Raw genomic sequence first — 58,253 nt, 5'->3', positions numbered from 1 at the left:
TAACCCTAACCCTAACCCTAACCCTAACCCTAACCCTAACCCTAACCCTAACCCTAACCCTAACCCTAACCCTAACCCTAACCCTAACCCTAACCCTAACCCTAACCCTAACCCTAACCCTAACCCTAACCCTAACCCTAACCCTAACCCTAACCCTAACCCTAACCCTAACCCTAACCCTAACCCTAACCCTAACCCTAACCCTAACCCTAACCCTAACCCTAACCCTAACCCTAACCCTAACCCTAACCCTAACCCTAACCCTAACCCTAACCCTAACCCTAACCCTAACCCTAACCCTAACCCTAACCCTAACCCTAACCCTAACCCTAACCCTAACCCTAACCCTAACCCTAACCCTAACCCTAACCCTAACCCTAACCCTAACCCTAACCCTAACCCTAACCCTAACCCTAACCCTAACCCTAACCCTAACCCTAACCCTAACCCTAACCCTAACCCTAACCCTAACCCTAACCCTAACCCTAACCCTAACCCTAACCCTAACCCTAACCCTAACCCTAACCCTAACCCTAACCCTAACCCTAACCCTAACCCTAACCCTAACCCTAACCCTAACCCTAACCCTAACCCTAACCCTAACCCTAACCCTAACCCTAACCCTAACCCTAACCCTAACCCTAACCCTAACCCTAACCCTAACCCTAACCCTAACCCTAACCCTAACCCTAACCCTAACCCTAACCCTAACCCTAACCCTAACCCTAACCCTAACCCTAACCCTAACCCTAACCCTAACCCTAACCCTAACCCTAACCCTAACCCTAACCCTAACCCTAACCCTAACCCTAACCCTAACCCTAACCCTAACCCTAACCCTAACCCTAACCCTAACCCTAACCCTAACCCTAACCCTAACCCTAACCCTAACCCTAACCCTAACCCTAACCCTAACCCTAACCCTAACCCTAACCCTAACCCTAACCCTAACCCTAACCCTAACCCTAACCCTAACCCTAACCCTAACCCTAACCCTAACCCTAACCCTAACCCTAACCCTAACCCTAACCCTAACCCTAACCCTAACCCTAACCCTAACCCTAACCCTAACCCTAACCCTAACCCTAACCCTAACCCTAACCCTAACCCTAACCCTAACCCTAACCCTAACCCTAACCCTAACCCTAACCCTAACCCTAACCCTAACCCTAACCCTAACCCTAACCCTAACCCTAACCCTAACCCTAACCCTAACCCTAACCCTAACCCTAACCCTAACCCTAACCCTAACCCTAACCCTAACCCTAACCCTAACCCTAACCCTAACCCTAACCCTAACCCTAACCCTAACCCTAACCCTAACCCTAACCCTAACCCTAACCCTAACCCTAACCCTAACCCTAACCCTAACCCTAACCCTAACCCTAACCCTAACCCTAACCCTAACCCTAACCCTAACCCTAACCCTAACCCTAACCCTAACCCTAACCCTAACCCTAACCCTAACCCTAACCCTAACCCTAACCCTAACCCTAACCCTAACCCTAACCCTAACCCTAACCCTAACCCTAACCCTAACCCTAACCCTAACCCTAACCCTAACCCTAACCCTAACCCTAACCCTAACCCTAACCCTAACCCTAACCCTAACCCTAACCCTAACCCTAACCCTAACCCTAACCCTAACCCTAACCCTAACCCTAACCCTAACCCTAACCCTAACCCTAACCCTAACCCTAACCCTAACCCTAACCCTAACCCTAACCCTAACCCTAACCCTAACCCTAACCCTAACCCTAACCCTAACCCTAACCCTAACCCTAACCCTAACCCTAACCCTAACCCTAACCCTAACCCTAACCCTAACCCTAACCCTAACCCTAACCCTAACCCTAACCCTAACCCTAACCCTAACCCTAACCCTAACCCTAACCCTAACCCTAACCCTAACCCTAACCCTAACCCTAACCCTAACCCTAACCCTAACCCTAACCCTAACCCTAACCCTAACCCTAACCCTAACCCTAACCCTAACCCTAACCCTAACCCTAACCCTAACCCTAACCCTAACCCTAACCCTAACCCTAACCCTAACCCTAACCCTAACCCTAACCCTAACCCTAACCCTAACCCTAACCCTAACCCTAACCCTAACCCTAACCCTAACCCTAACCCTAACCCTAACCCTAACCCTAACCCTAACCCTAACCCTAACCCTAACCCTAACCCTAACCCTAACCCTAACCCTAACCCTAACCCTAACCCTAACCCTAACCCTAACCCTAACCCTAACCCTAACCCTAACCCTAACCCTAACCCTAACCCTAACCCTAACCCTAACCCTAACCCTAACCCTAACCCTAACCCTAACCCTAACCCTAACCCTAACCCTAACCCTAACCCTAACCCTAACCCTAACCCTAACCCTAACCCTAACCCTAACCCTAACCCTAACCCTAACCCTAACCCTAACCCTAACCCTAACCCTAACCCTAACCCTAACCCTAACCCTAACCCTAACCCTAACCCTAACCCTAACCCTAACCCTAACCCTAACCCTAACCCTAACCCTAACCCTAACCCTAACCCTAACCCTAACCCTAACCCTAACCCTAACCCTAACCCTAACCCTAACCCTAACCCTAACCCTAACCCTAACCCTAACCCTAACCCTAACCCTAACCCTAACCCTAACCCTAACCCTAACCCTAACCCTAACCCTAACCCTAACCCTAACCCTAACCCTAACCCTAACCCTAACCCTAACCCTAACCCTAACCCTAACCCTAACCCTAACCCTAACCCTAACCCTAACCCTAACCCTAACCCTAACCCTAACCCTAACCCTAACCCTAACCCTAACCCTAACCCTAACCCTAACCCTAACCCTAACCCTAACCCTAACCCTAACCCTAACCCTAACCCTAACCCTAACCCTAACCCTAACCCTAACCCTAACCCTAACCCTAACCCTAACCCTAACCCTAACCCTAACCCTAACCCTAACCCTAACCCTAACCCTAACCCTAACCCTAACCCTAACCCTAACCCTAACCCTAACCCTAACCCTAACCCTAACCCTAACCCTAACCCTAACCCTAACCCTAACCCTAACCCTAACCCTAACCCTAACCCTAACCCTAACCCTAACCCTAACCCTAACCCTAACCCTAACCCTAACCCTAACCCTAACCCTAACCCTAACCCTAACCCTAACCCTAACCCTAACCCTAACCCTAACCCTAACCCTAACCCTAACCCTAACCCTAACCCTAACCCTAACCCTAACCCTAACCCTAACCCTAACCCTAACCCTAACCCTAACCCTAACCCTAACCCTAACCCTAACCCTAACCCTAACCCTAACCCTAACCCTAACCCTAACCCTAACCCTAACCCTAACCCTAACCCTAACCCTAACCCTAACCCTAACCCTAACCCTAACCCTAACCCTAACCCTAACCCTAACCCTAACCCTAACCCTAACCCTAACCCTAACCCTAACCCTAACCCTAACCCTAACCCTAACCCTAACCCTAACCCTAACCCTAACCCTAACCCTAACCCTAACCCTAACCCTAACCCTAACCCTAACCCTAACCCTAACCCTAACCCTAACCCTAACCCTAACCCTAACCCTAACCCTAACCCTAACCCTAACCCTAACCCTAACCCTAACCCTAACCCTAACCCTAACCCTAACCCTAACCCTAACCCTAACCCTAACCCTAACCCTAACCCTAACCCTAACCCTAACCCTAACCCTAACCTAACCCTAACCCTAACCCTAACCCTAACCCTAACCCTAACCCTAACCCTAACCCTAACCCTAACCCTAACCCTAACCCTAACCCTAACCCTAACCCTAACCCTAACCCTAACCCTAACCCTAACCCTAACCCTAACCCTAACCCTAACCCTAACCCTAACCCTAACCCTAACCCTAACCCTAACCCTAACCCTAACCCTAACCCTAACCCTAACCCTAACCCTAACCCTAACCCTAACCCTAACCCTAACCCTAACCCTAACCCTAACCCTAACCCTAACCCTAACCCTAACCCTAACCCTAACCCTAACCCTAACCCTAACCCTAACCCTAACCCTAACCCTAACCCTAACCCTAACCCTAACCCTAACCCTAACCCTAACCCTAACCCTAACCCTAACCCTAACCCTAACCCTAACCCTAACCCTAACCCTAACCCTAACCCTAACCCTAACCCTAACCCTAACCCTAACCCTAACCCTAACCCTAACCCTAACCCTAACCCTAACCCTAACCCTAACCCTAACCCTAACCCTAACCCTAACCCTAACCCTAACCCTAACCCTAACCCTAACCCTAACCCTAACCCTAACCCTAACCCTAACCCTAACCCTAACCCTAACCCTAACCCTAACCCTAACCCTAACCCTAACCCTAACCCTAACCCTAACCCTAACCCTAACCCTAACCCTAACCCTAACCCTAACCCTAACCCTAACCCTAACCCTAACCCTAACCCTAACCCTAACCCTAACCCTAACCCTAACCCTAACCCTAACCCTAACCCTAACCCTAACCCTAACCCTAACCCTAACCCTAACCCTAACCCTAACCCTAACCCTAACCCTAACCCTAACCCTAACCCTAACCCTAACCCTAACCCTAACCCTAACCCTAACCCTAACCCTAACCCTAACCCTAACCCTAACCCTAACCCTAACCCTAACCCTAACCCTAACCCTAACCCTAACCCTAACCCTAACCCTAACCCTAACCCTAACCCTAACCCTAACCCTAACCCTAACCCTAACCCTAACCCTAACCCTAACCCTAACCCTAACCCTAACCCTAACCCTAACCCTAACCCTAACCCTAACCCTAACCCTAACCCTAACCCTAACCCTAACCCTAACCCTAACCCTAACCCTAACCCTAACCCTAACCCTAACCCTAACCCTAACCCTAACCCTAACCCTAACCCTAACCCTAACCCTAACCCTAACCCTAACCCTAACCCTAACCCTAACCCTAACCCTAACCCTAACCCTAACCCTAACCCTAACCCTAACCCTAACCCTAACCCTAACCCTAACCCTAACCCTAACCCTAACCCTAACCCTAACCCTAACCCTAACCCTAACCCTAACCCTAACCCTAACCCTAACCCTAACCCTAACCCTAACCCTAACCCTAACCCTAACCCTAACCCTAACCCTAACCCTAACCCTAACCCTAACCCTAACCCTAACCCTAACCCTAACCCTAACCCTAACCCTAACCCTAACCCTAACCCTAACCCTAACCCTAACCCTAACCCTAACCCTAACCCTAACCCTAACCCTAACCCTAACCCTAACCCTAACCCTAACCCTAACCCTAACCCTAACCCTAACCCTAACCCTAACCCTAACCCTAACCCTAACCCTAACCCTAACCCTAACCCTAACCCTAACCCTAACCCTAACCCTAACCCTAACCCTAACCCTAACCCTAACCCTAACCCTAACCCTAACCCTAACCCTAACCCTAACCCTAACCCTAACCCTAACCCTAACCCTAACCCCTAACCCTTAATCCCTTAATCCCTTAATCCCTTAATCCCTTAATCCCTTAATCCCTTAATCCCTTAATCCCTAATCCCTTAATCCCTTAATCCCTTAATCCCTTAATCCCTAATCCCTTAATCCCCTAATCCCTTAATCCCTTAATCCCTTAATCCCTTAATCCCTTAATCCCTAACCTCTAACCCTAGTTAAAAGCGACCCTAATTGGTAAAATTAATCGGTAAAACTAACCCTAATCCAAGATGGCGGCCCCCAGTGGTCACGTGATTTATTTTCAACATGGCGGTGGTCACGTGACTTGGAACAAAATGGCGGCGCCCGGCGTTAACTTCCGGCAACAGGATGGCCGCGCCCAGGGGTGACTTCCGGGAATAACAACATGGCGGCGCCCAGGGGAGCGTGTGGTAGGGGGACAAAATGGCGGCGCCCAGCGGAATGACGTCACTTCCGGTAAAATGGCGGCCGGCCGGGCCGGATTTTTTTTTCGGGTTTCGGGGGGTTTTTGGGGGTTGCCGAGGGTCCCGGCGGACGCGGAAGGCTATTCCGGCTCGCGTGCGGCCGGCGGCGGGGCGGGGGGCGGCTTGTGGGGCGCGGGCTGCGTGCCGGGGTTTTGATCGGGCACTGGGAGGGACGGCTGTGCCCCGGGGGGGGTCCTTCTGGGGGTGTGTCGCTCTCGTGACGTCACGCGGTGTCGCAGGGTATATGCGGTGCTGTGCACGGCAGGGGGCGCTGTAACGGGGCGCTGTCACTGCACTACGCTGACTCGGACAGCAGGGGGCGCTGTTTCAGTGCTGTGGCGAGCAACAGGGGGTGGGGGCGGCGTGCAGGGGTGGGGTGCTTCGTGACGGGGGCTGCTGGATTGGCAGTTGGGATGGCAGCTAGGGGTGGGGGCTGCGTCTGGGGGGTGGCAGCTACGGCTGGGCGGGGACAACAACAGGGGGTGGGTGCTTGGGTACTGGGCAGGGTTTTTCTGTACAGGGGATGGTGGCTGGGTGATGGGGGTGGTGTGCAGGGCCAGGGGGGCAGCTAGGGGTGGGTGCTTGGGTATGGGGGTGGTGCCTAGTGACAGGTGTGACTCATCAGGCTGGATTGGGGGCAGCTGGGGAGGGTACTGATTAGGGGTGGGTGGGGGTCCCCCTATATACACTATATATAAAAAGAAGAAAAACTATATGTCCGGTGCAGCAGTAGAAAATTTCAGGCTCCCGGGGAGTAAATGCTTTGTTTTAAATTTTTTTTTTTGCTTTACTCCCAGGGAGCCTGAAATTTTCTACTGCTGCTTTTTTAAAACTAAAGCTAGAAAGGAAAAGAAAGTTAGAGAGAGAAAAGAGAGAAGAGAGAGAGAGAGAGAAAAGAGAGAGAGAGAAAAGAGAGAAGAGAGAGAGAAAAGAGAGAAGAGAGAGAAAGAAAAGAGAGAAAAGAGAGAAGAGAGAGAGAAAAGAGAGAAGAGAGAGAAGAGAGAGAGAAAAGAAAGAAGAGAGAGAGAAAAGAGAGAAGAGAGAGAAAGAAAAGAGAGAAAAGAGAGAAAGAAAAGAGAGAAAAGAGAGAAGAGAGAGAGAAAAGAGAGAAGAGAGAGAAGAGAGAGAGAAAAGAAAGAAGAGAGAGAGAAAAGAAAGAAGAGAGAGAGAAAAGAGAGAGAAAAGAGAGAAAAGAGAGAAAAGAGAGAAGAGAGAGAAAAGAGAGAAGAGAGAGAGAAAAGAGAGAAGAGAGAGAGAAAAGAGAGAGAGAGAGAGAAAAGAGAGAGAGAGAGAGAAAAGAGAGAGAGAGAGAAAAGAGAGAGAGAGAGAGAAAAGAGAGAGAGAAAAGAGAGAAGAGAGAAGAGAGAGAGAAAAGAGAGAAGAGAGAGAGAAAAGAGAGAAGAGAGAAGAGAGAGAAAAGAGAGAGAGACACAGACAGAGAAAAGAGACAGACAAGAAAAAAGTCAGAGAGAGGACAGAAACGAAAGAGAGAAAAATAGAGGGAGAAAAGAGAAAACCAGACAAAAAAGAGAAAAGAGAAAGAGAGAAAAGAAAGGAGATGGAGAAAAAGAAGAGAATAAAGAAAATAGAGAAGACAGAGGCACAAAAGAAGACAGAGAAATAAAAACAGACAGAAGAAAAGACAGAGAAAAAAGAACACAGAGAAAAAAAGAAGACAGAGAGACAGAGGAGAAGAAAACACAGAGAGAGAAACCAAGACAGAGACAGAAAAGAAAAGGAGGATGGAAAAACTGAAGAACAGGAGTTAAAAGGGAAAAAAAGTGGTTAGGATTAGAGTTACAGCAAAAACTCAGGGTAAAGTGAAAAAGGAAAAGACTAAGAGCAAAAAAAGACAAACCAAGGAAAAGGAGAATGCAGACAGAAAAAGAAGCAAGAAGAGCACAGGGGAAAGTAATAAAGGAAAAGAAATAAGGTACAAAGTAAAGAGAGAAAGAGAACAGAGTTACAGAAGCAAGACAGCATCAGAAAGAGTGAGACACAGAAACAGAGGGTGGGAGACAGATGGAAGTTAAATGAAAAATAGAAAAGTAAAGGAAGGAGCAAAAGGAAGAAACACAGAGGAAAAAAATTACAAAAGCACACCAAAAAAAGACAAGACCCGTGGGGGGAAGGGGGGGTTTAGGGAAGGGCAGGGGGTATCTTTATTAGGGGTGATTCAACTTTATTACAGGAAATCAGCAAAAGACATACACATAGAAACAGTGCATACAAATGCAAGCACAGATACAATCCATAGACACAACAATAAAATCTAATTCACGTACAAAGCAGTACAAAGCAGTACAAAGCAGTACAAAGCAGTACAAAGCAGTACAAAGCAGTACAAAGCAGTACAAAGCAGTACAAAGCAGTACAAAGCAGTACAAAGCAGTACAAAGACTAACACAAACTGATAACCTTTTGATATTTCCATTACATGTTAATTTATGGTTACAGGTAACCCAAAACAACAAAACCACAGAGAAAACAACACTCACCCACCACAGACGCTCGCTTCAAATAGCACACAAACCCACCAGCCCTCCCACCAAAACTACTAAATTGAACCCCAGCAATCATTGGTCCTCAGGAACGTGGTTCCCAGGAGCCTCCAAAAAATGCCTCCTGCCTGACGAAAACCCCGGTCCCTGGCCGTTCCGTGCCCGAACTTTGGCGATGAACGTCGCCTCGCGGACCGACCGGGACCGAGGAAAAAAAAACCCAGCCGGGGGGAAAAAAAAAAAAACCCCCGGCTGGGGATTTTTTATTCTAATTTTAAAAATGAGTTGAAAAACCTGAAAAGCAAACAGCATACAAAGTAACAACCCTAGAGCCCTTCAACAGGCACACACACACACATACACACACTTCAGCTTACACACAAACCCCAACTACCTCCCACATCAACCGCTCCGCTACCCCTCACCACACATTCACACCGCCCCTCGGGAACGTGGTTCCCGGGAGCCCCCGAAAAATCCTCCTGCCTGACGAAAACCCCGGTCCCTGGCCGTTCCGTGCCCGAACTTGGCGATGAACGTCGCCTCACGGACCGACCGGGACCGAGGAAAAAAAAACCCAGCCGGGGGGAAAAAAAAAAAAACCCCCCGGCTGGGGATTTTTTATTCTAATTTTTAAAATGAGTTGAAAAACCTGAAAACCAAACAGCATACAAAGGAACAACCCTAGAGCCCTTCAACACACACACTTCCTTCAGCTTACACACAAACCCACACTGACTCTCACCTCAAGCACTCCGCTAACCCTCACCACACATTCACACCGCTCCTCGGGAACGTGGTTCCTGGGAGCCCCCGAAAAATCCTCCTGCCTGACGAAAACCCCGGTCCCTGGCCGTTCCGTGCCCGAACTTTGGCGATGAACGTCACCTCGCGGACCGACCGGGACCGAGGAAAAAAAAACCCAGCCGGGGGGAAAAAAAAAAAAAACCCCCCGGCTGGGAATTTTTTATTCTAATTTTAAAAGTGAGTTGAAAAACCTGAAAAGCAAACAGCATACAAGGTTACAACCCTACAGAGCTTCAACAGGCACACACACACACATACACACACTTCAGCTTACACACAAACCCACACTACCTCCCACATCAACCGCTCCGCTAACCCTCAGCACACATTCACACCGCCCCTCGGGAACGTGGTTCCCGGGAGCCCCCGAAAAATCCTCCTGCCTGACGAAAACCCCGGTCCCTGGCCGTTCCGTGCCCGAACTTTGGCGATGAACGTCACCTCGCGGACCGACCGGGACCGAGGAAAAAAAAACCCAGCCGGGGGGAAAAAAAAAAAAAAACCCCCGGCTGGGAATTTTTTATTCTAATTTTAAAAATGAGTTGAAAAACCTGAAAAGCAAACAGCATACAAGGTTACAACCCTACAGAGCTTCAACAGGCACACACACACACATACACACACTTCAGCTTACACACAAACCCACACTACCTCCCACATCAACCGCTCCGCTACCCCTCAGCACACATTCACACCGCTCCTCGGGAACGTGGTTCCCGGGAGCCCCCGAAAAATCCTCCTGCCTGACGAAAACCCCGGTCCCTGGCCGTTCCGTGCCCGAACTTTGGCGATGAACGTCGCCTCGCGGACCGACCGGGACCGAGGAAAAAAAACCCAGCCGGGGGGAAAAAAAAAAAAAACCCCCGGCTGGGGATTTTTTATTCTAATTTTAAAAATGAGTTGAAAAACCTGAAAAGCAAACGTCACACACACAAGGTTAAATCCACTCACCCTGTGCTCACACACACAGAGACGAGCACACACAGACAAACACAGCCACAGGCTCTCACACGTGCTCACACGCTCTGCCCGCTTACACGCTCGCTGCGGCCCTTACCTGAGACGCTGAAGAACGTGCTTCGACGCGTGTTGTGGCTGCCCCTCCCTGACATCAAATGGTAGATTAGGGAAATCGGTAGCCTCGGGGACCTATGAGACAACAGAAAGTGGTCAGCAAGTGCCAATCTGACAGCCGGGAATTGTCCCCGCTCTGAACCGATAAGTTTTCTACCCAAAACCCCACAAAACACAAAGCAACAGGAAAATTTCTATAACTGTTCCACCTAACTATGACTAGCTGCCAGGGCAGGGCAGCTCCGACCGTAAGTGGTACAACATAGGTACGCATAATATAAGCCAATGCACAAAGTGCCAGTACGGACAATAAAATGCAATGCACTTACATACATTATAAGTACATACAGTATAAGCCAACACAGGTATACACAATATAATCCAAGACAGGTACAAGCAAGATAAGTACATACAGTATAAGCCAACACCGGTACATGCTAGATAAGCCAACAGAGGTACATGCAACATAAGTACATACAGTATAAGCCAACACAGGTACATGCAACCTAGAGTGCATACAGTAAAAGCTGACACAAGTACATGCAATATAAGCCAACACAGGTACATACAATATAAGTACATACAGTATAAGCCAACACAGGTACATGCAAGATAAATACATAGACTATAAGCCAACACAGGTACATACAAGACAAACCAACACATGTACATGCAACATAAGTACATACAGTATAAGCCAACAGAGGTACATGCAAGATAAACCAACACATGTACATGCAACATAGAATACATACAGTATAAGCCAACACAGGTACATGCAACCTAAGTGCATACAGTAAAAGCTGACACAAGTACATACAGTATAAGCCAACACAAGTACATACAATATAAGTACATACAGTATAAGCCAACACAGGTACATACAATATAATTACATACAATATATGCCAACACAGGTACACGCAACCTAAGTGCATACAGTAAAAGCTGACACAAGTACATACAGTATAAGCCAACACAGGTACATACAATATAATTACATACAATATATGCCAACACAGGTACATACAATATAGGTAGATAGATACAATACAAACAGGACTTAAGATCACTCTGGAAGATTAATTCCTGAGACCTATACCCTTTCAGAAGATGGAACCCATAGAACTACTGCAGTCACGTCAGGAGGGTATAAGACACTCCTCTAGAAGTCAAAGAAAATGTCATTGGGAAAAAAGGCACTACCGAAGCTGGTAGTGAGAAGGAAGACAGATGAGAACATCTTCGCTAATCCTACCTGGCTCAGAGTAAAAAGATAAAGAGGGCAGAATAAGAAAGATCCAGAAAGGCACATGAGTAGAATATAGGCAATATAGCACGCATTAGTGCCGACAAAGCGTCGAGACGTAAGAAAGGCCTTAGGCGTGAAAGACAATGGACGCACGCAACATAACACGGACGCAGATGACCTAACGCAAAGGCAAGCGGGAACTTTCCCCTTAGGGATCTGATATTGCAAACGCAAGATGAGCCACAGGAAAGGAAGACCTGTGATGATGGCACGTGATGATGAAATGTAGCTCGCAAAAAGAAGTTAGTGTCAAAGCAGTTAGGAAGACCCTCCAGACGCTCGGCCGGCCGACGGAAGGAAGCGGACTGCCGGATGACCGTGGCGAGAGCTGCGGACCCGAAGGCGAGCCCCTCGGGGGAAACGGCCGTGACTATGCCTAGTCGAGGAAAGCTGACGACGCAAAGTCCACGAGAACGTGGAGATGGGTCGGAACTGCCCTGCCCGGCAAAGGCTCTCGTGAGGCTGAGGACAAACCCTCTCTCTTTAATTGCAAAGAGCCCATCCCGCTACAGACCTCTCAGCTAAGCTGACGTGAAACTGCCCCCTGTGATAGTAAAGGCTTTTCCCCTGCTCCCGACCGCCGCCCCGACACTTAGCTTTTGAAAGACGAGCGGACAAAATCCATCCTCGGTCGGACGTGCGCGTTGAGATGTTCTCGATGTTTGTGATTCGGTGCTGCCGCTTCCCAGCCGTGGCTACGAGCCTGCTCAGGGTACCTAAGATACAACAGAAAATGTGACTATTGCCCTCAAAAACAGTAATCCCTGCAACTCCTCCGCACCGCAGGCCCAGCTCACCTCAAAACTTGATTTGACTCAGGAGGCATCCCAGAAGACACCTGCAAAAAGAAAATGTACACACTTAGGGTGCTGCTGCATAACCCTCCCCTATGACTCACCCTGCCTAAACACCGACTCACCTGCCCTCCTCTGTTCCTTGGTCATGCTTAGGGCAGCGACAGCACCTGCAAGGAAACAAAGCAAAAAAGCATGCTGAGATACTGGGAAAACACAACCTCCCTACCGTGACAAGTATGCCACACCGATACCTTAGGCCTGCACCTGCCTCGCATGAGCATCCTCGGCCGGGATAGATCACAAGTGGACCACCTAAAAGAATAAAAAAAAAGAAAAAAAACAAGAGGAGACAGTTAGAGCTGCGCCAGAAACTGAGACCTCGGCAATAAAACTGCGTGTGTACGCTACGCAATGCTCACCTTGCCCGCTGGCCTGGACTGCAGCTCTCTGCCTTGACTTCCTAAAAGGAAAGGCAAAAGAGCTGTGACAGCCATAATTTATGCTTCCTCTACAGAGGAAAACAGTGACTGACCTGCTTGGGGGAAGCCCCTCACCCTAGATGCGGGGCTCGGCCCTGGATTTGATCCTTCTGCATCTGAAAGACAGTTAGGAGAAAAGTCAAAGGGCTGCAGGATAACTTAGAGGCTCCAGACATGTCATGTCCATTTACAAATCCCATCTAGAGGCCAACTAGACCCCACATTACAAATTAGAAGCCCCCGAGACGCCCCCGATTGCACCCGGCTACGGGGCAGGGCGGAGCAGCTCCGGCACAAATGTGTGCGGACACCCGTGACACGGGACGAGACAAACAACGAGGACAAAACACACACAGAAACCTGTAGGCAAGGAAAATGACTGCAAGGATTGATAAGATGAAAAATGAGATGACCAAAGTTAGACTGATGGTGAGCTGATGAGCCTCAGAGATGCCTGGCAAAAGAAAATGCTAAACTTAATGATTCGGTCCAAGAACTGCAAAGATGAATGCCCAGGAGCCCTAGAGTCACAATGCTCTAACTCAGCTCACATGCTCACAAGTGCTAATCGGCCATAACGGAACCTTGCAGGGTGCAAGTGTCCATACAGCTGAGAACAAGACCTGAAAAGACCTCTGACAGACTGCTTCTAAAAAGAGATGCAATTCTGATGCCTGTCTGGGCTCCCGGGTGAAGAGTTCCGTGGCACGGCTGCCAGGGCAAAGAACACTGAGATCACGGATGCTAGGAAAGGTTACTGAGAGGCCCCTCATAGTGCTAAGATAAAGAGACATGACATATCCAGACAGACAACACACAAAAGACAAGGGACACAAGACACACCGGGACTGCTCTGCCCTGCTGCCCGCCTCAGCACCGTAACCAAAACTGAGGCTTTGCTTTTGTGAGGCCTAAGGGGCCACATGTTGGCTACCCTCATCTCCAGAGCCAATTCAAACCCCCCACCCTGGGAGTCTGACCTAGCACCCCACTTTCATCCCCTCTGTGGTTCATAGCCCTCTACTTATCTCACAGACATCTGGCGATACTGCTCTGTATCGGGTGCGAAGGAAGGCGGCCTCAGCAGCTGCGGAGTTCCTGCTGCCACCGGGCTGGTGTCTCTCAGACACCTAGATTAAAGAAAACCAACATCAGTGCCTGATCTTGGCACCGCATGGGCCAAAAGCCACAAGTCTGCTACTCACTGTTGTCCTACCAATGGCCGATCGCCTGGAGTCACACACATCACCATGCTGAGACACCGATGCCACCATCACAGAGTACACCTGCATGAAGAGGACAGGAGATGATGTGGGATTGCTCAAAACTGCATGGACCCACGCTCCTCATCCCTACTTGCCCGACTTACCGGAATTCCTCAGTGGATCCAGACACCTACCCAGAAGACAGGGCTGACAAAGTCAGCAAACCCAGTCCTTCAACTGGTGGGGGATGGCAGCTTGACGTGCTCAGAGCGGCTTGACTAAGGCACAAAAACAAGAATGGAGACTTAGACTGGCCCCGGAAAGTGAGACCTCAGCAACAAGGAAGGCTACTGGTCACTGCTCACCTTGCCTTCTTGAACTTGACTGCTGAGATCCAGCTTTGCATCCTAAAAATAAAGACAAAGAACAGACCTGTAACAGGGTCACACTTAGCACACACCCTGCACAGACAACTGTTGACTAACCTGATTTCAGGAAGCCCCTCACCCAGAATGGGATGCGCAGCCATGGATGCAATGCACCGGCACCTGAAAGAAAGTAAGAACATAGGTCAAATACCAGGAGGATAACTCAAAATCTGCAAAAACCTTCTATCAACCTAGGAATATCATCTAGAGTCGAAGTACACCCAACATTACAAATTCCAAGTCCCCAGGATTACTCCAATTACACCAGGCTAGGCAACAGGGCAGAGCAGCTCCGGCACAAATGTGTGCAGACACCCGTGACACAGGACAGGCAGGACAGGACAGACAACAGGGACACAACAAGAACAGAAATCTCTTGGCAAGGAAAATGGCTGCAAGGACTGAGAGAATGCAAAAGGAGATGACTGAGTTCAAACTGACGGTCAGCTGATGAGGCTCAGAGAACCCTGGAGGAAGAAGATGCTAACTGAAGGATTTATTCCAAGAACAGCAAAGATCGATGCCTAGGAATCCTATGGTCAGAATCCTCTGCCTGCCCTCACATTCTTACAAGTCCTAATCCACCACAATGGATCCAGGTGGGGCATAGCTGTCCGGACAGCTCAGAACAAGACCTGACAAGACACCTGACTGGATGCTTCCAAAGAGAGAACTTTTGACCGGGGAGCTCAGACAGGTATCAGAATCGCATCTATGGCCTGGGTGCCAGGCCAGGGAATGCAGAGATCACAGATGCTAACAAGGATGCCAAGGTTTCTGACAGGCCCCCCTAAGGTAAAAGACATGGCATACACAAACAACACATAATGCACAACAGACAAATGACACGAGACACACCGGGACTGCTCTGCCCTGCGCACTGCAGCACTGGGACCAAAAGTGAGACGTGGCTTTTATGGGGCCTAAGGGGCCACTTCATGAACACCCCCCACCTCCAAATTGGACTCAAATACCCCTCCCAGTAATTCCCAAACCAGCACCATGCCTTCATCCCCTCTGTGGGTCACAGCCCTCTACTTATCTCTCAGACATCCGGGGATGCCAGTCTGTCTCAGGTGCAGACAAAGGCCACCTCGTCAGCTGGGAAGGTCCTGCTGGCAACGGGCTGGTGTCTCTCAGACAGCTAGATTAAAGACAACCAAACATCAGTGCCTGACCTTAGCACGGCATCGGCCAAAACCCCACCGCTCTGCTACTCACCGCGCTCCTAAGAAGGCCCGGCACCTCCTAACCCTGACCCTCTGCCACACCTCGAATGGAGCTGCACCTGAAAGAAAGTTAGAACATATGTCAAACACCACCAGGGTAACTCACAAGCAGCAAACACCTTATGTAAATCTAGGAAGAGCATCTAGAGCCCAAGTACAGCCCACATTACAAATTCCAACTCCCCATGGTTTCTCCTATTGCAGCAGGCCAGGCGGCAGGGCAAAAGAGCTCCGGCACAAATATGTGCAGACACCCGTGACACGGAACGTGACAAACAGGGGGACGTGAAACACGACACATCATGCTTGTGGTGAGGGCCTCGAGGGAAGAGGGCAAAAGGGACCCCAAAGACACACCAAGTAACAGGCACAGATGACAACACCAGACACACCGGAGCTGTTCTGCACTGCCCGCCTAAAAGCTGCCATCAAAAGTAGAGTCTCTCCCTTCAGTTGTCCTAACATGCCCTTGGACATGATTGCTTCTGCCTCCGCTATTGGTTAAATCTGGCCCAAAAACTCCCAATCTCCTACACTCCCATCTCCAGGCAAAGGCCCCCAACTTATCTTTTGGATGATGAGTGATGGCAATCCACATTGGTCCTGAAATGAGTCTACCTCGGAGGGCCCCAGATAGCCTGTTAGCCTCTTGGTCAGCTACAAGAAAGAAAACCAAAACCAAAGTGTGAGTCCAGAATTATGGGGGACATACCCCAGCCACTCAGCTACTTGCCCATTCCTGAGTGTGCCTGGCTCGCTCAGGCTCCAGCTTCATCCTGATTCCAAGGCTGTGGCCTTCATTAGGGGTGGCACCTGGGTAAGAGAAAGGCAAAGTTAAAAGGCATTGCTGTGAGTGCAGTGGATGACCTTGTGTGCTGCGAGACATGGGAATGCCTCTGCTAGGCTTCTGAACAGCCTTGTGTGGGGGGGCCCTCAAATAAACACCCTTTCTCACCCTGCTGCCTGCAAACCCCCTCCCAAGAACTCCTAACTGGATACCTGATCACCCACCCTCTCCCAGTCACAATCCTCAACTCACCTGAAGCCTCAATCTCAAACATCATCCTTGACACTGGGCAGATCTCTCTTGCGACATGATCGATCCGCTGAAATATTGTTGTTCTTGAGAGCTGAGCAATAACAACCACTTCTCTCCGCTGCTCACCTAGGCTGCTGGTATCCAGATTTATTTCCTAAAAACAAAGACAAAGAACAGTGCTGTAACACAGTCACCATACACACTTCTGCTGCAGAGACAAACGGGGCCTCACCTGCTCGGGGCAACCCCTCAACGGGATGGGGCCCTCTGGCACAGATTTAATCCATCTCAATCTGAAAAAAAAGGTAGGACAAGAGTCAAACTGTTGCAGGATAACTGAGGAGCTCCAGATATCCTGCGTCCATCTACAAATCCCACCTGGAGTCCAACTACAGCCCACATTACACATTCCAAGTCCCCGGGCCCTCTCCTATCGCACCAGGCTGTGCGGCAGGGCAGAGCAGCTGCGGCACATATGTGTGCTGACACCCGTGACACAGGACAGGCAGGACAGGACAGGACAGACAACGGGGACACAACAGGAACAGACATCTCTTGGCAAGGAAAATGGCTGCAAGGACTGAGAGAATGCAAAAGGAGATGACTGAGTTCAAACTGACGGTCAGCTGATGAGGCTCACAGAACCCTGGAGGAAGAAGATGCTAACTGAAGGATTTATTCCAAGAACAGCAAAGATCGATGCCTAGGAATCCTATGCTCGGAATCCTCTGCCTGCCCTCACATTCTTACAAGTCCTAATCCACCAAAATGGATCCAGGTGAGGCACAGCTGTCCCTACAGCTCCAAACATGACCTGGCAAGACACCTGACTGGATGCTTCCAAAGAGAGAAGAGAGTCTCATGCCTTTCTGAGCTCCCCAGTCAAAAGTTTTGTGGCCGGGCTGCCAGGCCAGGGAATGCAGTGATCACAGATGCTAACAAGGATGCCAAGGTTTCTGACAGGCCCCCCTAAGGTAAAAGACATGGCATACACAAACAACACATAATGCACAACAGACAAAGGACACGAGACACCCCGGGACTGCTCTGCCCTGCGCTCCTCAGCACTGTGATCAAAAGTGAGACGTGGCTTCTATGGGGCCTAAGGGGCCACTTCATGAACACCCCCCACCTCCAAATCGGACTCAAAAACCCCTCCCGGTCATTCCCAAACCAGCACCATGCCTTCATCCCCTCTGTGGGTCACAGCCCTCTACTTATCTCTCAGACATCTGGGGATGCCAGTCCGTCTCAGGTGCATAGAAAGGCCACCTTGTCAGCTGGGAAGGTCCTGCTGGCAACGGGCTGGTGTCTCTCAGACAGCTAGATTAAAGACAACCAAACATCAGTGCCTGACCTTGGCACCGCATCGGCCAAAACCCCACCACTCGGCTACTCACCGCGCTCCTAAGAAGGCCCGGCACCTCCTAACCCTGACCCTCTGCCACACCCGGAATGCAGCTGCACCTGAAAGAAAGTTAGAACATATGTCAAACACCACCAGGATAACTCAAAAGCAGCAAACACCTTATGTAAATCTAGGAAGAGCATCTAGAGCTCAAGTACATCCCACATTACAAATTCCAACTCCCCAGGGTTTGTCCTATTGCAGCAGGCCTGGCGGCAGGGCAAAAGAGCTCCGGCACAAATATGGGCAGACACCCGTGACACGGAACGTGACCAACAGGGGGACGTGAAACACGACACATCATGCTTGCAGTGAGGGCCTCGAGCGGAGAAGGCAAAAGGGACCCCAAAGACACACCAGGTAACAGGCACAGATGACAACACCAGACACACCGGAGCTGTTCTGCACTGCCCGCCTAAAAGATGCCATTAAAAGTAGAGTCTCTCCCTTCACTTGTCCTAACATGCCCTTGGACAAGATTGCTTTTCCCTCCACTAGTTGGTAAATCTGGCCCAAAAACTCCCAATCTCCTACACTCCCATCTCCAGGCAAAGGCTCCCAACTTATCTTTTGGATGATGAGTGATGGCAATCCACGTTGGTCCTGAAATGAGTCTGCCTCGGAGGGCCCCTGATAGCCTGTTAGCCTCTTGGTCAGCTACAAGAAAGAAAACCAAAACAAAAGTATGAGTCCAGAATTATGGGGGACATATCCCAGCCAGTCAGCTACTTGCCCTCTCCTGAGTGTGCCTGGCTCCCTCAGGCTCCAGCTTCATCCTGATTCCAAGGCTGTGGCCTGCATTAGGGGCGGTACCTGGGTAAGAGAAAGGCAAAGGTAAATGGCATTGCTGTGAGTACAGTGGATGACCTTGTGTGCTGCGAGACATGGGAATGCCTCTGCTAGGCTTCTGAACAGCCTTGTGTGGGGGGGCCCTCAAATAAACAAATAAACACCCTTTCTCACCCTGCTGCCTGCAAACCCCCTCCCAAGAACTCCTAACTGGATACCTGAGCACCCTCTCTCTCCCAGTCACAATCCTCAACTCACCTGAAGCCTCAATCTCAAACATCATCCTTGACACTGGGCAGATCTCTTTTGCGACATGATCCATCTGCTGAAAAATTGTTGTTCTTGAGAGCTGAGCAATGAGAACCACTTCTCTCCGCTGCTCACCTTGGCTGCTGGTATCCAGATTGACTTCCTAAAAAGAAAGACAAAGAACAGTGCTTTAACACAGTCACCATATACACTTCTGCTGCAGAGACAAATGGGGCCTCACCTGCTCGGGGCAACCCCCTCAACGGGATGGGGCCCTCTGACACATATTCAATCCATCTCAATCTGAAAAAAAAGATAGGACAAGAGTCAAACTGTTGCAGGATAACTGAGGAGCTCCAGATATCCTATGTCCATCTACAAATCCCACCTAGAGTCCAACTACACCCCACATTACACATTCCAAGTCCCCGGGCCCTCTCCTATCGCACCAGGCTATGCGGCAGGGCAGAGCAGCTCCGGCACAAATGTGTACTGACACCCGTGACGCAGGACAGACAGGACATGACAAACAAAGCACACAACACACAGACAGAAATCTACCGGCAAAGAAAATGGGCGCAAGGACTGATAGAATGCAAAAGGACATGACCGAGTTGAAACTGATGGTGAGCTGATGAAGCTCAGAGAACCCTGGAGGAAGAAGGTAACTGAAGGATTTATTCCAAGAACAGCAAAACCGGATGCCTAAGAATCCTATGGTCGGAATCCTCTGCCTGCCCTCACATTCTTACAAGTCCTAATCCACCACAATGGATCCAGGTGGGGCACAGCTGTCCGGACAGCTCAGAACAAGACCTGACAAGACACCTGACTAGATGCTTCCAAAGACAGACGAGAGTCTGATGCCTGTCTGAGCTCCCCAGTGCAAAGTTCTGTGGCCAGGCTGGCAGGCCAGGGAATGCAGAGATCACAGATGCTAACAAGGATGCCAGGGTTTCTGACAGGCCCCCCTAAGGTAAAAGACATGCCATACACAAACAACACATAATGCACAACAGACAAATGACACGAGACACCCCGGGACTGCTCTGCCCTGCGCTCCTCAGCACTGGGATCAAAAGGTAGACGTGGCTTCTATGGGGCCTAAGGGGCCACTTCATGAACACCCCCCACCTCCAAATCGGACTCAAAAACCCCTCCCAGTAATTCCCAAACCAGCACCATGCCTTCATCCCCTCTGTGGGTCACAGCCCTCTACTTATCTCTCAGACATCTGGGGATGCCAGTCCGTCTCAGGTGCATAGAAAGGCCACCTCATCAGCTGGGAAGGTCCTGCTGGCAACGGGCTGGTGTCTCTCAGACAGCTAGATTAAAGACAACCAAACATCAGTGCCTGACCTTGGCACCGCATCGGCCAAAACCCCACCGCTCTGCTACTCACCGCGCTCCTAAGAAGGCCCGGCACCTCCTAACCCTGACCCTCTGCCACACATGGAATGCATCTGCACCTGAAAGAAAGTTAGAACTTATGTCAAACACCACCAGGGTAACTCACAAGCAGCAAACACCTTATGTAAATCTAGGAAGAGCATCTAGAGCCCAAGTACAGCCCACATTACAAATTCCAACTCCCCAGGGCTTGTCCTATTGCAGGAGGCTACACGGCAGGGCAGAACAGCTCCGGCACAAATATGTGCAGACACCCGTGACACGGAACGTGACAAACAGGGGAACGAGAAACACGAGACATCATGCTTGTTTTGAGGGCCTCTAAGGGGAGAAGGCAAAAGGCATGCCAAAGACACACTAGGGAAGACGGCACAGTGGACAACATGACGCAGACCGGAGCTGTTCTGCGCTGCCCGCCGGAAAGCTGCCATCAAAAGTAGAGCCTCTCCCTTTAGCTGTCCTAAGAGGCCCTTGGACAAGATTGCTTTCCCCTCTGCTAATTTTTAAATCTGGCCCAAGAACTCCAAATGGGCTACTCTCCCATCTCCAGGCCGTGACCCCCGACTTATCTTTTCAATGATGGGTGATGGGAATCCACGTTGCACCTGAAATAAGTCTGCCTCCGAGGGCCTCGTAATGACCTGCGTGCCTCTCGGTCAGCTACAATAAAGAAAACCAAAACCAAAGTGTGAGTCCAGAGTTATGTGGGCCAAATCCCAGCAAGGCAGCTACTTGCCCTCTCCTGAGTGGGCCTGGCTCCCTCAGGCTCCAGCTTCATCCTGACTCCAAGGCTGCGGCCTTTATTCAGAATGGCAACTGGGTTAAACAAAGGGAATGTCAAATGGCATTCCTGTGACTGCAGTGGATGACCTTGTGTGAGAAAGACATGAAAATGCCCCTGCTATGCTTCTGAAAACCTTGGGTGGGGGAGCCCTCAAATAAACACCCTTTCACACCCTGCTGCCTACAAACCCCCCCCCAAGAACTCCCAACTGGATACCTACTCACCCTCACTTCACCTACTCTCAATTCTCAAATCCCCTGAAGCCCCAATCTCACGCATCTTCTTGGACACAGGGACAATCCCTCTTATGACAGGATTGATCTGCTGAAAAATGTACTGGAGTTGACACACCCTGGAATCTGTGAAAGCTGCCCTCCTACTAAAAACAATGGAAGGAAAAAAAAAAAAAAAAAAACAAACACAAGAACAAAACCAGAAACTACAAACATACTTTACCCCCCCCTAAACACAAAACTCAAAACCACAAACCTAAATACTCCCTGTATTCCATGGCGTTTTCTTCACTGTATTTCCCAAGCCTCTGTTACTTTAGATGCCCAGAAACACCTGCTGAAAATGAGCTGAGATAAGCTAAAAGAGACTCTTCACTGAAATGAGAGGAGAGCTCTTACCCCAGCAGTTCCCAGGGAGGGAATGAAGGCCCCCAGCCAAGGCTGGGGTTAATATACCCCTGATAGTGCCCGCCTCTTGTTCCCATGATGCCCTGGAAAAGGGAGGGGACTAATCCCACCGGGTATAAAAGCCCTCAGAAGAGCTGCAGCAGTTTGGCTCCTCTGACTCAAATTCAAGAGGAGCAAAGGGCTTGTTAAAGAAGAAAGCTCTTCATTGAAAAAACAGTGCTTTCCATTTTCACAGCAGCTACTTGCAGCAGAAGAACAGAAAACTGGTAAGACATTAAACTTTTTCTTAAGGTTACATAGATAGATACATTGGGTGATAAGCTGCTGCCTTACATAATTAGTCTTTGGTAATTGCTAAGTAGAACATCATGTAGGACTGAGTAGGGTGGAGAAGAAGGATAATGACATAAATAGTCTAACTCCCATTGGGACTCCTAATTAGGCCTAACTGCATTAGAAATAAAAATGAGAAAAAAAACCTCCTGGGTGGCTTATGTGTTAAGTACACGCCGGGCTCGCTCTTCTCTAAGATACCGGCTCCAAAGGCACGGAAAAAAAGTGGCCAGAAATGAATACTTAAATCCTAAAAATGCTGAAAAAGACACAGCTTCCTTCAAGTGAACCCATAGAAATTAGACAGCGGGGCAGTTAGGTCCACTGAAACTGATAACATGACAAATAAACTGATTCTACCCTATAATTCGTTCTCCGAAAATATTGTGAAACGAAGGGTTCTCCTCAATTTAAATTCCTCAAGCAATGAAAAAACAGAATTTTTTCTGGCAATCAAAACCCTTAACAACGAGGGACAGCTGGGGAAGGTTTGCAGGAGGCACTTACGACTCACAAACTGACCTGACTTTCCGGTGGTGACGGCTTGTGTCTGTGAGACGTCTGGCGCGAGGCACGTTTTCCAGCAAGCGGCCGGCCGCTCTGGTCCGTAGACCTCTGAACGCCGGTGCTGGCCCTTTTCCCTAGCAATGACAGCTAACTAACTCAGATTCAAGATGGCGATTTGCAAGAGGCACTTGGCACTACCAAAGTACCTTGAGGTGTCCCTGGTGCCAGCTGGAATCTGGAAGGCATACTTCACAAAACAGAATTTCAGGAGACACCGCACCGCTCCGGGCTACAGGCCCGTGAACGCGAACACCGGCCCTTTCCCCTGGCAAAGGAAACTCACCTGCCCGGGTTGGTTCAGAGGAGGCGCTTGGGACTGACTACGCAGCCTGATTTTGCAGAGGTGCCGGTGTGGGCTTGAGAGGCATCCTGTGCCATGCAAAATATGAGGAGCCGGCTGGGCACTCGTGGCGGCTGAGTCCTGACCAAAAATGCCACCCCGTTTCCTAGGTAAACAAAACTAACCGTTCCGGGTTCCTGGTGTCCCTTTGCAGAAGGCGCTTGTTATTGTTAATGCAGCCTGAGTGTTCACTGCTGCCGGCTTGGGTCTGCAAGGCATCTGACACAATGCAGAATTTTAGGAGCCAAACAGCCGCTCCAGGCCACGGGCACCCAAAGCTGGGTCTTTTCCCTGGAAAGAAAATGCAACAGACTACGTTCCTGATGGCAGATTGCGGGAGCGCCTTAAGACACTCAAACCAGCCTGACCTGCAAGTTGTGCCAGCTTACGACCTGGAAGCATCCTGTGCAATAGGGAATTTCAACAGGCAGCGGAACACGCTGGGCCTGAGGCGCCTGAAAAAAAATGCTGACCCGTTGCCCTGGGAAACGACGCTCAACGGCGCAGGGTCCTGATGGCAGATTCCGGGAGACGCTGGGCGCTGTCAAAGTAGCCTGACTTTGCAGTGGTGGCAGCTAGAGTCCGGGAGGCATCCTCTGCAATGCAGAAGTTCAGCAGGCGATGGGCCTCTCCGGACAACTGGCCCCTCAACACAGAGACCGGCCTTTTCCCCTATCAATCCACACTCACCAGATCACATTCGAGATGGCAGATTACAGAAGCCACTTAGCACTGTGAAACCAGCTAGAGTTGGAACTGATTCCACCTGAGGTCTAGGGGGCACCTGCGCAAGGCAAAAGGTCAGTAGGCAGACAGCCCCTAGGATCTGAACACAATAGGCAGCCCTTTACACAGGGAAGTGTAACTCACCGGCCGAGGTTCCTGATGGCAGACGGCAGGAGACGCGTGCTGAGGAAAAAGCAGCTGGAGTTGGAACTCGTGCCACCTTGGCTCGAAGAGGCATATTTGGCAATACAGAACTTTCAGCAGGCAGCCAGCAACTCCGGGCAAGGCCTCCTGAACACCACTGCCGGCCCTTTCCCAGAAGAAGAAAACTCAGCATCCCAGGTTCCTGATGGAATATTGCTGGAGCCATTTGGGACCCTCAACCGAGACTGACTGTACGGTGGTGGCAGCTTGGGTCTGGGAGCCATCCTGCGCAATGCAGAATTTTAGCCGGCTGATGGCCACGAAGGGCCCCTGGGCCCTGAATGTGAACACCAGCCCTTTTCTCAGGTAAGCGTGACTCAGCTGCCAGGTTCCTGATGGGAGATAGGAGACACGTGCCGAGGCCAAAGCGGCTGGTATTGGGACAGGGGCCAGCTGGGTCTGGGAGGCAGATTGGGAAATGCAGAAGTTCAGAAGGCAAACAGCCGGCCACTCCGGGCCAAACGCCCCTGAACACTAATGCTGACCCTTTTCCCAGGTAAAGAAAACCGAGCAACCCGGGTTCCTGATTTCAAATTGCTGGAGGCGCTTAGGAGTCTCAAATCGTCTCGACTCAGCACCTGTGGCAACTTGGATCTGGGAGGCATCCTGCGCAATGCGGAATTTCAGGAGCTAGCCGTCCACTAAGGGCCCCCGGCCCCTGAACGGGAACGCCAGCCCATTTCTCAGGGAAGCGTTACTCAACCACCCGGGTTCCTGATGGCAGATGGCAGGAGACACGTGCCGAGGGAAAAGGAGCTGGACTTGGAAGTGGTGCCGGCTTGGGTCTGGGAGGCACATTTGGCAATGCAGAATTTCAGCAGGCAGTCAGCCGCTCGAGGCAAGGCCTCCTGAACAACGCCAGCCCTGTCCCAGAAAAAGAAAACTCAGCAGCCCAGGTTCCTGATGCAATATTGCTGGAGCTATTTGGGACCCTCAAACCAGCCTGACTTGGCGGCGGTGGCAGCTTGGGTCCGGGAGGGATCCTGTGCGATACAGAATTTCACCAGACAGCTGTCCACAAAGGGCCCCTGCGCCCTGGACACAAATGCCGCCCGTTACCCCAGGTAAGTGTAACTCACCAGCTCGGGTTCTTCATGGAAGATTGCTGGGGACATTCTGAACCTTTAAACCAGCCTGACTTTGCGGTGCAGGGAGCTAGGGTCTGGGAGGCATACTGTGCGTTGCAGAATTTCAGATGGCAGACAGCCAGCCCCTCTGGACCAGAGGCTCCTAAACACTAGTGCTGTCCCTTTTCCCAGGTAAGCAAAACTAAGCCCCCCAGGTTCCTTGTTGCAGATTAGTGGAGGCACTTGGGACTCTCAAATGAGCTCGACGCGAGTGAGGTGGCAGCTTTGGTCGGGGAGGCATCCTGAGCGACGCAGAACTTCAGCAGGCAGACGGCCGGCCACTCCGGGCCACGGGATCCTTAAAATTAGTCCTGTCCCTTTTCCCAGATAAGGAAAACTCAGCCACCCAAGTTCCTGGTGGCATATTGTTCGAGGCGCTTGGGACTCTCAAAAAGATCAACTAGGCACAGGTGGCAGCTTGGGGCTGGGACGCATCCAGACCAATGCAGAATTTCAGGACGCAGCAGGCCACTACGGGCCACTAAGGGCCCGGGACTCCAATGCTGCCCTTTACACAGGGAAGTGTAACTCAGCAGCTCAGGTTCCTGAAGGAAGATTGCTGGAGCCACTTGAGACTCCCAAACCAGCTTGACTTTGCGGTGGTGGCAGCTGGGGTGCGGGAGGCATCCTGCCCGATGCGGAATTTCACCGGGCGGCCGGCCGCTAAGGGCCCCTGGGCACTGGACAAAAATGCCGCCCATTACGCAGGGAAATGTAACCCAGCCACCCGGGTTCCTGATGGCAGGAGACACGTGCCGAGGACAAAGCAGCTGGAGTTGGAACTGGTGCCGGCTTCGGTCTGGGAGGCACGTTTGGCAAAGCAGAAATATCAGCAGGCAGCCAGCCAATCCAGTCAGGGCCTCCTGAACACAAATGCCAGCCCTGTCCCAGAAGAAGAAAACTCAGCACCCCAAGTTCCTGATGGGAGATTGCTGAAGCCATTTGGGAGCCTCAAAGCCTCCTCACTCTGCAGCGGTGGCAGCTTGGGTCAGGGTGGCATCCTGCGTAATGCAGAAATTCAGCACGCAGCAGGTCACTAAGGGCCCCTGGGCCCTGAAAAAAGATGCTGCCCTTTACACAGGGAAGTGTAACTCACCAGCTTAGGTTCTTGATGGCAGATTTCTGGGGCCATTTGGGACCCTCAAACCAGCCTGACTCTGCGGTGGAGGCACCTTGGTCCGGCAGGCATCCTGCGCAATGCGGAATTTCAGCAGGCAGACAGCCACTCCAGGCAAGACCTCCGGAACACCACTGCCAGCCCTTTCCCAGAAGAAGAAAACTCAGCAGCCCAGGTTCCTGATGGCATATTGCTGTAGGAGCTTGGGAGTCTCAAACAAGTTCGACTCAGGTGAGGTGGCAGCCTGGGTCTGGGAGGGATCCTGCGCATTGCAGAATTTCAGAATGCAACCGGCCACTAAAGGCCCCTGGGCCCTGTATACCAATAATGCCCTTTACACAGGGAAGTGGAACTCACCAGCTCCGGTTCCTGATGTCAGATTGGTGGAGCCATTTGGGACCCTCAAACCAGCCTGACTTTTAGGTGGTGGCAGCTTGGGTCTGGGAGGCATCCTGTGCAATGTGAAATTTCAGCAGACATCCGGCCACTCCTGTCCCCAGCCTCCTGAAGACACATGCTGACCCTGTACCCAGGTGAGCAAAACTCAACCCCCAGGTTCCTTGTTGCAGATTGGTGGAGGCGCTTGGGACTCTCAAACCAGCTCGACTCGGCTGAGGTGGCAGCTTGGGTCTGGGAGGCATCCTGCGCAATGTGGAATTTCAGAAGTCAGCCGGCCACTAAGGGCCCCTGGGCCCTGAAAAGAAAAGCCGCCCTTTACACAGGGAAGTGTAACTCGCCAGCACAGGTTCCTGATGGCAGATTGCTGGGCCCATTTGGGACCTTCAAACCAGCCTGACTTTGCGGTGGTGGCAGCTTTGGTCGGGGAGGCATCCTGCGCAATCTTAAATTTCAGAAGACAGCCGGCCCCTCCGGTCCCCAGGCTCCTGAACAGTCATGCTGACCCTTTCCCCAGGTAAGCAAAAGTCAGCAGCCCAAGTTCCTGGTGGCATATTCCTCGCGGCGCTTGGGACTCTCAATCGAGCTCAACTCGGCTGTGGCAGCAGCTTGGGTCTGGGAGGCATCCTGCGCAATGTGGAATTTCAGAAGTCAGCCGGCCACTAAGAGCCCCTGGGCCCTGAAAACCAAAGCCGCCCTTTACACAGGGAAGTGTAACTCACCAGCTCAGGTTCCTGATGGCAGATTGCAGGGCCCATTTGGGACCTTCAAACCAGCCTGACTTTGCGATGGTGGCACCTGGGGTCGGGGAGGCATCCTGCGCACTGCAGAATATGAAGAGCCAGCCGGCCACTAAGGGCCCCTGGGCACTGGAACCAAATGCCGCCCATTACACAGGGAACTGTAACTCACCAGCTCAGGGTCTTGATGGCAGATTGCTGGACTTACTTGGGACTCTCAAACCAACCTGACTTTACGGTGGGGGCAGCTTGGGTCGGGGAGGCATCCTGCACAATGTGGAATTTCAGAAGTCAGCCGGCCACTAAGGGCCCCAGGACCCTGAAAATCAAAGCCGCCCTTTACACAGGGAAGTGTAACTCACCAGCTCAGGTTCCTGATGGCAGATTGCTGGGCCCATTTGGGACCTTCAAACCAGCCTGACTTTGCGGTGGTGGCAGCTGGGGTCGGGGAGGCATCCTGCGCACTGCAGAATATGAAGAGCCAGCCGGCCACTAAGGGCCCCTGGGCCCTGAAAACCAAAGCCGCCCTTTACACAGGGAAGTGTAACTCACCAGCTCAGGTTCCTGATGGCAGATTGCTGGAGTTATGTGGGACTCTCAAACCAGCCTGACTTTACGGTGGGGGCAGCTTGGGTCTGGGAGGCATCCTGTGCAGTCCTAAATTTCAGAAGACAGCCGGTCCCTCCGGTCCCCAGGCTCCTGAACAGTCATGCTGACCCTTTCCCCAGTTAAGCAAAAGTCAGCAGCCCAAATTCCTGGTGGCATATTCCTCGAGACGCTTGGGACTCTCAATCGAGCTCAACTCGGCTGTGGCAGCAGCTTGGGTCTGGGAGGCATCCTGCACAATGTGGAATTTCAGAAGTCAGCCGGCCACTAAGGGCCCCTGGGCCCTGAAAACCAAAGCCGCCCTTTACACAGGGAAGTGTAACTCACCAGTTCAGGTTCCTGATGGCAGATTGCTGGGCCCATTTGGGACCTTCAAACCAGCCTGACTTTGCGATGGTGGCACCTGGGGTCGGGGAGGCATCCTGCGCACTGCAGAATATGAAGAGCCAGCCGGCCACTAAGGGCCCCTGGGCACTGGAACCAAATGCCGCCCATTACACAGGGAACTGTAACTCACCAGCTCAGGTTCTTGATGGCAGATTGCTGGACTTACTTGGGACTCTCAAACCAGCCTGACTTTACGGTGGGGGCAGCTTGGGTCGGGGAGGCATCCTGCACAATGTGGAATTTCAGAAGTCAGCCGGCCACTAAGGGCCCCAGGACCCTGAAAATCAAAGCCGCCCTTTACACAGGGAAGTGTAACTCACCAGCTCAGGTTCCTGATGGCAGATTGCTGGGCCCATTTGGGACCTTCAAACCAGCCTGACTTTGCGGTGGTGGCAGCTGGGGTCGGGGAGGCATCCTGCGCACTGCAGAATATGAAGAGCCAGCCGGCCACTAAGGGCCCCTGGGCCCTGAAAACCAAAGCCGCCCTTTACACAGGGAAGTGTAACTCACCAGCTCAGGTTCCTGATGGCAGATTGCTGGAGTTACGTGGGACTCTCAAACCAGCCTGACTTTACGGTGGGGGCAGCTTGGGTCTGGGAGGCATCCTGTGCAGTCCTAAATTTCAGAAGGCAGCCGGTCCCTCCGGTCCCCAGGCTCCTGAACAGTCATGCTGACCCTTTCCCCAGGTAAGCAAAAGTCAGCAGCCCAAGTTCCTGGTGGCATATTCCTCGAGGCGCTTGGGACTCTCAATCGAGCTCAACTCGGCTGTGGCAGCAGCTTGGGTCTGGGAGGCATCCTGCACAATGTGGAATTTCAGCAGTCAGCCGGCCACTAAGGGCCCCTGGGCCCTGAAAACCAAAGCCGCCCTTTACACAGGGAAGTGTAACTCACCAGCTCAGGTTCCTGATGGCAGATTGCTGGGCCCATTTGGGACCTTCAAACCAGCCTGACTTTGCGGTGGTGGCAGCTTTGGTCGGGGGGGCATCCTGCGCAATCTTAAATTTCAGAAGACAGCCGGCAACTCCGGTCCCCAGGCTCCTGAACAGTCATGCTGACCCTTTCCCCAGGTAAGCAAAAGTCAGCAGCCCAAGTTCCTGGTGGCATATTCCTCGAGGCGCTTGGGAGTCTCCATCGAGCTCAACTCGGCTGTGGCAGCAGCTTGGGTCTGGGAGGCATCCTGCGCAATGGAGAATTTCAGCAGGCAAACGGCCGGCCACTCCAGACCGCAGGTCCCTGATCATTAGGGCTGACCCTTTCCACACGTAAGCAAAAGTCAGCAGCCCAAGTTCCTAGTGGCAGATTGTTTAAGGTGCTTGGGACTCTCAATCGAGCTCAACTCGGCTGTGGCAGCAGCTTGGGTCTGGGAGGCATCCTGCGCCATGTGGAATTTCAGAAGTCAGCCGGCCACTAAGGGCCCCTGGGCCCTGAAAACCAAAGCCGCCCTTTACACAGGGAAGTGTAACTCACCAGCTCAGGTTCTTGATGGCAGATTGCTGGAGGCACTTGGGACCCTCAAACCAGCCTGACTTTGCGGTGGTGGCAGCTTTGGTCGGGAAGGCATCCTGCGCAGTCTTAAATTTCAGAAGACAGCCGGCCCCTCTGCTCGCCAGGCTCCTGAACGGTCATGCTGACCCTTTCCCCAGGTAAGCAAAAGTCAGCAGCCCAAGTTCCTGGTGGCATATTCCTCGAGGTGCTTGGAACTCTCAATTGAGCTCAACTCGGCTGCGGCAGCAGCTTGGCTCTGGGCGGCACCTGCGCAATGTGGAATTTCAGAAGTCAGCCGGCCACTAAGGGCCCCTGGGCCCTGAAAACCAAAGCCGCCCTTTACACAGGGAAGTGTAACTCACCAGCTCAGGTTCCTGATGGCAGATTGCTGGGCCCATTTGGGACCTTCAAACCAGCCTGACTTTGCGATGGTGGCACCTGGGGTCGGGGAGGCATCCTGCGCACTGCAGAATATGAAGAGCCAGCCGGCCACTAAGGGCCCCTGGGCACTGGAACCAAATGCCGCCCATTACACAGGGAACTGTAACTCACCAGCTCAGGTTCTTGATGGCAGATTGCTGGACTTACTTGGGACTCTCAAACCAGCCTGACTTTACGGTGGGGGCAGCTTGGGTCGGGGAGGCATCCTGCACAATGTGGAATTTCAGAAGTCAGCCGGCCACTAAGGGCCCCAGGACCCTGAAAATCAAAGCCGCCCTTTACACAGGGAAGTGTAACTCACCAGCTCAGGTTCCTGATGGCAGATTGCTGGGCCCATTTGGGACCTTCAAACCAGCCTGACTTTGCGGTGGTGGCAGCTGGGGTCGGGGAGGCATCCTGCGCACTGCAGAATATGAAGAGCCAGCCGGCCACTAAGGGCCCCTGGGCCCTGAAAACCAAAGCCGCCCTTTACACAGGGAAGTGTAACTCACCAGCTCAGGTTCCTGATGGCAGATTGCTGGAGTTACGTGGGACTCTCAAACCAGCCTGACTTTACGGTGGGGGCAGCTTGGGTCTGGGAGGCATCCTGTGCAGTCCTAAATTTCAGAAGGCAGCCGGTCCCTCCGGTCCCCAGGCTCCTGAACAGTCATGCTGACCCTTTCCCCAGGTAAGCAAAAGTCAGCAGCCCAAGTTCCTGGTGGCATATTCCTCGAGGCGCTTGGGACTCTCAATCGAGCTCAACTCGGCTGTGGCAGCAGCTTGGGTCTGGGAGGCATCCTGCACAATGTGGAATTTCAGCAGTCAGCCGGCCACTAAGGGCCCCTGGGCCCTGAAAACCAAAGCCGCCCTTTACACAGGGAAGTGTAACTCACCAGCTCAGGTTCCTGATGGCAGATTGCTGGGCCCATTTGGGACCTTCAAACCAGCCTGACTTTGCGGTGGTGGCAGCTTTGGTCGGGGGGGCATCCTGCGCAATCTTAAATTTCAGAAGACAGCCGGCAACTCCGGTCCCCAGGCTCCTGAACAGTCATGCTGACCCTTTCCCCAGGTAAGCAAAAGTCAGCAGCCCAAGTTCCTGGTGGCATATTCCTCGAGGCGCTTGGGAGTCTCCATCGAGCTCAACTCGGCTGTGGCAGCAGCTTGGGTCTGGGAGGCATCCTGCGCAATGGAGAATTTCAGCAGGCAAACGGCCGGCCACTCCAGACCGCAGGTCCCTGATCATTAGGGCTGACCCTTTCCACACGTAAGCAAAAGTCAGCAGCCCAAGTTCCTAGTGGCAGATTGTTTAAGGTGCTTGGGACTCTCAATCGAGCTCAACTCGGCTGTGGCAGCAGCTTGGGTCTGGGAGGCATCCTGCGCCATGTGGAATTTCAGAAGTCAGCCGGCCACTAAGGGCCCCTGGGCCCTGAAAACCAAAGCCGCCCTTTACACAGGGAAGTGTAACTCACCAGCTCAGGTTCTTGATGGCAGATTGCTGGAGGCACTTGGGACCCTCAAACCAGCCTGACTTTGCGGTGGTGGCAGCTTTGGTCGGGAAGGCATCCTGCGCAGTCTTAAATTTCAGAAGACAGCCGGCCCCTCTGCTCGCCAGGCTCCTGAACGGTCATGCTGACCCTTTCCCCAGGTAAGCAAAAGTCAGCAGCCCAAGTTCCTGGTGGCATATTCCTCGAGGTGCTTGGAACTCTCAATTGAGCTCAACTCGGCTGCGGCAGCAGCTTGGCTCTGGGCGGCACCTGCGCAATGTGGAATTTCAGAAGTCAGCCGGCCACTAAGGGCCCCTGGGCCCTGAAAACCAAAGCCGCCCTTTACACAGGGAAGTGTAACTCACCAGCTCAGGTTCCTGATGGCAGATTGCAGGGCCCATTTGGGACCTTCAAACCAGCCTGACTTTGCAGTGGCGGCAGCTGTGGTCGGGGAGGCATCCTGCGCACTGCAGAATATGAAGAGCCAGCCGGCCACTAAGGGCCCCTGGGCACTGGAACCAAATGCCGCCCATTACACAGGGAAGTGTAACTCACCAGCACAGGTTCCTGATGGCAGATTGCTGGAGTTACTTGGGACTCTCAAACCAGCCTGACTTTACGGTGGAGGCAGCTTGGGTCTGGGAGGCATCCTGCGCAATGTGGAATTTCAGAAGTCAGCTGGCCACTAAGGGCCCCTGGGCCCTGAAAATCAAAGCCGCCCTTTACACAGGGAAGTGTAACTCACCAGCTCAGGTTCTTGATGGCAGATTGCTGGAGGCACTTGGGACCTTCAAACCAGCCTGACTTTGCGGTGGTGGCAGCTTTGGTCGGGGAGGCATCCTGCGCAATCCTAAATTTCAGAAGACAGCCGGCCCCTCCTGTCCCCAGGCTCCTGAACACTAATTCTGACCCTTTCCCCAGGTAAGCAAAAGTCAGCTGCCCAAGTTCCTGGTGGCATATTCCTCGAGGCGCTTGGGACTCTCAATCGAGCTCAACTCGGCTGTGGCAGCAGCTTGGGTCTGGGAGGCATCCTGCGCAATGGAGAACTTCAGCAGGCAGACGGCCGGCCACTCCAGACCACAGGCCCCTGATCATTAGGGCTGACCCTTTCCCCACGTAAGCAAAAGTCAGCAGTCCAAGTTCCTGGTGGCAGATTGCTCAAGGCGCTTGGGACTCTCAAATGAGCTTGACTCAGGTGAGGTGGCAGCTTGGGTCTGGGAGGCATCCTGCATAATGTGGAATTTTAGAAGTCAGCTGGCCACTAAGGGCCCCTGGGCCCTGAAAACCAAAGCCGCCCTTTACACAGGGAAGTGTAACTCACCAGCTCAGGTTCCTGATGGCAGATTGCTGGGCCCATTTGGGACCTTCAAACCAGCCTGACTTTGCGGTGGTGGCACCTGGGGTCGGGGAGGCATCCTGCGCACTGCAGAATATGAAGAGCCAGTCGGCCACTAAGGGCCCCTCGGCCCTGAAAACCAAAGCCGCCCATTACACAGGGAAGTGTAACTCACCAGCACAGGTTCCTGATGGCAGATTGCTGGAGTTACTTGGGACTCTCAAACCAGCCTGACTTTACAGTGGGGGAAGCTTGGGTCTGGGAGGCATCCTGCGCAATCTTAAATTTCAGAAGATAGCCGGCCACTCTGGTCCCCAGGCTCCTGAACAGTAATGCTGACACTTCCCCCAGATAAGCAAAACTCAGATGCCCAGGTTCCTTGTTGCAGATTGCTGGTGGTGCTTGGACTCTCAAACGAGCTCGACTCGGCTTAGGTGGCAGCTTACGTCTGGGAGGCATCCTGCGCAATGCGGAATTTCAGAAGGCACACAGACAGCCACTCCGGGCCACAGGCTCCTGAAAACTAATGATGACCCTTTCCCCAGGAAAGCAAAAGTCAGCAGCCCAAGTTCCTGGTGGCATATTCCTCGAGGCGCTTGGGACTCTCAAACAAGCTCGACTCAGCTGAGGTGGCAGCTTGGATCCGGGAGGCATCCTGCGCACTGGAGAACTTCAGCAGGCAGACGGCCAGCCACTCCAGACCACAGGCCCCTGATCATTAGGGCTGACCCTTTCCCCACGTAAGCAAAAGTCAGCAGCCCAAGTTCCTGGTGGCAGATTGCTCAAGGCGCTTGGGACCCTCAAATGAGCTTGACTCAGGTGAGGTGGCAGCTTGGCTCTGGGAGGAATCCTGCGCCATGTGAAATTTCAGCAGACAGCCGGCCCCTCCAGGCCGCAGGTTCCTGAAAACTAATGCTGCCCCTTACCCAGGTAAGAAAATCTCAGCCCCCCATGTTCCTAGTTGCAGATTGGTGGAGGCGCTTGGGACTCTCAAACGAGCTCGACTCGGCTGAGGTGGCAGCTTGGCTCTGAGAGGCAGCCTGCGCAATGCAGAATTTCAGCAGACAGCCTGTCACTAAGGGCCCCTGAGTCCTCAACACCAATGCTGCCCTTTACACAGGTAAGTGTAACTCACCAGCTCAGGTTCCTGATGGCAGATTGCTGGACACATTTGGGGGCCCTCAAAGCAGCCTGACTCTCCAGTGCTGGCAGCTTGGGTCTGGGAGGCATACTGCGCAATGCAGAATTTCAGCAGGCAGACGGCTGGCCACTCCGGGCCACAGGCTCCTGAACACTAGTCCTGTCTCTTTTCTCAGGTAAGCCAAACTCAGCTGCCCAGGTTCCTTGTTGCAGATTGCTGGTGGTACTTGGGACTCTCAAATGAGCTCGATTTGGCTGAAGTGGCAGCTTACATCTAGGAGGCATCCTGTGCAAGGCAGAATATCAGAAGTCACACAGACAGCCACTCCGGGCCACCGGCTCTCTAAAACTAATGCTGACCCTTTGCCCAGGTAAGCAAAACTCAGCCCCCCAGGTTCCTTGTTGCAGATTGATGGAGCTGCTTGGGACTCTCAAACGAGCTCGTCTCAGGTGAGGTGGCAGCTTGGGTCTGGGAGGCATCCAGGTGTTCCCCCCGACCCTGTGAGAAGCTCTCGCAGTCCTTCCATGAGACAGTGCCGGGAGCGGCCCATAAACCCCTCCACTCAGCAGCTCCATGCAAAAGGGAGCTGAGGCAAAGCCTCCCCCTAAAACAGCCTCGCCCCGGCAGGAGCCACCCCCTCATCATCCTCACACTCACACCTGGGCTGCTCCGAGCCCCCATCATCCTAACAGCTCATACCTGGGCTGCTCCCAGCCCCCATCATCCTCACACTCACACCTGGGCTGCTCCGAGCCCCCATCATATATTTTTCATATTTATATTCACATGTATATTTAGAATTTATATTACTGTATAATAAAAATTATATTATATATTGCATCTCTTCATGTTACTTACATAGATTTCTATTTCTATTTCTATTCATAGTTTGGTATTATATAATAAATATATAGAGATATAAAGATATATTTCTGTATGTCGATTTACATTTCTATAGTACTTATATTATTTAAAATAAAACCCCTGCCTCTAACGACATAAAAAGCTAAGACACCCCTTTCTTTAAAACACATTTAAAATTTTAAAAATAATTTTGTTTGTCATAATTCTATTCACATCTATATTTGTAATTTTCATTTGTTATATTTATAGATATTATATATATTGGAGAGAATACCTTTTTATATAATAATAGATACATTCTTTTGACACAATATATTTCTTTTACTTATATAAATATATATTAAATATTTATTGATATCGACATATATCTGATATATTTGCATTTCTAGTTTTATATTTTTTATGAAATCTCCAGCCCATACCCCAATAAAAGCCAAACAATCCCCAATTCATTTAAACTGTATTTAAACATAAATCCTGTCACAGCTGCGTTGCTCAGCAGTGCCCCAAGCTAATCTGACACTTGTTCATCTCCTGGACCTGAATCTGAGCCCGCTCACCTTGATTGCACCTGGCAGAACCATTTTCGTACCTTTTTCTGGCATGTCTTGTTTTTGGTTTTTTTTGTCTTGAGTTTTTGTGCCCTTTATTGCCTCTCTTTCCTGCCTTGTTTCTTGGGGCTTTTACTCCCTTTTTCCTTGATTTTTTTCTGGCATTTCTTGGGGTTTTTTCTTCGTTTCTTCTTGCCCATTTTGGTGTTTATTCTGGTTTTTCCTTGGCCCCTTGGGGGTTTTTTTTCAGTTTGTTTTTTTTGTTTTTTTTCTTCCCCATCTTGGTTTTTTGTTGTGATTTTGTTTCTTGCCCATCTTGGGGTTTTTCTCTGGTCTGTTTTCAGGGATTTTTCTTGCCCATCTTGGTTTTCTTCTGTGGGTTTGTTTTTTGTTGTTTTTTTTTTTCTTTTCTTTTTCTTTTTTTCCCCCCTAGGTTTCTCCTTGCCCTCCTTGTTTTTGGTTTTTTTTGTCTGTCTTCCTTCCTTCCTTCTTTCTTCCTTTCAGTTCCTTTCCTTATTTTCTTTTTTTCTTTCTCTTCCTTTCTTTCTTTCTTTCCCTGTATTTCTAATCTTGGTTTTCATTTCTAGCTTTAGAATAAAAAAGCAGCAGTAGAAACTATCAGGCTATCTGGGATTAAAAAAACTCCAAAATGAAAATGATTTAAAGAAAACTATTTATATCCTGGGAACCTGAAATTTTCTACTGCTGCACGTGACATAGAGCGTTTATTCCTTCTTATAGATAGTTGATATTTCATACTTACTTTATACAGCGCTCCCTGCTGTGTGCACCGGCGCGCTGCAGGCACAGCGCCCCCTGCTGTCTGCACAGGCGCACTGCAGGCACAGCGGTGCGGCGACGTTCAGTTCTGTTTAATGAAACTCGGCTAGGTACAGCTTGGTTCGGCTCTTGGTCTAAACTCATTTAAGTTCGGCTCTTCGGAACAATTCGCACAGTAACGCTTTACGGCACCTTTTACGACAGTCGCGCTTTACGGCAGTCTTTACGACAGTCGCGCTTTACGGCACCTTTTACGACAGTCGCGCTTTACGGCACCCTTTACGACAGTCGCGCTTTACGGCACCTTTTACGACAGTCGCGCTTTACGGCACCCTTTACGATAGTCGCGCTTTACGGCACCTTTTACGACAGTCGCGCTTTACGGCACCTTTTACGACAGTCGCGCTTTACGGCACCTTTTACGACAGTCGCGCTTTACGGCACCTTTTACGACAGTCGCGCTTTACGGCAGTCTTTACGACAGTCGCGCTTTACGGCACCTTTTACGACAGTCGCGCTTTACGGCACCTTTTACGACAGTCGCGCTTTACGGCAGTCTTTACGACAGTCGCGCTTTACGGCACCTTTTACGACAGTCGCGCTTTACGGCACCTTTTACGACAGTCGCGCTTTACGGCAGTCTTTACGACAGTCGCGCTTTACGGCACCTTTTACGACAGTCGCGCTTTACGGCACCTTTTACGACAGTCGCGCTTTACGGCACCTTTTACGACAGTCGCGCTTTACGGCAGTCTTTACGACAGTCGCGCTTTACGGCACCTTTTACGACAGTCGCGCTTTACGGCAGTCTTTACGACAGTCGCGCTTTACGGCACCTTTTACGACAGTCGCGCTTTACGGCACCTTTTACGACAGTCGCGCTTTACGGCACCTTTTACGACAGTCGCGCTTTACGGCACCTTTTACGACAGTCTTTACGACAGTCGCGCTTTACGGCAGCTTTTACGACAGTCGCGCTTTACGGCACCTTTTACGACAGTCGCGCTTTACGGCACCTTTTACGACAGTCGCGCTTTACGGCACCTTTTACGACAGTTTTTTTTCTTCCCAATTTGGAGTTTTTCCTGGGTTTTTTTTGCCAGTCTTGCGGGGTTTTTTCCAGGTTTATCCTTGCCCATCTTGGGATTTTTTTTCCGTTTTTTTTTCCTGTTTTTTTTTTCCTGGTTTTTCCTCGTTTTTCCTGCGTTTTTTCTGGTCCATCTTGTGGGGGTTTTTTGGGATTCTTCTTGCCCATCTTGAGGTTTTTTTCCTGGTTTTCTGTGGGTGTTTTCTGCGTTTTTTCTTGCCCATCTTGGGGTTTTTTTCTGGGTATTCTCGCCCATGTTTGGTTTTTTTCCTTGGTTTTTTCTGGGTTTTCCTTGCCCACCTTGGGGGTTCTTCTGGTTTCTTTTTCCTGGTTTTTTTTTTTTTTTTTCTGGGTTTTTTCTGGGCTTTTCGTGCCCATCTTGGGGTTTTTAGCTTTTTTTCCCGGGTTTGCTCTTGCCCCTCTTGAGATTTTTTCCCTGGGATTGTTCTGGGTTTTTTCTGGATTTTTTTCTTCCCCATCTTGCAGTTTTTTTCCTGGATTTTTGTGGGGTTTCTTTGTTGCCCATTTTGGGGTTTTTTCTGCTTTTTTCTGGGTTTTTCTTGCCCATCTTGGGTTTTTTTACTGGGTTTTTTGGGCCTTTTCTAGCCTATCTTGGAGTATTTTTCTGGGTTTTTACTTGGCCGGGACCAAAAAAAAAAAAAAACAGCCAGGGTGGAAGGCAGCTGGGGATTTTTTATTCTCAATTTAACAATGAGTTGCAAAACCTGAAAAGCAAAAGTCATATACACAAGGTTAAATCCAGTCAGCATGCGCTCACACACGCAGAGACGAGCAGACAGACACAGCCACGTGCTCTCACACACACTCCTTCTTACACGCTCACTGTGGCCCTCCTCTGAGATGCTGAAGAAGGTGCTTTGACACATCTTCTGGCTGCCGCTCCTTGAGCTAAATGGCAGATCCTGGGGAAATCAGCAGCCTCGGCGACCTGTGAGACAACAGGAAGGGTCAACAAGTGGCTATCTGACAGCTAGGACTTGTCCCCACTCTGGACTGATGAATTTTCTACCCAAAATCCCACAAAAGACAGATGAACAGTAAAGTTGTTATAACTGTTCTACCTAACTGTGACTATGTGCCAGGGCAGGGCAGCTCTGATCATAAGTGGTACAGTCTACACACAATATAAGCTGACGCATACAGTGCAAGTGTACACAGAGTGTAAGTACACACAATATAAGGCGACATGCTTACATGCAGTGTAAGTACAGACAATATAAGGCGATGCACTTACATTGCATGTACCTACGCTGGCTTATACTGTACGTACTTATACTGTATGTAAGTACATACAATATAAGCCAACATAGGAACATACAATATAAACCACGACTTAACAAAACTCTCTGGAAGATTACTTATTGAGCCCTGTATCCTTTGAGAAGATGGAACCTATAGAACTACTGCAGTCACGTGAGGAGGGTGTAAGATGCTCCCTCTAGAAGTTCAAGAAAATGGAAAAAAACCCACTACCAAAGCTGATAGTGAGAAGGAAGATGGATGAGAACATCTTGTCCCTGTGAGACATTCCTGTCTCAAAGAGTAAAAATGTAAAGATGCTGGAATAAGGGATATCCGGCAAGGAATGTGAGTAGAACATGGCACAGAAGAGAGCCGATAAAGCATTGAGATGTAACAAAGGCCTATGCCGTGGAAGACAATGGACACACACACCATAACATAGACACAGATGACATAACACAGAGACAAGTTGCAACTGCTTGGCACTTTCCCTTTAGGGACCCGAGAGTCCTAGCACAAGACGAGCCAGAGGCCAATGAGGCCAAGGGAAAGGAAGCCCTATGACAACAGCACGTGATGATGAAATGCAACTCATTAAAGGAAGTTAGGGCCAAAGCAGTTAGGAGGATGCTCGAGAGGCTCAGCAAGCCTAGAGAAGGAAGCGGACTGCCAGGTGACTGCGGCTACAGCTCCGGACCTGAAGGCAAGCTCCACGGGGGAAAGAGCCGTGACGACTTCAAGTCGAGGAAGGCAGATGACGCAAAGTTCACGAGAATGTGGAGATGGGTAGGAACTGCCCTGCCCGGCAAAGGCTCTGGTGAGGCTGAGGAGAAACCCTCTCCCTTTACTTCCAGGGAGCCTGTCCCACTACAGACCTCTCCGCTAAGCTGACATCAGATTGCCTCCTGTGATAGTAAAGGCTTTTCCCCTTCTCCCAACCACTGGCCCCGATACTTAGCTTTTGGAAGACAAGCAGACAAAATCCATCCTCGGTCGGACGTGGACGTTGAGACGTTCTCAATGTGTGCGCTTCGGTGCTGCCGCTTCCAAGCTGTGGCTACAAGCCTGCCCAGGGTACCTAAGGCAAAACAGAAAACGTGACTATTGCCCTCAAAAACAGTAATCCCCGGGACTCCTTCGCACCCCTGCCCCAGCTCACCTCAAGTCTTGATTTGACTCCAGAGGCCGCCTGGAAGATACCTGCAAAAAGAAAATGTACACACTTAGCATGCTGCTGCATAACGCTCACCTAGGAATCAGCCCGCCTAAACTCCGAGTCACCTGCCCTCCTCTCTTCCCCGGCATGCCTAGGGCAGCGACAGCACCTGCAAAGAAACAAAGCAGAAAAGCATGCTGAGATACTGTGAAAACACAACCTCCCAACCCTGACAAGTATGCCACACTGATACCTTAAGCTTGAACCCACCTGGCATGGGCATGCTGGGCTAGGATAGATGGCAAGCAGTCCATCTAAAATAAAAAGAGGAATAATACATACCTAGAGCTGCACCAGAAACTGAGACCTCAGCAATAACAACTGTTTCGGTACCCTACTGAATGCTCACCTTGCCCACTCAGCCTTGACAGCTGCTCTCTGCCTTGACTTCCTAAAAATAAAGACAAAGAGCAGAGCTGCAGCAGCCACAATTTATGCTTCCTCTGCAGAGACAAACAGTGACTGACCTTCACAGGGGAATCCCCTCACCCAGAATGGGGGGCTCTGCCCTGGATTTATCCTTCTGCAACTAAAAGAAAGTTAGGATGAAAGTGAAAGGGCTGCAGGATAACTTATGGGCTCCACGTATCCTGTGTCCATCTACAAATCCCATCTAGAATCCAACTACACATTACAAATTCCAAGTCCCTGAGACTTCTCATATTGCAGCAAGGCAGAACAGCAGCTCCAGCACAAATGTGTGCAGACACCCGTGACACAGGACAGACAAGACGTGACAAACACTGGGGACACAACAGGAACGGAAATCTCTTAGCAAGGAAAATGGCTGCAAGGACTGAGAGAATGCAAAAGAAGAAGAGTTGAAGCTGATGGCGAGCTGATGAGGCTCAGAGAACCCTGGAGGAAGAAGATGCAAACAGAATGATTTATTCCAAAAACTGCAAAGATGGATGCCCGAGAATCCTACAGTCAGAATCCTCTCCCTAACCTCACATCCTTACAAGTCCTACTCTGCTATAATGGATCATTGCGCAGCATGGCTGTCCGTACAGCTCAGAACAAGACATGACAAGACATTTGACTGGACGCTTCTAAAGAGAGATGCATTTCTGATGCCTGTGTGAGCTCCCCAGTCAAAAGATCTATGGCATGGGTGCCAGGGCGAGGAACGCTGAGATCACGGATGCTAGGAAAGGTTTCTGAGAGGCCCCTCACAGGGCTAAGATAAGAGACATGAGATATCCAGGAAAACACACAATACACAAGTGACACAAGACACACCAGGACTGCTCTGCCCTGCTGCACACCTCAGCACTGTGACCAAAAGGGAGACTTTGCTTTTATGGGACCTAAGGGGCAACATCTTGGATAACCTCATTGCCAGAGCCAACTCAGACCCCCACCTCAGGGAGTCCTGACAAAGCACCCCACGTTCATCCCCTCTGAGGATTGCAGCCCTCTGCTTATCTCTCAGACATCAGGGGATGCCTGTGTCAGGTGCAAAGAAAGGCCACCTCGTCACCTGGTAAGGTCCTGCTGGCACCGGGCTGGTGTCTCTCAGACAGCTAGATTAAAGAGAACCAAACATCAGTGCCTGACCTTGGCACCGCATCGGCCAAAACCCCACCACTCTGCTACTCACCATGCTCCTAGGAATGCCCAGCACCTCCTAACCCTGACCCTCTGCCATGGATGCAATGCATCCACACCTGAAAGAAAGTTAGAACATATGTCACACACCTCCACAATAACTTTAACTTTCAAGCTGGAAACACCTTATGTAAACCTAGGAATAGCACCTAGTGCCCAAGTAGAGCCCACATTACAAATTTCAACTCCCCAGGCTTGTCCCATTGCAGCACGCCATGCGGCAGGGCAGAACAGCTCCGGCACAAATACCTGCAGACACCCGTGACACAGAACGTGACAAACAGGGGGACACCAAACACAACACATCATGCTTGTGGTGAGGGCCTCGAGGGAAGAGGGCAAAAGGGACCCCAAAGACACACTAGGGAACACAGCACACCAGACAAGAGGACACAGACCGCAGCTGTTCTGCACTGCCCGCCTGACAGCTGCCATCAAAAGAAGAGCCTCTCCCTTTAGCTGTCCTAACAGGCCCTTGGAGAAGAATGCTTTTCCCTCTGCTGCTTTTTAACTCTGCCCCAAGAACTCCCAACCTGCTACACTCCCATCTCCAGGCCGTGGCCCCAAACTTATCTTTTGGATGATTGGTGAGGGGAATCCACGCTGCACCTGAAATGAGTCTGCCTCGGAGGGCTCTGTGATGGCCTGTTAGCCTCCCAGTCAGCTACAATAAAGAAAACCAAAACCAAAGTATGAGTTCAGACTTATGTGGGCGAAATCCCAGCAAGGCAGCTACTTGCCCTTTCCTGAGCGTGCCTGGCTCCCTCAGGCTCCAGCTTCATCCTGATTCCAAGGATGTGGCCTTCCATAGGAGTGGCACCTGGGTTAGAGAAAGGCAAAGTTAAATGGCATTGCTGTGACTGCAGTGGATGACCTTGTGTGCTCTAAGACATGGCAATGCCTCCGCTAGGCTTCTGAACAGCCTTGTGTTGGGGGGGCCCTCAAATAAACAAATAAACACCCTTTCTCACCCTGCTGCCTGCAAACCCCCTCCCAAGAACTCCTTACTGGATACCTGATCACCCTCCCTCTCCCAGTCACCATCCTCAACTCACCTGAAGCCTCAATCCCAAACATCATCCTTGACACTGGGCAGATCCCTCTTGTGACACAATGAATCTGCTGAAAAATTGTTGTGCTTCAGAGCTGAGCAATAACAACCACTTCTCTCTGCTGCTCACCTAGGCTGCTGGTATCCAGAGTTACTTCCTAAAAAGAAAGACAAAGAACAGAGCTGTAACACAGTCACCATACACACTTCTGCTGCAGAGACAAATGGGGCCTCACCTGCTCGGGGCAATCCCCTCAACGGGATGGGGCCCTCTGGCACAGATTTAATCCATCTCAATCTGAAAAAAAAGGTAGGACAAGAGTCAAACTGTTGCAGGATAACTGAGGAGCTCCAGATATCCTGTGTCCATCTACAAAACCCACCTACAGTCCAACTACACCCCGCATTACACATTCCAAGTCCCGAGGACTTCTCCTATCGCAGCTGGCTATGCCGCAGGGCAGAGCAGCCCCGTCCCAAATGTGTGCAGACACCCGTGACACAGGACAGACAGGACAGGACAGACAACGGGGACACAACGGGAACAGACATCTCTTGGCAAGGAAAATGGCTGCAAGGACTGAGAGAACGCAAAAGGAGATGACCGAGCTGAGACCGATGGTGAGCTGATGAGGCTCAGAGAACCCTGGAGGAAGAAGATGCTAACTGAATGATTTATTCCAATAACTGCAAAGATGGATGCCTAGGAATCCTACAGTCAGAACCCTCTACCTAACCTCGTAATATTACAAGTCCTAATCCACCATAAAGGATCCAGGTGGGGCATAGCTGTCCGGACAGCTCAGGACAAGACCTGACAAGACACCTGACTGGATGCTTCCAAAGACAGAAGAGAGTCTGATGCCTGTCTGAGCTCCCCAGTCAAAAGTTCTATGGCCCGGGTGCCAGGCCAAGGAATGCAGAGATCACAGATGCTAACAAGGACGCCAAGGTTTCTGACAGGCCCCCCTAAGGTAAAAGACATGGCATACACAAACAACACATAATGCACAACAGACAAAGGACACGAGACACCCCGGGACTGCTCTGCCCTGCACACCTCAGCACTGGGATCAAAAGTGAGACGTGGCTATTATGGGGCCTAAGGGGCCACCTCATGAACACCCCACCCTCCAAATTGGACTCAAAAACCCCTCCCCGTAATTCCCAAACCAGCACCATGCCTTCATCCCCTCTGTGGGTCACAGCCCTCTACTTATCTCTCAGACATCTGGGGATGCTGGTCCCTGTCAGGTGCAAAGAAAGGCCACCTCGTCACCTGGGAAGGTCCTGCTGCCACCGGGCTGGTGTCTCTCAGACAGCTAGATTAAAGAGAACCAAACATCAGTGCCTGATCTTGGCACCGCATCGGCCAAAACCCCACCACTCTGCTACTCACCGCGCTCCTAAGAAGGCCCGGCACCTCCTAACCCTGACCCTCTGCCACACGTGGAATGCATCTGCACCTGAAAGAAAGTTAGAACTTATGTCAAACAAAACCAGGGTAACTCACAAGCTGCAAACACCTTATGTCAATCTGGGAACAGCATCCAGAGCCCAAGTACACCCCACATTACAAATTCCCACTCCCTATGGTTTGTCCTACTGCAGCAGGCCATGGGCAGGGCAGAGCAGCTCCGGCACAAACGTGTGTACACACCCGTGACACAGAACGTGACAAACACGGGGGACAAGAAACACGACACATCATGCTTGTGGTGAGGGTCTCGAGGGGAGAAGGCAAAAGGGACCCCAAAGACACACCAGGTAACACGGCACACGAGACAACACCAGACAGACCAGAGCTGTTCTGCACTGCCCGCCTGACATCTGCCATCAAAAGTAGAGCCTCTCCCTTTACCTGTCCTAAGAGGCCCTTGGAGAAGATTGCTTTTCCCACTGCCAATTTTTAAATCTGGCGCAAGAACTCCCAACCTGACACTCTCCCATCTCCAGGCCGTGGCCCCCGACTTACCTTTTGGATGATCGGCGATGTGGATCCACGTTGCACCTGAAATGAGTCTGCCTCGGAGGGCTCTGTGATGGCCTGCGAGCCTCTCGGTCAGCTGCAATAAAGAAAACCAAAACCAAACTATGAGTTCAGACTTATGTGGGCCAAATCCCACACAGGCAGCTACTTGCCCTTTCCTGAGCGTGCCTGGCTCCCTCTGGCTCCAGCTTCATCCTGATTCCAAGGCGGTGGCCTTTATTAGGAGTGGCACCTGGGTTAGAGAAAGGCAAAGTTAAATGGCATTGCTGTGACTGCAGTGGATGACCTTGTGTGCTGTAAGACATGGCAATGCCTCTGCTAGGCTTCTGAACAGCCTTGTGGGGGGAGGCCTTCAAATAAACAAATAAACACCCTTTCTCACCCTGCTGCCTGCAAACCCCCTCCCAAGAACTCCTAACTGGATACCTGAACACCCTCCCTCTCCCAGTCACAATCCTCAATCACCTGAAGCCTCAATCTCAAACATCATCCTTGACACTGGGCAGATCCCTCTTGTGACACGATCAATCTGCTGAAAAATTGTTGTGCTTGAGAGCTGAGCAATAACAACCACTTCTCTCTGCTGCCCACCTTGGCTGCTGGAATCCAGATTTATTTCCTAAAAAGAAAGACAAAGAACAGAGCTGTAACACAGTCACCATACACACTTCTGCTGCAGAGACAAATGGGGCCTCACCTGCTCGGGGCAATCCCCTCACCCGGGATGGGGCCCGCTGGCACAGATTTAATCCATCTGATTCTGGAAAAAAAGTTAGGACAAGAGTCACACTGTTGCAGGATAACTGAAGAGCTCCAGATATGATGTGTCCATCTACAAATCCCATCTAGAGTCCAACTACACCCCACATTACAAATTCCAAGTCCCCAGGACTTCTCCTATCGCACCAGTCTGTGCGGCAGGGCAGAGCAGCCCCGGCACAAATGTGTGATGACACCCGTGACACAGGACAGGCAGGACAGGACAGGACAGACAACGGGGACACAACAGGAACAGACATCTCTTGGCAAGGAAAATGGCTGCAAGGACTGAGAGAATGCAAAAGGAGATGACTGAGTTCAAACTGACGGTCAGCTGATGAGGCTCAGAGAACCCTGGAGGAAGAACATGCTAACTGAAGGATTTATTCCAAGAACAGCAAAGATCGATGCCTAGGAATCCTATGGTCAGAATCCTCTGCCTGCCCTCACATTCTTACAAGTCCTAATCCACCATAATGGATCCAGGTGGGGCATAGCTGTCCGGACAGCTCAGAACAAGACCTGACAAGACACCTGACTGGATGCTTCCAAAGACAGAAGAGAGTCTGATGCCTGTCTGAGCTCCCCAGTCAAAAGTTCTATGGCCCGGGTGCCAAGCCAAGGAATGCAGAGATCACAGATGCTAACAAGGATGCCAAGGTTTCTGACAGGCCCCCCTAAGGTAAAAGACATGACATACACAAACAACACATAATGCACAACAGACAAAGGACACGAGACACACCGGGACTGCTCTGCCCTGCGCACCTCAGCACTGCGATCAAAAGTGAGACTTTGCTTTTATGGGGCCTAAGGGGCCACTTCATGAACACCACCCACCTCCAAATTGGACTCAAAAACGCCTCCCGGTCATGCCCAAACCAGCACCATGCCTTCATCCCCTCTGTGGGTCACAGCCCTCTACTTATCTCTCAGACATCTGGGGATGCTGGTCCCTGTCAGGTGCAAAGAAAGGCCACCTCGTCAGCTGGGAAGGTCCTGCTGCCACCGGGCTGGTGTCTCTCAGACAGCTAGATTAAAGACAACCAAACATCAGTGCCTGACCTTGGCACCGCATCGGCCAAAACCCCACCACTCAGCTACTCACCGCGCTCCTAAGAAGGCCCGGCACCTCCTAACCCTGACCCTCTGCCACACATGGAATGCATCTGCACCTGAAAGAAAGTTAGAACTTATGTCAAACAAAACCAGGGTAACTCACAAGCTGCAAACACCTTATGTCAATCTAGGAACAGCATCTAGAGCCCAAGTACAGCCCACATTACAAATTTCAACTCCCCAAGGCTTGTCCTACTGCAGCAGGCCATGGGCAGGGCAGAACAGTTCCGGCACAAATACCCGCAGACACCCGTGACACAGAATGTGACAAACAGGGGGACAAGAAACACAACACATCATGCTTGTGGTGAGGGCCTCGAGGGAAGAGGGCAAAAGGGACCCCAAAGACACACTAGGAACACGGCACACACCGGAGCTGTTCTGCACTGCGCACCTGAAAGCTGCCATCAAAAGTAGAGCCTCTCCCTTTAGCTGTCCTAAGAGGCCCTTGGAGAAGAATGCTCTTCTCTTTGCTAATTTCTAAATCTGCCCCAAGAACTACCAACCCACTATTCTCTCATCTCCAGGCCCTGGCCCCCAACTTATCTTTTGGATGATCAGCGATGTGGATCCACGTTGCACCTGAAATGAGTCTGCCTCGGAGGGCTCTGTGATGGCCTGTGAGCCTCTTGGTCAGCTACAATAAAGTAAACCGAAACCAAAGTGTGAGTCCAGAGTTATGCGGGCCAAATCCCTGCAAGGCAGCTACTTGCCCTTTCCTGAGCGTGCCTGGCTCCCTCAGGCTCCAGCTTCATCCTGATTCCAAGGCTGTGGCCTTCATTAGGGGTGGCACCTGGGTAAGAGAAAGGCAAAGTTAAATGCCATTGCTGTGAGTGCAGTGGATGACCTTGTGTGCTGTAAGACACGGGAATGCCTCTGCTAGGCTTCTGAACAGCCTTGTGTGGGGGGGCCCTCAAATAAACAAATAAACACCCTTTCTCACGCTGCTGCCTGCAAACCCCCTCCCAAGAACTCCTAACTGGATACCTACTCACCCTCCCTCTCCCAGTCACAATCCTCAACTCACCTGAAGCCTCAATCTCAAACATCATCCTTGACACTGGGCAGATCCCTCTTGTGACACGATGAATCGGCTGAAAAATTGTTGTGCTTGAGAGCTGAGCAATAACAACCACTTCTCTCCGCTGCTCACCTTGGCTGCTGGTATCCAGATTGATTTCCTAAAAAGAAAGACAAAGAACAGTGCTGTAACACAGTCACCACATACACTTCTGCTGCAGAGACAAATGGGGCCTCACCTGCTCGGGGCAATCCCCTCACCCGGGACGGGGCCCTCTGGCACATATTCAATCCATCTCAATCTGAAAAAAAAGTTAGGACAAGAGTCACACTGTTGCAGGATAACTGATGAGCTCCAGATATGATGTGTCCATCTACAAATCCCATCTAGAGTCCAACTACACCCCACATTACAAATGCCAAGTCCCCAGAACTTCTCCTATTGCACCAGGCTGTGCGGCAGGGCAGAGCAGCCCCGGCACAAATGTGTGATGACACCCGTGACACAGGACAGACAGGACAGACAACGGGGACACAACAGGAACAGAAATCTCTTGGCAAGGAAAATGGCTGCAAGGACTGAGAGAATGCAAAAGGAGATGACCGAGCTGAGACCGATGGTCAGCTGATGAGGCTCAGAGAACCCTGGAGGAAGAAGATGCTAACTGAATGATTTATTCCAATAACTGCAAAGATGGATGCCTAGGAATCCTACAGTCAGAACCCTCTACCTAACCTCGTAATATTACAAGTCCTAATCCACCATAATGGATCCAGGTGGGGCATAGCTGTCCGGACAGCTCAGAACAAGACCTGACAAGACACCTGACTGGATGCTTCCAAAGACAGAAGAGAGTCTGATGCCTGTCTGAGCTCCCCAGTCAAAAGTTCTATGGCCCGGGTGCCAAGCCAAGGAATGCAGAGATCACAGATGCTAACAAGGATGCCAAGGTTTCTGACAGGCCCCCCTAAGGTAAAAGACATGGCATACACAAACAACTCATAATGCACAAGAGACAAAAGACACGAGACACCCCGGGACTGCTCTGCCCTGCGCTCCTCAGCACTGTGATCAAAAGTGAGACGTGGCTTTTATGGGGCCTAAGGGGCCACCTCATGAACACCCCCCCTCCAAATTGGACTCAAAAACCCCTCCCCGTAATTCCCAAACCAGCACCATGCCTTCATCCCCTCTGTGGGTCACAGCCCTCTACTTATCTCTCAGACATCTGGGGATGCCGGTCCCTGTCAGGTGCAAAGAAAGGCCACCTTGTCACCTGGGAAGGTCCTGCTGCCACCGGGCTGGTGTCTCTCAGACAGCTAGATTAAAGACAACCAAACATCAGTGCCTGACCTTGGCACCGCATCGGCCAAAACCCCACCGCTCTGCTACTCACCGCGCTCCTAAGAAGGCCCGGCACCTCCTAACCCTGACCCTCTGCCACACCCGGAATGCAGCTGCACCTGAAAGAAAGTTAGAACATATGTCAAACACCACCAGGATAACTCAAAAGCAGCAAACACCTTATGTAAATCTAGGAAAAGCATCTAGAGCTCAAGTACATCCCACATTACAAATTCCAACTCCCCAGGGTTTGTCCTATTGCAGCAGGCCTGGCGGCAGGGCAAAAGAGCTCCGGCACAAATATGGGCAGACACCCGTGACACGGAACGTGACCAACAGGGGGACGTGAAACACGACACATCATGCTTGCGGTGAGGGCCTCGAGCGGAGAAGGCAAAAGGGACCCCAAAGACACACCAGGTAACAGGCACACGGCACAACACCAGACAGACCGGAGCTGTTCTGCACTGCCCGCCTAAAAGATGCCATTAAAAGTAGAGTCTCTCCCTTCACTTGTCCTAACATGCCCTTGGACAAGATTGCTTTTCCCTCCACTAGTTGGTAAATCTGGCCCAAAAACTCCCAATCTCCTACACTCCCATCTCCAGGCAAAGGCTCCCAACTTATCTTTTGGATGATGAGTGATGGCAATCCACGTTGGTCCTGAAATGAGTCTGTCTCGGAGGGCCCCTGACAGCCTGTTAGCCTCTTGGTCAGCTACAAGAAAGAAAACCAAAACAAAAGTATGTGTCCAGAATTATGGGGGACATATCCCAGCCAGTCAGCTACTTGCCCTCTCCTGAGTGTGCCTGGCTCCCTCAGGCTCCAGCTTCATCCTGATTCCAAGGCTGTGGCCTGCATTAGGGGCGGTACCTGGGTAAGAGAAAGGCAAAGGTAAATGGCATTGCTGTGAGTACAGTGGATGACCTTGTGTGCTGCGAGACATGGGAATGCCTCTGCTAGGCTTCTGAACAGCCTTGTGTGGGGGGGCCCTCAAATAAACAAATAAACACCCTTTCTCACCCTGCTGCCTGCAAACCCCTTTCCCAAGAACTCCTAACTGGATACCTGAGCACCCTCTCTCTCCCAGTCAAAACCCTCAACTCACCTGAAGCTTCAATCTCAAACATCATCCTTGACACTGGGCAGATCTCTCTTGCGACATGATCCATCTGCTGAAAAATTGTTGTTCTTGAGAGCTGAGCAATAAGAACCACTTCTCTCCGCTGCTCACCTTGGCTGCTGGTATCCAGATTGACTTCCTAAAAAGAAAGACAAAGAACAGTGCTTTAACACAGTCACCATATACACTTCTGCTGCAGAGACAAATGGGGCCTCACCTGCTCGGGGCAACCCCCTCAACGGGATGGGGCCCTCTGACACATATTCAATCCATCTCAATCTGAAAAAAAAGATAGGACAAGAGTCAAACTGTTGCAGGATAACTGAGGAGCTCCAGATATCCTGTGTCCATCTACAAATCCCACCTAGAGTCCAACTACACCCCACATTACACATTCCAAGTCCCCGGGCCCTCTCCTATCGCACCAGGCTATGCGGCAGGGCAGAGCAGCTCCGGCACAAATGTGTGCTGACACCCGTGACGCAGGACAGACAGGACATGACAAACAAAGCACACAACACACAGACAGAAATCTACCGGCAAAGAAAATGGGCGCAAGGACTGATAGAATGCAAAAGGACATGACCGAGTTGAAACTGATGGTGAGCTGATGAAGCTCAGAGAACCCTGGAGGAAGAAGGTGACTGAAGGATTTATTCCAAGAACAGCAAAACCGGATGCCTAAGAATCCTATGGTCGGAATCCTCTGCCTGCCCTCACATTCTTACAAGTCCTAATCCACCAAAATGGATCCAGGTGGGGCATAGCTGTCCGGACAGCTCAGAACAAGACCTGACAAGACACCTGACTGGATGCTTCCAAAGACAGAAGAGAGTCTGATGCCTGTCTGAGCTCCCCAGTGCAAAGTTCTGTGGCCAGGCTGGCAGGCCAGGGAATGCAGAGATCACAGATGCTAACAAGGATGCCAGGGTTTCTGACAGGCCCCCCTAAGGTAAAAGACATGGCATACACAAACAACACATAATGCACAACAGACAAGTGACACGAGACACACCGGGACTGCTCTGCCCTGCGCTCCTCAGCACTGGGATCAAAAGGTAGACGTGGCTTCTATGGGGCCTAAGGGGCCACCTCATGAACACCCCCCACCTCCAAATTGGACTCAAATACCCCTCCCAGTAATTCCCAAACCAGCACCATGCCTTCATCCCCTCTGTGGGTCACAGCCCTCTACTTATCTCTCAGACATCTGGGGATGCCAGTCCGTCTCAGGTGCATAGAAAGGCCACCTCGTCAGCTGGGAAGGTCCAGCTGCCACCGGGCTGGTGTCTCTCAGACAGCTAGATTAAAGACAACCAAACATCAGTGCCTGACCTTGGCACCGCATCGGCCAAAACCCCACCGCTCTGCTACTCACCGCGCTCCTAAGAAGGCCCGGCACCTCCTAACCCTGACCCTCTGCCACACCTGGAATGGAGCTGCACCTGAAAGAAAGTTAGAACATATGTCAAACACCACCAGGGTAACTCACAAGCAGCAAACACCTTATGTAAATCTAGGAAGAGCATCTAGAGCCCAAGTACAGCCCACATTACAAATTCCAACTCCCCAGGGCTTGTCCTATTGCAGGAGGCTACACGGCAGGGCAGAACAGCTCCGGCACAAATATGTGCAGACACCCGTGACACGGAACGTGACAAACAGGGGAACGAGAAACACGAGACATCATGCTTGTTTTGAGGGCCTCTAAGGGGAGAAGGCAAAAGGCATGCCAAAGACACACTAGGGAAGACGGCACAGTGGACAACATGACGCAGACCGGAGCTGTTCTGCGCTGCCCGCCGGAAAGCTGCCATCAAAAGTAGAGCCTCTCCCTTTAGCTGTCCTAAGAGGCCCTTGGACAAGATTGCTTTCCCCTCTGCTAATTTTTAAATCTGGCCCAAGAACTCCAAATGGGCTACTCTCCCATCTCCAGGCCGTGACCCCCGACTTATCTTTTCAATGATGGGTGATGGGAATCCACGTTGCACCTGAAATAAGTCTGCCTCCGAGGGCCTCGTAATGACCTGCGTGCCTCTCGGTCAGCTACAATAAAGAAAACCAAAACCAAAGTGTGAGTCCAGAGTTATGTGGGCCAAATCCCAGCAAGGCAGCTACTTGCCCTCTCCTGAGTGGGCCTGGCTCCCTCAGGCTCCAGCTTCATCCTGACTCCAAGGCTGCGGCCTTTATTCAGAATGGCAACTGGGTTAAACAAAGGGAATGTCAAATGGCATTCCTGTGACTGCAGTGGATGACCTTGTGTGAGAAAGACATGAAAATGCCCCTGCTATGCTTCTGAAAACCTTGGGTGGGGGAGCCCTCAAATAAACACCCTTTCACACCCTGCTGCCTACAAACCCCCCCCCAAGAACTCCCAACTGGATACCTACTCACCCTCACTTCACCTACTCTCAATTCTCAAATCCCCTGAAGCCCCAATCTCACGCATCTTCTTGGACACAGGGACAATCCCTCTTATGACAGGATTGATCTGCTGAAAAATGTACTGGAGTTGACACACCCTGGAATCTGTGAAAGCTGCCCTCCTACTAAAAACAATGGAAGGAAAAAAAAAAAAAAAAAAACAAACACAAGAACAAAACCAGAAACTACAAACATACTTTACCCCCCCCTAAACACAAAACTCAAAACCACAAACCTAAATACTCCCTGTATTCCATGGCGTTTTCTTCACTGTATTTCCCAAGCCTCTGTTACTTTAGATGCCCAGAAACACCTGCTGAAAATGAGCTGAGATAAGCTAAAAGAGACTCTTCACTGAAATGAGAGGAGAGCTCTTACCCCAGCAGTTCCCAGGGAGGGAATGAAGGCCCCCAGCCAAGGCTGGGGTTAATATACCCCTGATAGTGCCCGCCTCTTGTTCCCATGATGCCCTGGAAAAGGGAGGGGACTAATCCCACCGGGTATAAAAGCCCTCAGAAGAGCTGCAGCAGTTTGGCTCCTCTGACTCAAATTCAAGAGGAGCAAAGGGCTTGTTAAAGAAGAAAGCTCTTCATTGAAAAAACAGTGCTTTCCATTTTCACAGCAACTACTTGCAGCAGAAGAACAGAAAACTGGTAAGACATTAAACTTTTTCTTAAGGTTACATAGATAGATACATTGGGTGATAAGCTGCTGCCTTACATAATTAGTCTTTGGTAATTGCTAAGTAGAACATCATGTAGGACTGAGTAGGGTGGAGAAGAAGGATAATGACATAAATAGTCTAACTCCCATTGGGACTCCTAATTAGGCCTAACTGCATTAGAAATAAAAATGAGAAAAAAAACCTCCTGGGTGGCTTATGTGTTAAGTACACGCCGGGCTCGCTCTTCTCTAAGATACCGGCTCCAAAGGCACGGAAAAAAAGTGGCCAGAAATGAATACTTGAATCCTAAAAATGCTGAAAAAGACACAGCTTCCTTCAAGTGAACCCATAGAAATTAGACAGCGGGGCAGTTAGGTCCACTGAAACTGATAACATGACAAATAAACTGATTCTACCCTATAATTCGTTCTCCGAAAATATTGTGAAACGAAGGGTTCTCCTCAATTTAAATTCCTCAAGCAATGAAAAAACAGAATTTTTTCTGGCAATCAAAACCCTTAACAACGAGGGACAGCTGGGGAAGGTTTGCAGGAGGCACTTACGACTCACAAACTGACCTGACTTTCCGGTGGTGACGGCTTGTGTCTGTGAGACGTCTGGCGCGAGGCACGTTTTCCAGCAAGCGGCCGGCCGCTCTGGTCCGTAGACCTCTGAACGCCGGTGCTGGCCCTTTTCCCTAGCAATGACAGCTAACTAACTCAGATTCAAGATGGCGATTTGCAAGAGGCACTTGGCACTACCAAAGTACCTTGAGGTGTCCCTGGTGCCAGCTGGAATCTGGAAGGCATACTTCACAAAACAGAATTTCAGGAGACACCGCACCGCTCCGGGCTACAGGCCCGTGAACGCGAACACCGGCCCTTTCCCCTGGCAAAGGAAACTCACCTGCCCGGGTTGGTTCAGAGGAGGCGCTTGGGACTGACTACGCAGCCTGATTTTGCAGAGGTGCCGGTGTGGGCTTGAGAGGCATCCTGTGCCATGCAAAATATGAGGAGCCGGCTGGGCACTCGTGGCGGCTGAGTCCTGACCAAAAATGCCACCCCGTTTCCTAGGTAAACAAAACTAACCGTTCCGGGTTCCTGGTGTCCCTTTGCAGAAGGCGCTTGTTATTGTTAATGCAGCCTGAGTGTTCACTGCTGCCGGCTTGGGTCTGCAAGGCATCTGACACAATGCAGAATTTTAGGAGCCAAACAGCCGCTCCAGGCCACGGGCACCCAAAGCTGGGTCTTTTCCCTGGAAAGAAAATGCAACAGACTACGTTCCTGATGGCAGATTGCGGGAGCGCCTTAAGACACTCAAACCAGCCTGACCTGCAAGTTGTGCCAGCTTACGACCTGGAAGCATCCTGTGCAATAGGGAATTTCAACAGGCAGCGGAACACGCTGGGCCTGAGGCGCCTGAAAAAAAATGCTGACCCGTTGCCCTGGGAAACGACGCTCAACGGCGCAGGGTCCTGATGGCAGATTCCGGGAGACGCTGGGCGCTGTCAAAGTAGCCTGACTTTGCAGTGGTGGCAGCTAGAGTCCGGGAGGCATCCTCTGCAATGCAGAAGTTCAGCAGGCGATGGGCCTCTCCGGACAACTGGCCCCTCAACACAGAGACCGGCCTTTTCCCCTATCAATCCACACTCACCAGATCACATTCGAGATGGCAGATTACAGAAGCCACTTAGCACTGTGAAACCAGCTAGAGTTGGAACTGATTCCACCTGAGGTCTAGGGGGCACCTGCGCAAGGCAAAAGGTCAGTAGGCAGACAGCCCCTAGGATCTGAACACAATAGGCAGCCCTTTACACAGGGAAGTGTAACTCACCGGCCGAGGTTCCTGATGGCAGACGGCAGGAGACGCGTGCTGAGGAAAAAGCAGCTGGAGTTGGAACTCGTGCCACCTTGGCTCGAAGAGGCATATTTGGCAATACAGAACTTTCAGCAGGCAGCCAGCAACTCCGGGCAAGGCCTCCTGAACACCACTGCCGGCCCTTTCCCAGAAGAAGAAAACTCAGCATCCCAGGTTCCTGATGGAATATTGCTGGAGCCATTTGGGACCCTCAACCGAGACTGACTGTACGGTGGTGGCAGCTTGGGTCTGGGAGCCATCCTGCGCAATGCAGAATTTTAGCCGGCTGATGGCCACGAAGGGCCCCTGGGCCCTGAATGTGAACACCAGCCCTTTTCTCAGGTAAGCGTGACTCAGCTGCCAGGTTCCTGATGGGAGATAGGAGACACGTGCCGAGGCCAAAGCGGCTGGTATTGGGACAGGGGCCAGCTGGGTCTGGGAGGCAGATTGGGAAATGCAGAAGTTCAGAAGGCAAACAGCCGGCCACTCCGGGCCAAACGCCCCTGAACACTAATGCTGACCCTTTTCCCAGGTAAAGAAAACCGAGCAACCCGGGTTCCTGATTTCAAATTGCTGGAGGCGCTTAGGAGTCTCAAATCGTCTCGACTCAGCACCTGTGGCAACTTGGATCTGGGAGGCATCCTGCGCAATGCGGAATTTCAGGAGCTAGCCGTCCACTAAGGGCCCCCGGCCCCTGAACGGGAACGCCAGCCCATTTCTCAGGGAAGCGTTACTCAACCACCCGGGTTCCTGATGGCAGATGGCAGGAGACACGTGCCGAGGGAAAAGGAGCTGGACTTGGAAGTGGTGCCGGCTTGGGTCTGGGAGGCACATTTGGCAATGCAGAATTTCAGCAGGCAGTCAGCCGCTCGAGGCAAGGCCTCCTGAACAACGCCAGCCCTGTCCCAGAAAAAGAAAACTCAGCAGCCCAGGTTCCTGATGCAATATTGCTGGAGCTATTTGGGACCCTCAAACCAGCCTGACTTGGCGGCGGTGGCAGCTTGGGTCCGGGAGGGATCCTGTGCGATACAGAATTTCACCAGACAGCTGTCCACAAAGGGCCCCTGCGCCCTGGACACAAATGCCGCCCGTTACCCCAGGTAAGTGTAACTCACCAGCTCGGGTTCTTCATGGAAGATTGCTGGGGACATTCTGAACCTTTAAACCAGCCTGACTTTGCGGTGCAGGGAGCTAGGGTCTGGGAGGCATACTGTGCGTTGCAGAATTTCAGATGGCAGACAGCCAGCCCCTCTGGACCAGAGGCTCCTAAACACTAGTGCTGTCCCTTTTCCCAGGTAAGCAAAACTAAGCCCCCCAGGTTCCTTGTTGCAGATTAGTGGAGGCACTTGGGACTCTCAAATGAGCTCGACGCGAGTGAGGTGGCAGCTTTGGTCGGGGAGGCATCCTGAGCGACGCAGAACTTCAGCAGGCAGACGGCCGGCCACTCCGGGCCACGGGATCCTTAAAATTAGTCCTGTCCCTTTTCCCAGATAAGGAAAACTCAGCCACCCAAGTTCCTGGTGGCATATTGTTCGAGGCGCTTGGGACTCTCAAAAAGATCAACTAGGCACAGGTGGCAGCTTGGGGCTGGGACGCATCCAGACCAATGCAGAATTTCAGGACGCAGCAGGCCACTACGGGCCACTAAGGGCCCGGGACTCCAATGCTGCCCTTTACACAGGGAAGTGTAACTCAGCAGCTCAGGTTCCTGAAGGAAGATTGCTGGAGCCACTTGAGACTCCCAAACCAGCTTGACTTTGCGGTGGTGGCAGCTGGGGTGCGGGAGGCATCCTGCCCGATGCGGAATTTCACCGGGCGGCCGGCCGCTAAGGGCCCCTGGGCACTGGACAAAAATGCCGCCCATTACGCAGGGAAATGTAACCCAGCCACCCGGGTTCCTGATGGCAGGAGACACGTGCCGAGGACAAAGCAGCTGGAGTTGGAACTGGTGCCGGCTTCGGTCTGGGAGGCACGTTTGGCAAAGCAGAAATATCAGCAGGCAGCCAGCCAATCCAGTCAGGGCCTCCTGAACACAAATGCCAGCCCTGTCCCAGAAGAAGAAAACTCAGCACCCCAAGTTCCTGATGGGAGATTGCTGAAGCCATTTGGGAGCCTCAAAGCCTCCTCACTCTGCAGCGGTGGCAGCTTGGGTCAGGGTGGCATCCTGCGTAATGCAGAAATTCAGCACGCAGCAGGTCACTAAGGGCCCCTGGGCCCTGAAAAAAGATGCTGCCCTTTACACAGGGAAGTGTAACTCACCAGCTTAGGTTCTTGATGGCAGATTTCTGGGGCCATTTGGGACCCTCAAACCAGCCTGACTCTGCGGTGGAGGCACCTTGGTCCGGCAGGCATCCTGCGCAATGCGGAATTTCAGCAGGCAGACAGCCACTCCAGGCAAGACCTCCGGAACACCACTGCCAGCCCTTTCCCAGAAGAAGAAAACTCAGCAGCCCAGGTTCCTGATGGCATATTGCTGTAGGAGCTTGGGAGTCTCAAACAAGTTCGACTCAGGTGAGGTGGCAGCCTGGGTCTGGGAGGGATCCTGCGCATTGCAGAATTTCAGAATGCAACCGGCCACTAAAGGCCCCTGGGCCCTGTATACCAATAATGCCCTTTACACAGGGAAGTGGAACTCACCAGCTCCGGTTCCTGATGTCAGATTGGTGGAGCCATTTGGGACCCTCAAACCAGCCTGACTTTTAGGTGGTGGCAGCTTGGGTCTGGGAGGCATCCTGTGCAATGTGAAATTTCAGCAGACATCCGGCCACTCCTGTCCCCAGCCTCCTGAAGACACATGCTGACCCTGTACCCAGGTGAGCAAAACTCAACCCCCAGGTTCCTTGTTGCAGATTGGTGGAGGCGCTTGGGACTCTCAAACCAGCTCGACTCGGCTGAGGTGGCAGCTTGGGTCTGGGAGGCATCCTGCGCAATGTGGAATTTCAGAAGTCAGCCGGCCACTAAGGGCCCCTGGGCCCTGAAAAGAAAAGCCGCCCTTT

At 51.3% G+C, this 58,253-nt stretch overlaps 1 long non-coding RNA gene across 1 annotated transcript; it reads right to left on the bottom strand.

The window, feature by feature from the left end:
- Positions 1 to 40,275: 40,275 nt before the first annotated feature.
- Positions 40,276 to 40,948, bottom strand: LOC131081974 (uncharacterized). Its single transcript, XR_009114298.1, has 3 exons — positions 40,644 to 40,948; positions 40,505 to 40,548; positions 40,276 to 40,403 (listed from the first exon to the last, which is right to left on the bottom strand). It is a non-coding gene; the product is annotated as an uncharacterized LOC131081974 (long non-coding RNA).
- Between the last annotated feature and the right edge of the window lie 17,305 nt (positions 40,949 to 58,253).

Source organism: Melospiza georgiana, chromosome 3 (assembly GCF_028018845.1).
Source record: "Melospiza georgiana isolate bMelGeo1 chromosome 3, bMelGeo1.pri, whole genome shotgun sequence".
NCBI lineage: Eukaryota > Metazoa > Chordata > Aves > Passeriformes > Passerellidae > Melospiza > Melospiza georgiana.
This window is presented reverse-complemented; position numbering and strand designations above follow the sequence as displayed.